At 39.5% G+C, this 71,940-nt stretch overlaps 3 protein-coding genes and 1 long non-coding RNA gene across 4 annotated transcripts; 2 read left to right on the forward strand and 2 right to left on the reverse strand.

Moving 5' to 3' along the window:
• Nucleotides 1–3,305: 3,305 nt before the first annotated feature.
• On the reverse strand, nucleotides 3,306–32,573 carry TCEA1 (transcription elongation factor A1). Its single transcript, XM_075085021.1, has 10 exons — nucleotides 32,114–32,573; nucleotides 25,976–26,038; nucleotides 19,999–20,104; nucleotides 12,038–12,125; nucleotides 10,830–10,978; nucleotides 8,914–8,970; nucleotides 7,721–7,875; nucleotides 5,702–5,848; nucleotides 4,660–4,731; nucleotides 3,306–3,620 (listed from the first exon to the last, which is right to left on the reverse strand). Exons 1-10 carry the CDS (start codon nucleotides 32,537–32,539, stop codon nucleotides 3,612–3,614), a joined length of 1,272 nt encoding a protein of 423 aa, XP_074941122.1. The 5' UTR covers nucleotides 32,540–32,573; the 3' UTR covers nucleotides 3,306–3,611.
• Nucleotides 32,574–37,810: 5,237 nt separating this feature from the next.
• On the reverse strand, nucleotides 37,811–51,540 carry LYPLA1 (lysophospholipase 1). Its single transcript, XM_075085022.1, has 9 exons — nucleotides 51,359–51,540; nucleotides 50,781–50,812; nucleotides 47,573–47,638; nucleotides 46,049–46,096; nucleotides 45,159–45,229; nucleotides 44,521–44,594; nucleotides 43,696–43,797; nucleotides 42,912–43,088; nucleotides 37,811–41,443 (listed from the first exon to the last, which is right to left on the reverse strand). Exons 1-9 carry the CDS (start codon nucleotides 51,425–51,427, stop codon nucleotides 41,390–41,392), a joined length of 693 nt encoding a protein of 230 aa, XP_074941123.1. The 5' UTR covers nucleotides 51,428–51,540; the 3' UTR covers nucleotides 37,811–41,389.
• A 2,410-nt stretch (nucleotides 51,541–53,950) lies between these two features.
• On the forward strand, nucleotides 53,951–64,229 carry MRPL15 (mitochondrial ribosomal protein L15). Its single transcript, XM_075085023.1, has 6 exons — nucleotides 53,951–54,145; nucleotides 57,614–57,771; nucleotides 60,272–60,437; nucleotides 60,953–61,076; nucleotides 62,268–62,648; nucleotides 64,094–64,229. Exons 1-5 carry the CDS (start codon nucleotides 54,047–54,049, stop codon nucleotides 62,603–62,605), a joined length of 885 nt encoding a protein of 294 aa, XP_074941124.1. The 5' UTR covers nucleotides 53,951–54,046; the 3' UTR covers nucleotides 62,606–62,648; nucleotides 64,094–64,229.
• Nucleotides 64,230–65,461: 1,232 nt separating this feature from the next.
• Nucleotides 65,462–65,945, forward strand: LOC142053405 (uncharacterized). The gene is made up of 2 exons (XR_012659207.1): nucleotides 65,462–65,533; nucleotides 65,734–65,945. It is a non-coding gene; the product is annotated as an uncharacterized LOC142053405 (long non-coding RNA).
• Nucleotides 65,946–71,940: the final 5,995 nt, after the last annotated feature.

Below are 71,940 nucleotides of genomic sequence, written 5' to 3' on the forward strand. Positions count from 1 at the left end.
TCCTCTCACCAGCCTGCTACGCAGTATTAAAATTGCATGGCCTCCTTCAGCCAACATATTGTGCTTTACACTGACCTTTAAATTCCAAAGTCATTAGCACAATACAAATGAAGAAAAAATGTTTTTCTTCTTTTTTATTTTTACATATACATATATCCTGAAAGGCTCAATGTATGAAGATAAATTTTAATCTATCACACAAACATCATGTATTTATGCACTTTCTGATTAGAAATATCTGAAAAAGAGAAAGTGATGAGAAAGACCATCACAACGTGAAGTTATTTTTAAACCAATTTGCTCTACACAGTACTTAAGAACACATCTCCTTTCCTGAAAGGTATCAGTATCATTTAATGATTTCTATACTAGTGTTGTAAACAGATTAACCCAAACCTTTTAAAATTATAATTCAAGATTAGTGATGATCTAGTGAAACAGAAGCTCATACATAACTGTAAGAAATTGTACTTACAGAGGTGAAACTTGGGTTTATTTATATGAATGACTACTAACGATCTATTTCAAAAGGCATGCGTTTGAAAGGTAATACAACCACTTTTTTCAGAATGAAGACTTCATGTTGATGAACTGAAGTTCTACCTAAGTTGGTATGGGTTATAAATTTCATTTAAAATTTGCATATGTGACCACAAGTGGAATCCTGAGCTCTGCCCTTCCTTCGCAATGCTTGGAAAGCGCAACCAGGTTTCAAAGTGGGATCCACAGAAGCCAAGATCATTGAGCAGGTATTTACCTTCTGCTCAGTGCTAGTCAAAAAGAATCATTTAGTACAAGATATCTGAAAACCCACACTTTCTCCTGAGCAAATTAACAGAATTATATATGATGAAATGCCTTCCAATAAAGAAACGGGAAGCTGTGTTCTCTGAGCAGAGGAAGCCTCTAGCCTTCCTTACAGAAGAAAGGTGGCATCCTTGAAGATCTCACGGACACACACTTCAAAAGAAACATGGCATCCTCTTTTTCTCTACTTGATTAGTGTAAAAACTAACTTAACTCGTAGGGCAACTACGCTGCAGTCTCTCTTTTGTCTGAGAGGATTCAAATATCCATAAAGATAACAAACAAACCTGCTATTCTTGGATGGGAAAAGATTCATCACCAGTTCTACTGTCGTGTTTCACTCCATAAAATACTGAAGGAACTGTGTCAGTCATAGCATCACTGTAGCTCAGCTGATAAGCCAGCCAGCTGGGGAAATGAGGTACAGTCCCAGCCCCACCTCTACATCCTTCTCCTATACACCCTTCGGATTTTGCATCTTCTCCACTAGAGGAGGACAACTTCAGACAACTGGGAAAACCGAAGCACCTGCTGTACAGAGGTGCACCCAAAGCTCACTGCTGGGCTGTTTTATTTTTGGATCTGGGTAACCAAAATGAAGCATGAATAGAATTTAGGCAACTATGATCTTTTTTTGGATCTAGTTCTTGGACTTCATCTTTCACTGCAAGAAAAACTGTTCTTTTTACATGACGGACAGAAGAGAGAAAGGGTGAAGGTTGTTGCCCAGCCATAAGGTAGCATTAGGTTCTTTTAACGAAGTCCAGATACAATTTGGTAAGTACAGAAAGACAATTACTATATTTTCTCAAAAGGTAATTCTCCTAAGTATCACAACCAGCCATAAAGATTAAAGGGCACGCAGCATGAAGGTGGCTATGCAAACCAACCTGTGCCTGCCCTGTATATATGCTGCAAAGTGGTGGAAATTTAGGTCTACTTGGCACCCCGTTTGCAATCATTTTTAACATAATTTTTTGGACTTGTTCCAGTACAGAGGTCTCCAAACAAGCACTGCAATTGACATTAAACATCTGTCATTAGTTTGTTGTTGTCTTAACTGGGGGGAAAGGGGTGGTGGGTGTTTAATTACGCATCTTTAAATAACTCTCAAAAAGCAATCCTGCCAAAGGACCTACACACAGGCTAAAAATAAACCCATTCTGTTAGCAGAAAGAAGGTTGTTTCCTGAATTCAGGCATTAATATCTACCATATCAAGTTTAAAATGTTTTCATATGAAGTTATGCGCGAAACTTCAAATGCTGAACAATTTTCTGCCTAAAAAATGTTTGTAACTAAACTTTTTCTGTTTTAATTATTTTTCCTTTAGCAGAAAAGTCACTTCTTCCTTGCACAAGCTGACTGGCAAAGCTTGCTGTATAAGTATTTACTAAACACTTCTTGTCTAGCAAAGCTCAAGTGTCATCGTACTATTTCCAACTCATTTGTTATGATTGCCACCATCACACAAAAAATATTCAACATAGAAAATCTTGGTTTTCCTTTACAGTCAAGGAATTTATTCTCCAGGAACCGCACACACTCTCCCCATCCTTTACGCCCCCCGCCCCAGATCCTTTATACATTTCCAGGATAGGACTGCTCAGCACCAGGCGTTGATAAATTAAATAATATAAACTTAGGCATAATGAAAGAATTTCTTCTAAAGATGTTGACATATTTTTCCTTGAAAGTGCATTTGAAAATACTTCTAAACATGTACACTCTTAAAAAGCAGGCTCTAACCAAGCAGTGTTTATCCCATTCCATATATGGAATGGACCATAGCTTTAATAATTTACTCTCACCTGCAGGTCCATGATTGACATCAGATACTCTACATCTCAAAATTCAATTCATGAAGAAAATTAACGTCATTTATATGAAGTGAATTTAATATTACCTCCCCAGCCAGTTTATATCGTAATGAATTGGTTAGCTGGTGTTATTAAGACAGCCTACATCACGATGCCTTTTCTTATTTACAAAATCTAAAGCAAACATGGTTGTCAAGCACATTAAACAAACTTAACACTCAAATCAGATTTAACCGACAATTTTAAGACATTCCTAGAAATAATATTTACTGATAGAATGTAAAATACACGCTTTGGGCAATAAAATATATTGCCTTGATCAAAGCTGGTTACATAAACAAGCTTAACCAACCACTGCAAAAGAGGTCATCATATCCACTTATAAATTTCCAAACCCCACGATCACAAATTTTGTCCTAATTCAGAAACAGTATGTACAAATTAGAGAGTTAACTAAATTGTGATTTAGTTAAGAACTCAGTTTAATGTAATCAGATGAAGTTAAATACCTTTTCTCTTTGCAAAACTAGTGAACCCAGCAGCAAGAAACAAATTCCATTCTTAAAACTGAACAAATGTGGAGAGGGAAATACATATGGGAGGAGTGTGTATGTTTCACACCGCAAAAAAGTGCATTATTCATGTAGTTAGAAAAAAAACCAAGCCAATTAGCGAAATGTTTAATTGGTAAAAGTTTAATGTCAACTTACTTATAAAAATGAAAAAATATTTTAACATTCACCATACAATTGAGCAACCTGGCCCTACTGACTACCAGCTATAGGAAGGCATTTAAGGAAGTGATGGTTGTGTCAAAACAAAGGCTAACTTCAGGCATGTATGCTGCTTTGGAGAAAAAAAAAAAGAAAAAAAAAGAACCAAAAAAACCTCTCATTTGCAGGAAGCTAGCTGCTTAGCCTAGTTTTTAAAGCTAATTACAAAATCCTCTTTCATACTGGTCCAGATGTCTTGACAATTTCTTCTTCTAACAGAACTGTCAAAAGAAAAGAATTTTTATGAGATCTTCGTACAGCTTATTTCTAAATCTTTGCAAGAAGAAACAGAAATATGACACCATACTTAGGATATGGAAATCACTAGTTTGGGCATTTGCTTATATCGTAACCATTCTTCACTCAAGCATCTTTATAAGGACACTTCTGTAACCACCACCCTACAGAAGGTTTTAAGGACAAATTAACTCTTCCAGGTACTGCATCAAACAATTTCTAAGCTTTATAAATTACCTGGGTATCTTGGAATGAACAACATTCAATAATAAGATGTGTAAAACAAGATGCATAGAAGAATTTTTTTTTAGGCAGTAATCTTAATTTATGTTGTGCAACATGGTTCTGCAGAGCTACAGCATTCTTAGAGAAAATAATAATAGAATGAGGGTATCATGCTTCACATTGCATGCTATCACATCTGAAGTTGTATATTTTAGGGGCCTTCATTTCAGTTTCTCTCCACTTTACTGGACTGCCAGTGTTCCTCAGAAGCTTTTATAATTCCCATTTCCTGAACTTAAAAAATATATATATACTTAAATTGAGTTATCACTGCCCTACACTTATCCTGACACAGGAATATGGCAGCAGTCATCTCTTTTTTCTATCCCTCCCTTCTTTTCAGAGTAGCAAAAAACCCAGAAAAAAACAACAACAAAAGGTCTGAAAGGGCTTATTCCACTCATCGAAGCAGAAATTAAAAGCAGTTAGAATATCTTTGGATGAAGAAAGAGTGACTGGCTTGCCACTGCTTTGTATGGCACTAAATGCCACAACGACTAAGTCAATGTCCTGACTCCTCTCCCCCTTTGTCACCGCCCTACTTGCGTGATCTCACACCTTCAGTCAAATATACTATTCTAACCTAAAGCTGTTTTGTACTATCAACGTGTAACAATATTTAGGCTAAGAAATAACCAAAAGTCAACAGAAACTCATTTGTCATTTACTGTAAACCAAAATTAAGCACAGAGCCTGTCTGTCTGCTATGAAATATGCAGAGCAGTCTAACAGTCTTACCTTCCATCTGTTTCCACATTCATTACAGACAACAAACGTTGTCATGGGTTCATCAGCACTGCGGGTTTGAACCTTTGGCAAAGGCAAGAGCCAGAGCGGAAAAAGAAAATTAGTATCTCCAGTTTTCATTAGTACGTGTTCAATGTGAAGGTTTACAACCGAAGTTTAACATCAAGGAAACACGTTTGGAAGAAAATACAAGCTAACTTTCCGTATCAGTTGAAACTGTTTTTTGGTCTAGACTAACACCATCGCAAACGTCTGTTTTGACAGATGTAATAGCACTAAAATATCAATTGCAGCATTGAAACTGTGTACATACTCCTAAGAAGAGATTCTGCAGTAAAACTACATGTTCAGTACAGCTTTACATATATTTAATGGTGCAAAGGCTTAAAATTCTCGTGATTGAAAAACAGTTTTCTTCTTAAAGCATGTGATATACAATATTAAATAAATGCAGCTGATCCTATGATCAAAATGACATGCCCTGAAGCACTGCTAAACAAATTAAAGCCCTTCTTGCACATATTTCCTAATTAGAATAGAAAAATGTTGCAGAAATGATTGTAAATCAGGGTCTAGTGTTAATCAAATAGCATATTATATTTTTTTAAAAAAAATATATGTGTGTATATATATACATATTTTCTATGTATCTGTCATTGTCTTCTGCTATTTATTCCTTCTGTAAAGGAAAATTTACACACATTACAAACAGTAAATTAGCTCTCCTCCACATAAAGCCATATTATTAAGAAGTAATAAGAAGAATTAGCAAAAACTCAGCATTGCAAAGAAACTGACATTTCACACCATACAGATACACAGCTTGGATTTGCATAAAATCTTTGGTAAATCAATACAATAAACGTTCATTATGTAAGCACACCTAAGCAGACCTAACTATCTTCATATATTTTGTAATTTGTTAGCATTTTGTTAAAAGTTCATTTTGTCATGAAAACCTTTTTCCCTGACAATCTTTATATAGGACTTACGCTTTGAAAAAGGAAAACAAAGAGTCAAATTAACCACATACCTGGGTGTATGTACAGTTCTTCTTTTTGCACTTGCCACATGTAAACAGATCAGTTTGGGTACCTCCTGTTTTAGCCATCTGGTGCTCTCTGATAGCTTCTTTGGTCAGATTTTTGCGCATTTCTTTCAGCTCATCACTTGCCATTTCCTGTTATGGACAAAGAGCAGAGAGAGTTTACTAGAGAGTTTTTGTTTCAAACAAGTCGTTACCACTGTGCAAGTACATACAATTTTTGATTTAGAATCCATGAACAACTCTATTGAAGGGCAAAGTAATTCTACGCATTTTTGATTTTACAAGACTTCAGTTGGGATGTCTCACAGCACAGAAGCTACAAAAACTTAAAAATGTTCTCTTTTTTCCTCTACACAGCTGGAAAAAAATCAGTAAAAATTACAATATCAAACACCCACAAACATTTCTATGCAAATGTATTTCTGAAGTTCAGAAATGTAGTAGAGACACAAGGTAGAAGAGGACTTAAAAGTTCTCTAGAAAGGAAGAAAAAGATCCTCTCCCTTGGTTAGATCCTTGCAAAATTATCTCATTGACCTACAGAAGGTAAGTATAGGAAAAATGTACGCTATTTTGACTATTTCCGTATTTGTATTGAGAAAGACATCAGTGCCATAATTTACCAGATGTCACCAGACGTCATACACACTTAGTTTCAAAACATTAACTGAAGAGCTCAGATTCACCGATTTTCTTTTTCCTTTAAAACAGTTCTAGCATACAGATGTCCAGTAACCAAGTCGTTCCATTTTTCTTCAATAAAGTTTTACTCCACATCCCATGTGGACCCTGAGTGCAAATATTGTATTAATGCTGTTTCACTTTAGAAGTAATCTTAACACTAAGGGGTGTTTTAGTCACTAAAATTTTAATCCAAGACATGAATTAAAACAAAGAATCAGCACTGGACAACACAAAATGTACGTATGCCTGTGCATATGTACATGCACACATGTAGAACTCAAAATTTAGAAATTTTAGAAATAAAAATCTCTAAAAAGCCTCAAAACACGCACTGAAGATACAAGCTACTTTTCTTTACGCATTCCTTTATCAGCCTGTTTGCGCTAACCTTTACTTAAAGCTTTAGGAGAGAAAAACAACAAACAAAAACCTTTCCTCTAGAGTAAAGCTAATCATGATTTTTCATTACTTGATCATAAACATAATTTCTTTCAGTCTCCAAGATACTCCTTTACACCTGAGATTTGGGGGGATAGAATCAAACACGTACAAAGCAGAACTACAAAACTGAAATCAGATGTTAACTGTGCTTCTGTTTTTCTCTCCCAGAAAAGCTAATTTTTCATTTGACTTTCTAGATTTATTTTGATTTGTAGAGACAGTGAGCATCTAAATGGGAATTTCTATTCAAGTGTCCAAAATGTTCTTTCAATAACATGTTTAATTTGATTTAAAGGAAAATTCTCCTAACTTCTTTCCCCTATAGTTTATGGCTTTTTCTCTTTATTGTGGAGAGTTTCCTTCAAAATCACTTGAAATATTCTGTCAAATCTGAGATAAGCTTCAAATAAATGCTGAAAATGCCAACAGGAGAGGGACTGATCTTTGAAACCACAGTGTTATACCTTGCATAGGTTAGCATCTGAAGAACAAAGACAAGCTAACACTTACATATCCAGAATGGGTAAGCAGCTTGGAGGCACTAGCCAGACATTTACATCTTCCCAAACTTAAACTATCACTGATATATCATGTGGCCTTTTAAAAATCGTACACCACACCATCTTTCAGGAAATTTACACGCAACAGCTTACCTGCCTTCTGGCTTGCAGGCAAAATCAGATATTTAGGAACCATCAAGACACACCACACTTTCATTCCCTCCGCCCCAGCACAGCCCTGTAATTCAGACTGTGCAAGCCACAAACAAGCCACAGTCTTTCAAAAGTGCAGGGAGCTTACATGAATTATATTTATGGCTAATACAGGCCAGGATGTAAGTCCAAGAGGGAAACAGTTACAGACCTATGCTTTACTCACCTCTGCTGTCATTTTGGCAAACTTGTCAGGAGGAATGTTCCCACATAACACATTTTTCCTTAGATTAGGATTCTTTGCATCCTTGAGATTCGCTATTCTACTTCGTACCCTATTTTTGTATTTCATATCAGTGTTTTTTAATTCTTGAAAAATAGGTGCTTTGGATTTAAGGAACAAAATATTAACAAGTAAAACACAGCACTATAAAGTATTCATTTTAGGGGGCAACTTTTCTAAAGCAATGTACTTCACTCTTGCTCAAGTCCTCCCCCCCACCCCAACCAACAGCTACTTTCCTGTTCAACACAGCAGGCTTAACATCCTTCCAAAGCTTAATCCTAGTTTAGCACATGGTCAGTGAAACGTGAATTTTTGGGTAGTAGGATCTCAACTGAAATTGTAAAAAGTCACCTGTAAATTTATGTCCAGTTCCTTGACCTCATTCTGAGGAGTAATTGATTTCTAAACCAAATATTTAAACACTGGCAGTTCACTAACAGAATTTTAAAACAGGTTTGCAAAAGAAACAGGAAATTCCTTAACAGGAATGGTGGCTGACTCTAATTACTGAAGGACATTAGCAAGCTAGAATCATGAAGCTTAAACTATTTCTATGCTTAAGAGTACAGCCACACACACACACCCCCCACCCCACCCCCAAAAAAACCCCAAACAAGCCAACCCTAAAATAAAAAGAAGCCCAGGCCTCTGCTCTGTAACTATTCAAACACTGCTACCAGAACAACCCTTCTGAAAATCCCAAATTCATTTAGAAATAAACTTGTAGAAAATGAAATCAAGATATTAGAAAAAGATTAAAACCATTAACAAGAAAATATTTTTAAAATAAATATAAATATAAATAATAAAATAGAAGAGCCCAGCATTTTATGTCAGAATGCTCCAGTAAGATACAATATTGCTGCTGCAAGGAAAATGTACTGAACTGAAAAAAAAACCCCACACACTCACCTACACACATTCCTACATGTTTTGAGGCAAATCATTTAGGTTGTGCTGGTTTTTTAAACACTAAATTTCTGCACTGATGTGTTGAACACAGTTTGCTATTTTTGTTTTAAATGAAATTTTAAAATATTCAATATATAGATCAAGTTAATTAATTTTAACATTAGCAATGCTTTTACAAAATACTCTTGTTCTAGAGCACATAGATGTACAACAAAGGATATCTTCTTCAATCTGAGAACCCAGCTCTTCCTCATCAGCACCAATAGCAATGTAATCATCTGAGGAAAACAAGTATTAAAATATTAGCAACCTGACAATCTCATTAATGTTTTATATCCCCGGGAGCCCATTTGTAACTCCGAAACTCAGCAAATTATGAAACAGCTGCGGTGAATATTCCTTTTGTATAGGAAAGTTTAATTCACCGTATGCTTATCCTTTCAAAACTTTGTTAACATACTACTTGGAAGAACAAAAATAAGTGAAATGAAGAGCAACAGAAGTTTAAAAAAGTAGAACCACCCTAAATCTTTCACAAAAGAAAACAAAAATTCTGACATCTAGTTGCAAACACAAGTAGTAACAAAAAAAACATTTTGCTATATAGAAAAATTTAAAATATTCTAATAGGCTTGGCAAATACCCATCTCCACAGCATATCTGTGCTTAGAATAGACTATTATGAAAAGAAAACGTTTTCTATTGTTTCATCAATTCATTCAGTCCACTCAATACAAGCATAAGCAATTGATTTTGCATGCATGCAAGAGAAAGATTATTAGAAACATAGCAATTAAGTAACAGAAACAACATTAGATATTTTTAAAAGTTGCAGAGCTGTGTCATAAAACATGTAAATTAGAAGAAACAAACCACAGCAATCTTGAAGACAACATAACACTTGACCTAAAATGTCTCAAGATAACTGTTTACCATTTCTGACCAAAAGCCTTACTCATAAAGACAGCTGCCTTTCCAAGACAGCTGAGGACAAATTAGATACAGTATGTGTTTTCCTCCTTCTCATTTTAACAAGGGTGTACTTCAGTGAGTAATCCAAACACCATTCCTCCTTCAATCTCACACAGAAGGCCATAAAACCAGAAAAAAACTTTATTTCAAGACTGGCATTCAACCCATGAGTGATCAGCTTATATGTACTGTATAAAGTAACATAGCAAAAACAGTTCTTGGAAAACAAGCTAAAATTAAAGACTACATAGAATTATGGAAACTAAGATGCTATATGCAACTTTCTGGTCACAAATTATTTTAGAAGCCTATGAACTACAGATCTAGAGGACCACAAATTCATGGTCTTTAGTCAGCTTTGATTACTGTCTGTATCTGAGTTTATGTGAATTAAAAGAGAATAAAACTGAAGAGGGTAAAAACGGATGACTCAGAACCCTGCTTACACTGGGTCAGGTTACACTAAGCTAAGAACAGAGGAACAGGAGCTGGGTCATAAGTTCTGGTAGAAAAGAACACCTACAAGAAAAAATTCAGGTAATTCTCAGGAGTCCAACTTAATTTGCTCCTTATCTAGCATATTATTCAATTTGTCAGTTTAAAGACACCCAAGTGTACGTGAGGGGGGAGAAAAGAAAGAAACCCAAACCAGTCAAGAAATTTAGAGATGTCCAAAAGACACGAAAACAGTGCAATGCAAGACTCCCATTGCGAGTATCTCCATGAAATTTCAAGATTAAATCAAAACAGAAAGGCAGCCTTCAGAAAACAAAATATGAAGGCCCACAGGACCTCTGGTGTAAGAAAGGTAGGCATATATACAGGGGCACTCTCAGAGATAAGACAAAACAATAGCAGCTTCCACAGAAAGATTTACATGAGGCATTAAGGAGGCATTAACCTTCCTGAAAAAAGTTCCACTGTAGACAAGATATCAGACAAACAGAAGCCGCAAAATGCCCTGTATCATCAGCAACAAAAATGTGTTTCAATACGTTCCCATGCTGTCAAAGTTACTCATTACTTACAACCTGGGTGAACTGACCTGTGGGTGCATACATACAAATGGACATAAACAGGGTTTATTCTACCCTATGGGGCAGGAGAAAAATAGGACTGAAGGGAAGAAGGAAACAGACTTGAAAATGTAGTCTACAAAGCTCACCTCCTGTTCTGAGAGCTGCAGAGAGCATTTCTCTACATTTCACTCGTACAGAATCTGAAGTGCTTGGAGCCCGGGGAAACGAAGGGATGAAAGAATTTGAGGGAGCACTACCCTCCTCCTTCCTGCTGCTGGAATTGCTACTTGAACTGCTAAAAAAAGACAAAAAGAAAAATAGTGTTAATGTTTTTTCCTCTCCTCCTCAAATAAATTTGTTCCAGGGCAAAACACAGGTCTTTTGCTTTATCCATTTCATGGTATTCCAGAAAAAGAACACAGGCCACCTTTTTAAAGCTACTTATAGGTCTAGAGTCAATGAAATTTTAAGTGTCTTTAGAATATTCACCAGGGTATTCCACGCAATAGAGAGACAGCAGGTATTTCATTCCATTATGTGACCTGTAAGTTTTAATTCTCACTTCTATACATTAACTTTAAATCTTTTTTTTTTTCCCCTCCATGGAACTTTACTTAAAAAACCAGTAAGGATACATCACACTAACATTTGGACTGCAGTGAATGCATTGCATTCAGTCTGCTTACTGTAATGAAATGGTACCATGGTCGCAAACAAACAATTAATGTAGTTTTGCAAACTGTAAACCAAAAAGTTTTCAGCTTGCATCAGGAGAAACTGTTGGAGGCTGAATTTCAATTTGAAAATGGCTGCCAGAAACAGAGTCATTAAAACCAGAAACGCATAGGAGAAATGGGCTTGCAGATACTATTTTGCAAATGTTCTTCAGCTCCTACAGTGTCATTAACATGGGCTCATTTTTCCAATAACATATACTTTGTTTTTACCAAAAAAAGTGCAGAGTGAGATTGTTTATTAAATGTAAAAGCTAACAGACCACAGAAGTATTCTAAACCTCTAACATATGCAATTACCACAAAGCTGTGACTGTGACTTCTTTTACAGTTCTCAAAGCTCAGTGCTAGTATTAAGAGAGGAAGAACTATTTGACAGATGAGACAGATGGAACAAACAATAACTACTCTGGCCATACCTTGACCTGTGGCGTTCATCTTTTATTTAATCTCAGGAGCAGCAGGATTTAATTCCCTAACAACACACCATTGTCTTGTATAACTCTAAGCATTTCAGAAAAGAATGTGGAAGCTGTCTCTACTCACAAATTTGAACCAAACACTTTAATGTTCATTTATACTGAGTGAGATTATTTGTATAACAATGAACAATTAGTTACCTTTCTTCTCTTGCTTCAGGGCTGTTTTGTGAGGAAGATGCAGGCTCCTTTTTCTTTTCTTCAGAATCTTTATCAGTTGAAGGTCCATCTGGAAATAAAAAACAAACACTCTATCCAGAAATAGTAACTGATTTAAAGCAGTGGTAAAATATTTTTGATGATTTCTCCTGAACCAGTTGGAAATGCTATCAGCTCCAACTCTCTGCTTTGACCTTCTCTTGCAGTACAGCCTTCCACTCCCCAACACCCTCCTCAACCCAGCAAATGGAAAATATGACACTTAGGTCCTTCAAGTCCAGCATCTGCTTAAACTGGCAGTGAAGACATGATGAAAATGCAGACTTTACGATTTATTTTTGCCAACTCTTCTGCATGAGGTAGACAATAACTTCTTAAGCTACTGCATCAAGTCTCTGGAGTTTGTCTTCCATATTTTGGATATAAGCTCCTACTAAACACGTGTTGTTCTTTTTAATTATATTCACAGGCTTTCTACCAAAGGACCGAACCGAACAGAACTGTGGTGTGAAAGCTACCATCATTGCCAAAAAATACAGAGATCATTTTCATATGCTTTTGAAAGAGTTTTCCAGACACACACAGTATTTTCTGTGATAAGCCTTGAATTATTTGCCTCAGCATTTTAAAATATTTGAATTTGCCTTTCACACACAGGGTATGTTTAATGATGATTTTATAAAGAATAAATTCAAAAGTCTTTATTAAAAAGGGCAATCACAACATTTAACTTCAGCCTAGCAAGAACATATACACCCTTCCATTGTAAAGAGGATTTCAAAGTGGCTAAATCTAGGTCCTGCCTTGATTTGCTCTCTAGAAAGGCCAACTCTCTCCACTGCCTACAGAGAAAGCCTAGCAAGATCAGCATCACTCACTGACAGTTCGGTTTTCCGAAAACCTCTCTCTAAACCCTCATAAAGCTGCCATTACGCTTCTAAATCCATATGCTATATTATTGGGATAAGCATATATTGCAAAAATAACTAAAAACAGGTCAAGGAAAGGAGGGAAAATCCAATAAGGCTCAGTCTTTCCCACTAACATGTCCTGAACTAGGTATCTAAATCCTTGTTTAAGCATCTAGAAGTATCCCAATTTCCAGAAACGTCCCATCCCCATATTTCTCAGGGGCATTTGGTGGTATGGAACACAAAAAAATTCAGGTCTCTTGCTCAAGCACGGACGGTTTGGGTTTTTTTTTTCCCCCTAGACAATAGAAAATTATTACAGTGGCTTATTTTTAATAGGAACAATTTACATTTAAAGCTACACAGAAAAGATATTAAACTGAACAGGACTTTTATCCTTTCCTTAACTTTCAAGTTAAGGTATTAAATCAAATATCACTTTGTTAAAAACTCATCATAAAAGGAGACCACAGAGACAGTTGTAGTGGATCAGACCAAGCACCCATCTACCATCCTGTCTCCAGCTGCACCTAAAAAGAGATGCCTACAGAACAGGATAGCACACAGTGGTACTTCTCCACAATATTTCCCCATCCTTCACAATCTTAAAAGTTTAGTGATTTCCTCACCCACTATTTATTACTTTGTATTCAACCCTTGATAAATTCTTCCATTAAAGAAAAAAAGGAAAATTAAACACAGTAGATGATGTACTTCAACTGTCTTTAATAAGCTAAAGGTGTTATTTTAAAAAATACTAATAGAGTTATAAATTCAATTATTATTTATAAAAAAGTAATTTCACTAAGAAAGCAAACGAGGCTATAAAACTGAACGGATCTCAGAAGTTCTTTGCTATAACACCTAAGTATACAGTTATCAGAGAAGGAAAACAAATCCCATTTTTTACATGCATATTCAAATGACTACTCTTTATGGTAACAAATGCTTACACAACATAATTTTTATTAATATTCTAAATATGCATATAATTTCATTTATCCTAAGTATTTAAGTACATGACCATTTCTTTCAGAGGCTTTATGACAAACCAATAGATCAAACAGGTATCTTGCGGTACAGCTCAGGTTCTGCAAAGCAGCATAGCTGCCTTAGAGCTAAGCTCTGCTTCAGCCCATTTACTTCCATGGGGTTTTTTGGCGCACACACTGTTAAATTCAGAGCTGGTCTCGGTATCTCCTGCTTATTTTGCATCTAATACATTGCTCTGGTATAGCTGGCACCTAGTTTTAGTTTATCGAACACTCCCATTTAGCCCAGCACCATTTCACCAGAGAAGGCAGGCACCTGAGAACATCCGCCAACACCCGGATTGCATCCTTCACTTACGGAGGGCAGGGCATATGGGAGGCACGGGGATAGAGCAAGAGGTAAAAGCACCGCTCTTCCTACACCTGTGGACCAGTCTATGAAGCGTTTCTCAAAACAAGGTCAAACTTCAGCAGCTGAAACAACTGGACCATCTTCAGCAAATACATCTTCAAAACTACAATTTCTTTAATCACTTAGAGAAGTTTATAGACACTTGTTTTAATCCAGTTTCAGAAACCTGAAAATAAAGTTAATATTCTCTTTGCTCAAAGTATTCTCCTAAGTGTTTAAGCCACTCATTCTATGGATCATAAATTGGAAAGCACCGAGGAGAGGAGATCCAGTGTCAAGCAGCATTTATTCTTGAACTCACACATTAATAAGGATTTCTTATTTTATTTTAGTAAGACAAACCTTGTATTGACAAATGAACAGAATGCAGTTAGCAGCCTGCTAGAGAGCATTTCAACTATCCTCTGGGGAAAGGAAAAAAAAAAATTAGCCGTGAGAAGCTAAAAGTCCCTACTAATTGACTTATTTTACATTCAACAGCCAGGCTCTTAACGCAAAGGAAAAATGACAACTAATTGGAAGGACAACCAACGACAGAAATTCTAACAAAGTAAGATGGAAAAAATGGCCCTTCTGTCAAAGATATTCAAAAATTTCAACGAGCAAGTGATTCACATCAGGAAGTCTACAGAACATCATAAATATTTATAAAATATAAATTACATGTTGTTTTAAAGAGGTACAAAATACAGAGAACAGGCTCATAACATGAATTGACTATCAGCTATTGGAATAAGATTATCAAATTCTGACTACTGCATTGCAGTTTCTATCTGGGACTTGCAATTAACTTGAAAGATACTTCTACCTTTTCCAGTGAAATAATCTCTCCAACATAAAACATAACATTACAGTATTCTTTGTTATCAGAACAAAATTTTTAATGTAATATTATATGGCCAGAGATAACATAATTAATCTGAATGTTAGATGCCATTAATACTTCATCATAGATTCTTCTAATTATCTTACAAGTGAAACCAAGACATTTGCTAATAGCAAGAAAAAATTAGAAAATAAAAAGATGTTATTAAATTAGAAATTTAACTTTAAATTACAAAATTTTTGAAAGTAAGAATTTTCCAGAAATATTAATGAAAGATGGTTAGTTATCCCCTGGAAGCATTCAGAATTTGATTTAGTAGGTTACCTTCTGTTACTGATTCAGATATCACCACCAAAACTTGGAAAGTTTTCCAAGTATTCTGTTTAAATAAGTTAAAGGCAAGAGATATGAGAACAGGTAACAGATGGCACAGCCATTAATTTAATGATGACCCTCATATTTAATAATTCTTTAGGTCCCACTTTCCAGACCCTGACCAAAATAATCCTGAGATGCACAAGCACCTACACTTTTCAGCAATTCCTCTGCAAAATGTAGTAAGATATGAAGGTAATATCAGAATAGCTTCTTCCCAGTAGTAGCATGGGGAGGAATAATATCTAAAATCTATAAATAAACAACAAAACCATGAACTGTGTCATTTTTAAAGATTTTTTTATCATAAGTGACAGAAGAGCATGACACATTAACAACTCTGCTACACGGTTTTTTTCCTCCTATGCGGTATGATGTAATTTGCATCATGTCTTATTATCTCTCCATTGATAATCCGAACAAATTATAGATCTACTAATGTACATGGAACAGTTCCAAACATACATTTGACAAGCGGCGATTTCCACGGCTTATACTTGATATGGAAATGAAACTACTAAAACTATTTTTGCACTCGGTTCTACCTGGTATCTTATAAAGACGTGTTCTTATCAATACTAAACAACACTATTAGACTGTAATTTAGGAACTTGTTTTGTCAATAACAATTTTTTTGAGCAAAGCAAGTAGGTTAGTAGATGTCCTTGAACAACTTTACCTAATGACAGCATTAACATACCTGTAAGACAGCCCTAGACTGCACCAGCTTGCTCCAGTAGAATCAAACTCAGGTTCAGAGTAACAAAGGATTGTATGAATGAAGTAATCCAAGTAAAACTCTTCTGTGAGGTCTGGCTGGTGTTATCTTCTCTTGACAACATCAAGCACTTAAGCATTCTCTTAAAATAAAATTACTCAGGCATGCACTTTTTTTGAAACAGGCATTTCAATATATTCATGGCCCCATTTTTAGTTTTTATTACTGGCAATAGATGATCACACTTGCACTTAATGTCAGAGTATTGTCCAATCATTCTGCATTTCCAGTTCAGGACATAAACTTACTGGAGTTAAGTTTACTTATTTAGAGGTTGGACTTTTCTTTTTCACTGTATACTCTTGGAGTTCAGTAATTATTTGCAATGAAGAACGTTATATTCCTTAAAGAATTTTTTTGTTATTCTTTTTCAATATAAAGGAACACTCCTCATAACCTAAACGGGTGCACATAGATTCATTATCTGCACAGCATACTCTATACACTCAGCTACTTGGCAAAACAATCTTTGTTTGCAAATCTTGTGTTATAACTGAACAGCACTTTATTCAGAGAGCAGAATTTGCTTCCTTATGTAAATTGTGACCAACCTGGCCGTGTGGTTTAACGTTCTTACAGCAACATCTGAAAGTGATCTTCCACTGTAGCTCAGTGAGTCACTTCAGACAACGCTTGCAAGCCGTCTGCTCAGAAGCTTCCGACCCCTCTGAATAAACCACTGGTAACCTGGCACAGCTCTGGTCAAGCCACACACATCTGGTGATTCACAACCTTACTTTGATTTCTTCTCATGTTTCCCATGCACTCTTAAAACGTAAGTTCCAAAAGCATTCAACTTAGACAGTACATGCAGCCTGAACAGTCAACGATTCTTGCCTAAATGCAAAATGTCATTTATAAAAATAACTCACAAAGACTTCAGATCTCTGTGTACAATGCTTGGTACGATTAACAGCTGTCCGCTTCTGTTGTCATCTTTGATCCATACCATTTTACATGCACTATAAACAGCATAATCGAAACTGATTTCTCAAGCAGCTCAACATATGGTATTTCGTATTCTTCTGAGAAAGTCAAAACTAATGATAAAACAGAATAAGAGTACTTTGTAAGATTCCCACCCATACTTCACACGGCCCAGATACCCTATCTTCCACAGTCATGAGATTTTAAGTTCTAATGAATTATCGAGTGGTGAAACGAGAGGTGGAAGATTTGCCCTACTACGCTTCATTATATCGTCTACATTATGATCAAGGAAAATTTAGCTACGTACGTTTTGCATACAAGCAGTGCTGTGTTTTCAGGAAATAATTTGATTTTATATATTAAGTGCACAACCACACTGTACTAGACCTGGCACAATAATGTACACACAATAATATCTGCCTGTAACAAAAATTAGGGCATGAACACCGGTCACACACCCACTGACTCAAGAAGGAAGTATTCAGTTCTGATTTATGTAAAATATTTGCTATTTACTTCCAAGTTCATCACGTTTGACTTCACCTGATGTAAGCAGCCTTCAGTAAAGTCTCCCAACTGTCTTAAAACAATCTGAATGTGGCAAGCCATCAAAAGGGAAAGGTCCACCTTTCCCCAGCTGTATGTTATACTGCAGTCCTTGTACGGAAGCAGTAACTGCAAACAGGCTGGATCAAGAAACCGATACAGTTTAATCTAAACCAGAAGAAATTAACAAAACAATTGGTTTCCAACTGGTCAGTTCCCAGCTCTGGCGTCCTGGATAGCTCCCAGAGCACTACTGGTAGGAGGGAACAAGGAGGCACCTGTGCAGAAGGGAAGCCAAGACCACCCCTTTCAGCAGCCACCTACACCCAGATTGACCTGCCATGACCTTCAGGCACCACAGTCTGATTCCAAACTTCTACAGCATGAACACCCTCCGGTCCTCAGGCAGGAATAACAGTCTCCGTGTTTCACAATGTTTGAACCCTTAAAGATCAGTCAGCTATAAGTAACAAAATATTAAGACAAGTTTGACTGACTTCAGAGACAGAAGACTACTTTTACTGTCTCAACAAATAAATAGCAATTCCTTTGCTCAAAGGACAGCGATACCCAGAAGGGTTAGCCCCCCCTCAAAAAGCAGTATCTTAGGGCAGTCCCAAAAGCTGAGAATTCAGGGAGGGGGGAAGAGCAGTTCCTCTACTTTGCTGCCTAAACTAAGTTGCAGTATCAAAAAATTTGAACTTTACAGAAAAAAAAAAACAACCAAACTGTGATAGGGCCTTTTTTTTTTTTTTTTAACTGAAATTAATATCCTGGGAGCTAGGTCACTCAATCCAGATGCTGCTTTTAGAAGTCTTTAGAGTAACTCAAGGTAATATGCAAATCCATTTCTCCACTTATGTATCTTACCACGTTTATGCTCTGGTTATAACACAGTTGGACTTCAAGTTCTAAGTGGGAATTTAAACATTAAAAGTACATTATTTCCACTATTTACCAGTGACCTCAGAAATAATTATAATTTTTGTGGTTCAAAAAGTATCTTATCACCATATCTAGTATTATCTGAATTTAATTACTAAAACTAACCTAATTAGTATAATTATATAGTATAATATAAGTATATATAACTTTCTAGAAGTAGGTTAAAAAAAAAGTCTGCTGTAGAGGTTGCTGCTTCTTACTAGAATACAAAAGTTGAGAGCTGTCACAAATTGTCCATTTCTATATACACATCCTGTCAGACTGGTACAAAGTCATTTCTACACCATTTATGAGAGTAATAAGGTATCTGATAAAATACCTCACAGTTGCTAAAAATTAGGCTGATTTCGAATGCAGGGAACTCTAACACCTGCTGGTATTTAGCATATTTTTTCTAGACAGACTGGTAAATACTTAAATCAGTAGAAAATAACGTAAACTGTATTCTGTTTCGAAATTCTAAGCTTCCTAAATTGTATTTTACCTAAAATAGGACACAAAGAAATAAAAGAGTACAGCACAGGGCACGAACAAAAATATCTGGACACAGTTTGAGATTTAAGTGTTTTCAAGTATATTAAGTACTACAAAATACCCTTGAATAAAACCCTGCCAACAGAAAGGTTTCATTAACTGCATTCATTGCTTTAAGGGAAATTAAAAAGTACTAACTCACTAATTATTAAGTTGCTTAAAACTATAAAGGTTTTAGAAAGTGCAGATCTATTTCTCACTACCTGTAAGTTCTAACAGATTTTTAAAGTCAATTTTTTTTTTTTACCAGTTTTTCCTCTTCACAAATCACTTTATAACCAAACTTCAAAGCCTCCACACTCTCATATGAGATTTTGCACAAGTTCTTCAGAATACCTGTTATATTTGACACAGGAAATAGTCAAGAACAGGTTCGTTAGCGCTTAGTACTGCAGTACAGTCACTCTAGTCAACAGCAGGCAAGACGACTTCAGAAATGAGTCATGTCACAGAAGCCGACTTCCTACTGCTGCCAGCCCCAATAAAAATATATTAACTTTTTCTCTGAATGCACTTTCACAGTAATGCACTAGTGATAGTCAAAGAGTAAAAAACAACTACATCACTGCAGAAAGTTTCCATACTTACACAGGAGCACAAATATATCTAAAGCAAGGCAGCGTCAAGGATTTGCACCAAGGCTGCATACAGTTAAAACATGCAAGAGCATGGAAAAAAGTTTGTGTCACCATACCTAACAGTTTCTTCCAAGACTTGATCAGAGATTTTGCTAAAGATGTAACTTCTTCATCTGTGCTTTGCTTGCGTATCGCATTCACTGACATTCCAATTCTGGTAGACTGCAAGAGAAAAAAATATACACTATAAAAGGTGACATGAAGATAATTTAACACATAAACATGTGTAAAGTTGTACTTCAACATCGTTTTTTTAAAGTATCTTTTTTTGCTTTGTTTTTGGTTTTGCGGCGAGCTTTATTAAGAATATCAGGATGAAATGCTGCAAGCCTTTACAAAACTTATTTTAGCAACATGGACATTTTAAAAAGAAATACAACAGTATTACCATTTGTTTCCATCGGAGAAGTTTGGGGCCGGGGAGGGTGAAGGGGTGGGACAGGAGGATTAAGGGGAGTCAATCAGAAGATTTTTGCTCCCAAACAATTTCAAAAAGCTCTGCAGAACTACTTAACTACACTAAGTATGACATTCAAAATATCTAACCATGTGAAAAATCATACATACATCCTAACGCTATATAAAATTTTAGCAAAGGTTCTAGCCTCAAAACGTTATTTTTATGTGAAGCTAGGACTGCGTTTATATTTTGGCATGATCAGAAGCTTGCCAAGTACTTCAGTGACTTCATACTCTTAGAATTCCCATTTAGTGGCTGTAGAAGAAGCTGCAGTATCAGTTGGGAGCAACCACGTTTTAAATTACTAATAATTTTGGCAATACTGAAATTCTTTAAAACCCTAAGCACAGAGAGTTCTGCTTTTAGATAGAAATGGTAAGACTAGCCTACTCTGAAAAGGCCAAGACTGTGACAGGCTTTAAACTTTTGGCACTACTGCCACCTACAGAGTGAAGAGGAGATTCATTTACAATCCACTCCTTTGAAGACACAGAAGATGAGGACACAAATCTAGCTCAGCAGCAACACAAGCTTCATTTTATAAGACTTCTGACTAACATGTTAATCCAACAAGTAGAACATTTCCATGCTTTTAGTTTCATGAGATGAGAAGTGTTTACCAATACAAGTAAGTATTTTATTACCATTTCATACTTGGATGACTTTTTAAAAAACTGTTCTTAAGATGCTCGGTTTTGTTGCATTTACTATTTACAGGACTCACTAAATATAAATAATTCTACTTACTTTAGCAGTAGTTCATCATAAATTTCCTTCTCCTTTAAAGGAAAATTTAAATTTTTGTGGCTTGCTAAAAATGGAAATGATTTGCTCCTGTAAATTACTCCTTACAACCCACACACCACTTTTGTGGGCACCATAGATGTGCTAAATAACTGGCAATGTATTGAAATATTCAGTAGCTATTTCAGCAAACAAAACACATCAAATAACCTCAGGTCTGAGCATCAGCTCTAAACATGTATTTTGAATTAAAGAAAACAGATGGTTACTTACCTGTAACTAAAGTGTTTCAAGATGGACTCTGCTCACTCAGACTAACAGTACTGGCCAACTCTCCTGACATGCTAAAAACATACTCTGGATATTATATTCAGACAATAAAGAATAACATGTGCTTGGAACTCCACAAAACACTCATTATAGCTGAATGAGAAAAATGTATCTACCAAAAAAAAACCCGAAACCACCTTCCACTGATAACTGGGTCCAACCACAGCCTACTCTCATCAGCAAAAAGGAAAGACACCAACTTAGACTAAATTAGGTAAGTAAAACTCAAACTCAAGTAAAACTCAAAATTAAGTGGATAAATCAATTTCTTCCTCTGATCACACATGAGAAACAGATTATGGCAACTGTCTAAACTGCCGTGTTTCTTAAGGCAGTACATAAACAGTTCATTTGTTTGCTTTTATACACCACTTGATCTGGCCTCTCCTAAGGAGAGGGGAAGGAATGATCTACCAATTTATTTGCCTGCAAACTGACACGGGTAATCACAAAAGATCAGCATTATATTCTCAAAACAACTGTGCTTTAATAACAAACCCGCTGTCAGCGTTTGATACTTCCTCAGTCTCCCAGCCTCCGGGGCTATTCTTGTGACAGCCATTTTAAGGGGAAAACTCCGGTATTTCTGCCTAGCCCAGTGTAACCGGTGCAATTGCTTTATCTTTGTGCCAATTTATAAGTGTGCAGATATATGAAAGCCTTCCTCACCCTGTGCAAAATGCATTTTTAATGGATCACTCCTCCCCACTTCAAATTCTAGAGCACTATTCATCTGCTTTCTGGGAGTAAAGAGGCTCAGAGACAGCTTAAGGCAGCTGTTTTCACCCCTGAGGTGTTCAAGTTGTAGGCCAAGCAGCCTTTGGTTGGTACGAGCAACAATTAGCATAAGCAACCTATGACTGAACCCAAAGCAAAGCATATGGCGGCAGCTACTCTTCCCTAAACCAGTCCAAATGAGAAAATGTCAGGAACATAGCTGGGGAAAAGCAACCACTGAAGCAAGCAGAGCTGTTACCAGCTTTGAACTGGAAGAGAGTATGAGGACAGAGAATACGTGAGCACCTGGACCAAAGCAGAGCCAAATCAGCCTCTGAAGAATAACCATCTCCAGGTCCCAGGTCTCCCTGGCTCGCCAATGAACTGGCAAGAAGTCATTAACGAGGACTGTACCTCACAGCCTAGTTCTGCATACATGTGTGTAATTTCCAGTAAAACCTGTTTGTTAAAATAAAGACCGTCTGTCTCACTCGCTGTTTAGCTGCACGCTACCCACAATTAGCAGCAGAGACACGATGCCTGTAATACTGTGTGGCTGCTAAACAGATTTGCAATTCTGACCACCAGATAAATCACGTGTGAGGAAGGCTACTGGCTCCCTGCCTAGCTGAGCAAGGATCTGCTCCCTTACATAAAACTTGTTAGATGTGACAGAGTCATATTATCGTCTGTAACCACTTCAGCTTTCTGTGACAAAAATCACGCAGACACAAGACACAAGTCCAGACTACTGACACACACCTTCCTATTCCACGTACCTGTAGACTGTTCAGAGGAACTCGCCAGATCAGGCTGAAGCAACAGTCATGTTATGGGAAAAACTGTCACTTCTCTTATTACACAGGAATAATGAAACTGTATCAGCTAGCAGTGCTTTTCTCAATGTAGCCAGCTTTCAAAACTGCTTAAGAATGGGTGCGGATGTACGCTTCTCACTTGTGTCCTGTGTTTCATCAGTTCAAACACATCAATAGATATCTCAGTCTACACAGAGGAAGTTCGTGCTCCTGCTTTCTCACATTCATCACCCTCCCTCACATCAGCACACCAATGATCCACTACCAGAACGATGCATATGATTACTTTGCATTTCAACTGTTTCTCTGAGTCCTCCATTGTTTAAGCAAATCTGGGAGACTAACATAGAAAGTTTACAGCAGACTTCACACATTTATAGAACTCTCAACAAAAATAACATACATTTGAATATACACATGTCACTAAATGCAATCTCATGCAGCGGAACTGTTTTGAATACAGAAGTGGATACTTAAGAAAAACTTCTTAACTAAACTACAGTCAATCTGCTATGCAAGAGTACGCTAAAATACCTGATCCCTTTAGACCTACTGTAACACAGAGAAATCTTTACAAATTCATACGGTGCCTGCCCCAATACAGAAGAAAGATCTTTTACTGCAAATACTATTTCACTCTAAAAACAAGTACCTGTAATATGGATGGGAATAAACAAGCTTCTTTCAAGTACGATAGAAAACAGGGCAGAATTAATACGCAACCCTATATAAATTAAGTCAGGGTCACACAAATACCCTAAAAGGCACAGTTGAGTGAATCTGTACTTAACAAGATTAAGAGTCCTCCTCCACTGATAACATTACTAAGTTTTTCATTGCAACTAAAAAAAGAATAAATCATCTACTCGTACATTTTTCAGATCCTCATGGTTCAAGGGTAAAATTGTTCTGCTGTTCTGTGTAAACTTTACCCTTCTAGTCTCACTCTTCACACTAGGCAGAACAGGTTTGCATAGCAGCATTTACAGAATTTCTGGAGAACTCACAGAGACATTTTTCATTCCAAAGGCAAAAAACATTATTACACAAATACTACGTATTAAGCCCTGCACAGAGACACTCAAAAGAATCAGGTTAACAGAGGGTTCTTCTGGGTTTTGTTGTCATTTTGTGTGGGGCTTGAGGGTTATTTTCAGCGGGGTGTTGGTTTGGATTTTTTTTAAGGAAGGAGGCTGGACATAGGGGAGAAGGTTGCAGCATTCTATCAGCCATGCTCATTCATGCATGAAGGTGACACTTTCAAATCCCTCTTTGCTGTCACAAACAGTATTATTCTGCAAATATGTGGGATGCATACGTCAAGAATGACATTGCTACTGACACTTGAGATTTGAACTTTATAACTAATTCCTTATCTGTGACCAAGTGCAAGGTCCTGCATCTGGGGAGGAACAACCCCACGCACCAGTAAAGGCTGGGGGCTGAGCTACTGGAAAGCAGCTCTGTTGAGAAGGACCAGGGAGTGCTGGTGAACAGCAAGCTGACCATGAGCCAGCACTGTGCCCGGGATGCATTAAAAGGAATGTGGCCAGCAGGTCGAGGGAGGTTATCCTCCCCCTCTGCTCTACCCTGGTGAGGCCACATTTGGAGTACTGTGGCCAGTTTTGGGTCCCCCAGTTTAAGGAGGACAGGGAACTGCTTGAGCAAGTCCAGCAGAGAGCTACCAAGATGATCAGGGGACTGGAGCATCTCCCTTATGAGAAAGGGCTGAGAGACCTGGGTTTGCTCAGCCTGGAGAGGAGATGACTGAGGGGGGATTTCATAAATACCTATAAATACCTAAAGGCTGGGCGTCAGGACAATGGGACTAGGCTCTTTTCAATAGTGCCCAATGACAGGACAAGGGGCCATGGGCACAAGTTGGATTACAGGAAGTTCCACCTCAATATGAGAAGAGAGCTTCTTTCCTGTGAGGGTGCCAGAGCAGTGGAACAGGCTGCCCAGGGAGGCTGTGGAGTCTCCTTCCCTGGAGACATTCAAACCCCACCTGGACGCGTTCCTGTGCCCCCTGCTCTAAATGTCCCTGCTCAAGCAGGGGGGTTGGACAAGATGATCTCCAGAGGTCCATTCTAACCCCTACCATTCTATGATTCTGTATTAATTGACACTTAGAAAAAAGTTACATTTCAGCCTCTTCCCATTTAAGCGCCTACCACAGCAAACCAGGTCTTACATTTACCTCTGCCATTTGAAAACCTTCAGAGATTGGAAATAATCTAGTCATTTTGGAAGAGAAGTTGTTAATTGATAAATTACATGACAAACTCTGAAACTTGACAAAGGAAGCTCACTGAGCTACTTTTTGAAAGAATTTATAAATTATATATAAAATACTATGTTGGAGATGTAGATATAAGCCTAATTAGAGAGTATGCATGCAAGTGAGAGAGATTGTACCACACCATCACTCCTGGCCAGGGGAGTAAAAGGGGAGGAGGAGGACTATGATTACCTTAAGAAATACACTGCTCAGAGTTATGTGGGGTAGAAAAAAAATGGAAACTGTCAAATACAACTTGCCTGAAGTTATGAACTATGCTTCTCTTCACTTAAAATCCAAAACCAGAACTAACTACATAAGAAAAGTAAGTAACAGCTGAGGTTAAATTCATTCTCCTTCAGACAGAAGGAAACACATCACATTTGTGTTAGTAAGAACGCAAGATAAATTTATAAGAAGCTCTTCCCCTTTGTCCATGACAAAATTCACTATTTTCAACTTAAACAGAAAGATAAGCTTTAAGAGCTTGCTACTGGAAGAAAACACTTAAGTGCCCCAAATCAGCATGAACTAAGACTAGCTACCCTATAACAACACTGATTCCTCCAAGGAGTTTCTACATAGGAATCTACTTTAATAGTGCTATCTTCTTCCAAACATGCTGGCTTCACCTTCATCATTATGGAGTTAATATTTGAAACATAACAATAAGAAAATCATACCTGTAACAACTCAAGGGTCATGGGAATATTTTTAAGCTCTTTCAATAAATCAAGTGCTCCAGCCTGGGGGGGGAGAAAAAAAAAAAAAGTCAATTCAGCAGCGATCAGGTACATTAAATATAACACCAACGACATACTCTTATCTGCCTTCAAGGTCCCAGACTGCATACAAACCATCAGTTCCCAATTTATCCACAAAACAACAAAAGGACAAGGAATGTTCTGCTTCACAAACTCTAAACATTAACAAGCCTTAACTCAGAAATTGAAGTATTCACTCAAAGACTAGAGAAGTTTTATCCCACATAATTCAATGCCAGTTAAAGCATTCTGTCAATTACTACTTAACCAACGCACATCCTCAAGAAAACAGCCTCAAGGGTACTTCACTTAACGGCATCAGAAACAAGCCAGACAACAACAGCAATTTTCAGTTCAGAACAACCTCACCTGTTTTCACACAAGAACTTGGAGTTGAGCAGCTCTGCAAAGTCCATCAATAGCACACATATATATATGCACATTTAACAATATATATAAAGCATATATAGCCAACATTCTTAACTGTATTTGCAGTGGTGTGGTGAAGCCAGAGAAGTCTACTGGTTTAAAAACTGTGATCAGAGTACACTATTTTACTAGACACAGCTGCAGTTTCCCCAACAGAAAGAGATGACTCTGTCAGTGTGTCTACCAACAAATGTCCAAATAAAGCAAGCTGAGCAAGACTTGCTTTCAAGCTTTATTTTCAACTATCAAGTTTAAATATTATTTCAATGAAATACATAGATTAGGCTGCACAGATTAGTGCAGACAACACTCTGCAGCCTATACCAGGCTAGCCAAGTGTCAACACATTCCAAACTAGAAGCCAGAGCCCATCCTAATGTGCTGTAACCTCTGAGCTAATGCACTTGCCTATTATTCAGCTGTCATGGGTTTTCCTTTTTATCTTTTCCCCTAAGACCCATAAGGAAAGGTACAAACTAATACTTTTAAGCAGCAACTTTCTCAACAGATGAGTTAATTTCAGCGATTATACTGCTAGGCTTTAATAAACTCTATACATGGCTACTCTGACTAACAATTCGTATCAGTCAACAATAACATTCCTTGGCAATTTGGCCCTACTTAAAAAAAGAGTTTTCATAAATGTGAGCTCCATAATTTATTTTAATCTCTAGAACCTTCATTATCTACCAACTCTGCTTAAGCAGAGCTCTGCACATCCACTTCTTACTGTGCACACAGGTTGTCAGGCTGTAGCAACGTTCTAAGGGTTGAGATAATTTTGCTGTTATTCAAGTGCACATGGTTCTGAACCTGTGAGCTATGAACAGTAAGAAGGTAACTGCCTTTGCATATAACAGGCCACTCTGCCCAGGCTAATTCTTCCTGCCTTTTTTTTAAATTCACAAGGTCTGGAAATTAACCCCACAAAATTTCCATCTCGCCGATCTCTGGAATTTGATTCCTTTCTCTTTCCTTACCTCTCTCTCAACTCAACCCATTTTGTTCAATGTGCATTTTGCTTGCCTTTATTTTTAAATTCTCCCTAATCAACCTCTAATATGACACCTGTCACAAGGAAACTCATGTAATCTCCTGCTGCATCTGCAGGTCTTATAATTTAACCGCTAAAGATAGCCCATAAAATAACCACCAAGAGGCTGAGAAAGATGAAAGTGGAACTTCTGTGTCCAAACAGGCACAGCTTTGGACACTTTCAAACATCTGCTACAACCTGTTCTTTCAACACATATGACAGCAAAGCAGCCTCTAAAAACAAACATGTCACTATGTCCCACCTTACACAGGCCCAATTCACTTACAAAACCAAAGTTTTGCTATTCTGCCATCAGAGCAAAAAGTCTTGTTTAACTTTTATTCATGATATACAAAACTTCTCCAGTTTTAACCGTAGAATTTTAGCAGCAATGATGCAAGACTGGGAAATGTCATGCTGTTTTCAGGTGCTAAATTGAGTAAGCATACTAAACCATTTCTTTCTCTAAACAGCCATAAGCATGGTTTCTTCTGTGCAAACATAGATCCAAATAAAGCAAGTTAATTATCTTGACTGCTACAAAACAAAATAAAATTCAAGAAAACCTTCTTACCCAAAACAAATTACAAAAGTCAATGTGCCATTTTCAAAAATATAATCCAATAGCACCTAACTCCAAACCAATTAAGTTATTAGCAGCCTGAGATTTCAAAATAAACACAGGTTAGATGTAGTCTGCAATTTCGGCATAACATGATGAATATAATGCAAAGTATCACTGTCTTCACCTCACCTTAGAAATACAATCTAGTCAAAATTTCTTTGCCTCTAGAATCCCTTTCCAATTGTACATGTCAAAACAACTTTATTATTCCCAGTCTAAACATTTTCCAAAACTAGTAACTTGATACATAGGAGGTTAACAAACCATGCAACAAGTAAAATAAAACCCAGATACTCTCTACACAGATGTTACCCACATTTCATGCTGTTTTCAGTACCAAATTACCAAAACCTCTAATGCACTAATGCTTTCTAAGCCTTCACTCTTCTCTATTCAATTATTTTAAGTGTACCAAGAATTAGATGCCTTAAAATTAGATTTGAGTTTAAACTCACAGCAACCACACAGTTTTTCATAACCACCTTTCTTAGCATAAAGTCAAATGCCGTCTTTTCCTCAAAACCAGAGTGGAAGTTGCACACTAAAACTTGTAATTCCTATTTTTCTAATGTAACGTAAGACTCCTCAGTTTAAAAAAAACCCCAACCATTAAGAACATTATTATAAATCTTCTTTTAAAGGCTCTTCTGTAATTTTACAGAAAATGAAAGACAATGCCCTGTTCTACTAGGCTGGCTGACTTCCAGTTTACCTTGTTATTTGAAATAACAGAAGTCAGTTTCATAGAGATTTAGTAGATTACTCCTCTTAGCTTCTTTCAGTTGAACAGATCAGAACACCAGAATGATGTTCTATATTCATCCTGTAAAGCTATGCTTCAGGCAATAGAAAATGGAGTATGTTTCTGAAGACAGCAGAGCTATCCAGTTATAATTCTGTTCTACTTCAGGGAGCAAACATTTAATAACACGGACAATTTCACGTTTTCTTCTCAAACTTACTCAGCTGTTCTTAATTTTTTTAATCCATGGATGCAACTTTATTTTTCATACCTATTCATTACAGCAGCTTCATTAAAGAAAGGGGTACATACGTACAACAAAAAGCTATAAAGGAAGGCACTAGATGTGTTTTAATCCAATCGCAGTTATTCTGAAGGAGAAGTAATATCTATTTCAAACATGAAACCCATATTTGAAGTAACAGCAGAAATATGAATTTCACTGTGTATTAAATACAACACTGCATTATTATTTTGTCCTTCAAAACAGAAGAACTGCATGTATCACTTCACTAAAATAGTTACGAAAAGCGCACAGGTACAATTAAATCCTTAGGCAAGGCAAATCACCAAGAGACTGACTCATGAAGGGTGTCTGCATGGCCTGCCTTTTCAGCTCATCAAAAGAAATGCCACAAGCCACAGAGTCACCTTTTGCACAGGAGATGAAGCATCTCTTGCCACTTGAGTCTTGACAACTTCAGAGTGAAAAGGTATCAAGGCTTTTTTTTTTTCTTTTATTGATGGATTTTATCAAATTATTCTCATTTGAAGACATACAGCAAATACCCGCTGTTGTTGAGTAAAAATAGAGAAAGGAATACAAGGGGTTGTCAGGAGCATAACTATCCACCAGGTACTTATATAATAATGCATTTCTCAATTCAGCTTCATCTTCACGAAACAATGAAGTACCTCTTCATAGAAAGTATCTTAATAAGTTTGCTAAAGTTTGCATTTTAACTGCACAGCAGAATTAGGTAGGAAATCACACTGTGCAATTAAAGAAGAAATACCTTATAAACGACAAAGTCTAGTACGAAAACCAGAGACATCTACTGGGTTAAATATGGCTGTACTTCCTCTCCTATCATACAGCTAAGGGGTTTTATCATGGTACACACACATGTTTCGGATCAACTGTCAGATCTCCACTATCCAGCTCAAGCCTCAGCCTTAGGAGGTTTTTGAGAGACAGCCTCAAACTAACAACAGAGCCACTTGTGTGCAGGAAGGAGCTGGACTGAATGAGCTCTGTTCCAACAAAGTACAGAAGCACAACTGCTTCTGGTGCTGCCCACGCTCTCGCTCCCGGGACAGGGGCGAAGATGAAGACCCAGCTGCTGGCTCCAGCCAGGCACAGCCTGGCCCAGCTGCGCACGCTGCGTTTGCCCACACCAGACCCGTGCTGACCCCAGCAAAGACAACGCACCACTCCCTAGAGCTTTGAAAGGTAATTAGCTCACACATGCTAGAGTGTGAATACATGTCCCCAGCTGCTGTTAGGAATTGCATCCAAACTCCTAGGCCTCCCACATCACTGAAAAATATACCGGGGCCACCAGGAACATCTCTGGTATTGCTGCAGCAATGCTTACCAGCGTCAACAGTAGCTCCCATATTATCTGGGACTTAGCATTTTCCTTCTACTGTCAGAAGTTCTTCCAAATAAAACTCAATTAATGGCACTTTATCATTCTCACTGCCAAAATACTGAAATGTTTCATAGTTGGTATGTTTTCATCTTTTCGACACCTCATAGGAAAGAGCCACTACTCCAATTTTAGAGTCAGGAAAGCGAGACCAAATTCTTTTTGTTGCAAAATCATGAGGAATACAAATAAGAAGAAAACGGGAGGAGACAAAAAGGAAAAAAATAATCAAGTGAACAAATATTAGTTGTAAAAAGTTCTTTCCACTAGATGAGACTCCTGTTTCCATATTGTATCATCAGAGAGTTCGAGCGTATTAGAGCTAAACCATACTCTGCTACAGAACATCAAGAATTTTGAAACACAACAAAGCATGGCCTGTATGTACTTGCAGTGAATTTGTTTGGATTCTGAACCAAACAAATTTCATTGGTTTAATGAAATCAGGGTATTCTATAAATATGCAAATCTTATTTAATACTGTTATTTGTAATTTCCATTACCTTAAATAGCAAAAAAAAAAAAAGGAAATCGCTGCTGCATCCATTAAGACTTCTATAAACTGAAATCCCACAGAGCTCGGTTCTGAACTGTCATTAATATTGAGCATTTAATGCACTAACATAACAGATAGAAAAAGTTTCTATACTAAAATAATAGTTTGTGAGACAAACAGCAATCACAAATATACAAGTTACAAAAAAACAACAAGATGCCTACACGGTAAAGAAGTGGCAAATGAAGTTTATAATTTACCTGTATGCTACTTTACGTGTAATCATAATCAGGTATTTGACTGTTGCTGCACACACGGATTTTACTTATTTTGACATTTTGTAGGGATAGTACAGACGTTATACGTTGCCTAAGCCAGCCCTATATGGAGGGCATACATGGAATACCACGTGAACTAAGCCAACTGAATCCTACTCGATTAAGTTCTACCTCCGTTCCGAGGCAGAATTACTTGAATTAACAAACACGGCAGGAGTTACACTCATACTCTGTTTCAGGTTTAAAACCAAAACCCAAACAGAAGAGCTTGCAGGCCCCGCCTGCCCCAGCGGTTTGCCCGCGCAGCACCGGCCGCCCCGCCGAAGCAGGACCAGGGGTTCCCAATCGCATTTTTAGTTTGCGCACCCCATCTAAAACACCAGCTTTCGTGCTTGAGGGCAAACCCAGCCCAGCTGGGAGCAGGGAGACCACCTCCGCCGCCGTCCCGCTCCGACTGGCCGGGCTTGTTCCCGCACCGCCCCGGCTGCGACCCCCGAGGGAGGCCGGTGCCCCGGCGGGGCGCGGCGGGAAGCGCCGTGTGGGGCCGGGGCCTGGCACGGACCTCTCTCCCGCGCCGGACGCCGCGCCGGAGCCGGGCGGGGGGAGTCTCTGCTCCGCCGCCGGGGGCTCCGCGTCCTCCCGGGGCGGCGACGGGGGCGCCCGGGCCGCAGGGCGGGAAAACGGAGGCGGGTGAAGGGGGCCCGGGCGCCGCCCGGTGGGAAAGGGGTGGAAGGGGGGGAGCGCGGGACTCCGCACCGCCGAGCCGAGCCGCCTCCCGCCCCGTCCCGCCCCCGCTCACCGCGTTTTTCTTCTGCACCATCTTGTCCATCTTCTTGGCGATGCGGATGATCTCGTCCTCCGTGGTCATGGCTGCGGCGGCCCACGCGGGGCCTGGGCGCTGGAGCCGGCGGAGCAGAGCCCCTCGCCTCACCTCACCTCGCCTCGCCTCCTCCCCTCGTGTCGCGGGACTCGGGTGGCGGCGGGGCCGCCGCCGAGCTCTGCGGGCAGGAGCGGAGCCAGGCCGCGGCGCAGCGCCCCGACCCAGCAGCCAGAGCGGCGGCGGCGGCGCCAGGCAGCGCGAGTCGAGCACCGGCCGCAGGAGCCAGGCAGCGCTGCCGCAGGCCGAGTCCATGAGCGCGCCGGCGGGCGGGGCCCCACGGGGTTGGGGGGGGAAGAGCTGCGTGGGGGGGCGACTCTCTCCCCCTGCCCCCCAAAGCAGTATCATTAAATGCTCCGAACTCGTACAAGGTCTCGCTTCTGGAGCCCCTAACGCCAGCTGCGGGCCGCGAGCGCTGCCAGCCGGCCTCGGCGCGCCGCCCTGGTCACACAAGTGCAAAACGCGCCATCAGGAACTCGCTGCCCTTGTTCGTGCTTTTCTTCAGCTGCCAGAGGGCTCGGAATTACAGCAGGCATTTGATTTCGTCAGCTTCAAATGGATGGAAAATCCCCTCTACCCTGTAATGGAAGAGGTTTCTTGAAGTCCATCCCTAAAGAGTTATTTTTGTATGAAATGGAGTGAGGATTTCAAAATGCAATTTTAGAGTACGTTGGAGGTTTACAAGTTCAGAGTCGGTACAACAATTGGAGATCAACTTTTGCGTTGGCCAAGTAACACACCGTGATGTGCTACAGTGCTTCCAAGACTTAAAAATAGTCTAAATCTTTTATATGTTCCAATCATAGAATCATTAAGGTTGGAAAGACCTCTAGGATCATCAAGTCCAGCCACCAACCCAACACCACCGTGCCTCCTAAACCATGCTCTGAAGTGCCACCTCTACACACTTTCTGAACACCTCCAGGGCTGGGGACTCCCTCATCTCCCTGGGCAGCCTGTTCCAATGCCTGACCACTCTTTCAGTAAAGAAATTTTCCTAATATCCAATCTAAACCTCCCATGATGCCACTTGAGGCCATTCCCTCTCATCCTATCGCTAGTTGCTTGGGAAGAGACATATCGCATTTATAAAGTTTGACAAATTTATATTATGTATCATCAATGAATCCTGTCCATCAATTGAGTGATATGCCTTGTTACCATGATTTGTTGTTGAAAAGAACAGCATCATTAAACCATTTTCACTGTAAAATAGAAGTGTTTACTGCAAGAAAATGGTAAGTGTAGCTGAAGATTATGTACAGAAAGATTATCCCCTACTAAGATCCAGGAGGGTGCTTATACATGCTGCTCAAATCTATTATTAGTAAGCAGTCAAATACCGTCAATGCCTCAGTTGTAAACCAAGGGCTGTAAAATATGTACATTTTGGAGAGGAGGTAAGCTAAGCCTTTTCCTTGAAATGACATTCAGGGAAGCCATTACTGCAAGAACTGCTGCTGCCCTTGTGTGCCATGTACAGTGCAGCAAGGCTGGCTTGTGTTTTGAAGCCACACAGAGTCAGGGCGGTTATAGGCACTTCTACATCATGCTCAATGCACACACCGGTCGCAGCATCTGCCAGCTGAAAGGCCTGCACGTACACAGACTTGTTAAAAGCAGTTAAAACTATTTGGGAGCTAGATAGGATCTTCCCACAGGTTAGATCTGGGCCATGAACTGGACAAGCAGACAGAACCTTTGTTTGCACTTTTTTGTTTGTTCTGCCCAAGGCGGTTAAAAAACCAACAAAGGAATGATTCCTTAAGGAAAAGAGCACCTTTTCTTTCAGGGACAGATTTTGGGAAGGGAAGAAAAAATAGCAGTGCTCACCACAACATTTAAGGCATTGTGCCAGTTCAGGTTTAATTCCATTTTGTCTAGATGCAGTAACCTCGTACCTGTAATAATCAACTCAGGCTAAATAAGATGCTAACCTCAAATGAAATTTATCATTATTTTTCCCACAACCACATCAATGATAAACACAGTACGCGACGTGTTTGCAGCTGAGAGCTATTGCTATGCTATATGGTAAACAAGCTTGTACGTGTTCTACAGTAGGTGCAAGTTAGGTCAGGGATAACACTACCAGAAAACTATAAATCTCACATCAGTCATGAATCATAGAATGGTTTGGGTTGGAAGAGACCTTTAGAGGTCATCTAGCCCAACCCCCCCCCCCCGCAGTGAGCAAGGACATCTTTAACTAGGTCAGTCAGTATGGTTAGTTTGAACGTTTAAGTTCTGGAATGAATTCTTGCAGTAGTAATTTCTTTAAAAAATATAATTCAACACAGTCTTCATTGGAAATGCATGAAAAGAGTTAAAAAATGCAGATTAAATCTATTAAAATCCAAAGCATATCAGGTAAGTAAATAATTGTAAATTAAATGCTATATAGGACTTACAAAAGGCCTGCTGCATGTCAATAAGGGGAAGGCAGGTCACGCTTGTTTAACTTCAAAGCTAATAAAAGTAGCATCAGAGAAATATTTCAGCAAGGAAATAAAAAGACTAACCAGATGGAAATGCATATCCTCTTTTGCAAATGGATGCATTAAAGGAAAACAAAATACAGCTCACATTATTTGTACTGCATGCTACAATATCAGAATGATACTTAATTAACTGAACCAGTACTAACCAGATTCTTTATATTAGCTGCTCTGCCATCCTCGGGACAGCAGTTCTTTATTGCAAAGAAATACACAGTGCTCTCCACGGTTGTTCTCTTTTAGCAGGTTCTAAACCAAGCAGCTTTATACAGCATCAATCTCTCCTATCACATGCCACTCTAAGTCCAAAGAACAGTAGGAGTGGGGAAAAAAGACCAAACAGAAGTTAAACTGAGCTGTAGCAAATGGAAGGCCCGATTCCTTTTAATGGCAAGATTTTCCTCAAAAATTTCTGAAACAGAAACATGCACCTCGATTAGTTGTTTCTGTTGTTCTTCAACAGATAGGGGTTTTTTATTTCCTTGGACCAGCTCTAGATTATAACGCTTCTAACTGAAGTGAGATGAAGTATCATTTTCAAATTCTGGTGTTTGCAGTATGTTATTAAGTTCATTTTCAAAATGTCTTCACTTCTTTTTTCAACTTAGAAGCAGTAACTGGAGGCAGTTAAACATAAAAAAATAAATATCTCACAAAATGTTTTTAAGGTCATATTATTAGACTGTCACTTAGATAAGCCCTGTTCTCTATTCTGGGGCAACCCCTACGTACCTTTTGCACCTAGACTGAAAATATTTAAGCCTTTTAAAGGTCCCCCAAAATAATTTTAAATACCATGACACAGCTAGCAAATGATTTCAGGTAGAAGCAAGTTGAAGAGTTTGCTCATATTCACAACCAGGGAACATTTAAACTCCAACTTTTAGACTCCATCTGCTTCATCTGCTAATGCAGGCAAGTAGCCTTTTAAAAAAAGAACCTTGACCGACCCCTGAGGGAAGTCTACCTTCTCCACATGGAAAAGCTAAACCTCCCACTGATATGCCTGAAGCAAGATTACCACACCTCAAACTGGCTAAAAGTTTTAAGTTTTACAAGTTTTGCAGAGAAAAAGGAGGCAATGGGTTACTCTTTCCCAGTAGTTGGAACTAAGACAAAACCATTATCTACTGATTCACTTTGTGGATGTCCATTAAATTATGTAAGTACTTCGTTTAAATTGGCTTTAATCAGCTACATCAAAGGCACTTGTTTCACACAAAGAGAATAAACCTGTTATCCCAAAGGCAAACGGTGAGAGCGGTGAGCAACAAAAACAAAAGGAAAAAGAAGGAAAAAAAGAATCTGTTCTACAGCTACTATTCTTTGCAGAATCCCATTTCCAAGTTAACCAACAGACGTTCTGAAAACTTCTTGAGAGTCACCTTCACTTGCATCAGTCGTCTCATACAGTATCTGATTAATGCAACAGTACCTTGTAATTTTTTACTACACCAATTCCAGGCAATGTTTCTCGTCACAGTTATCTTCTCGGGGATACCAGGGCTGAAAGTCAATAGAAACTGAAGATGACTCAAAAAATTTATCATAAAATATAAACTGACAAATTACCCTGTATAGTATTGCACCTTTATTGTTACTAGCTATTCTTACACTCTTGAAGTTGCCACATGCAGCACTGCATCTGATGTGCATTTCCACACATTTATGAACTTCCTAACTGTACTCCGCACTGACTTTTGGACATCAGTCTATGGAGACAAGCAGCCTGTTAGTTGCTTTAAACTGCTTGAGGGGGAAGGGCTACTAGCTTTACTACCTGTACACCTCATTCCCTCTCAAGTTTCTTCAGCACCTCTTCCCAGATACTCCCAAGTTTTCTCTAGAGTGCCCCCATCTACCTGTACCACTGATCAGATTCAAGTCTTACAGGTAACCTAAGGAGCACATGTAACTCCGACCTGCAAACTGCTTCTTTAATAAATATGTTACATGGTACATAGGCTATGCCTAATAGAACTTCAGAGGCTCCCCAACGCTGCAGAAGAAGGTGCAGCAGTACACAGCGAGAAGACGAGAAGACTTTGGCTCTTTAGGATACTAGAAAATGTTTTAGTTTCCTCTACCTTTAAAAATTACACCAGATTTCAAGACAAGATGTTAAAATAAAATTAACCCAGACTATTGTCCTGGTTTCAGCTGGGATAGCATTGATTTTCTTCCCAGTAGCTAGTATGGGGCTATGTTTTGGATTTGTGCTGGAAACAGCATTGATAATGTGGAGATGTTTTAGTTGTTGCTAAGTAGTGCTTACACTGGTCAAGGACTTTTTCAGCTCCCCATGCTCTGCCGGGTGCACAAGAAGCTGGGAGGGGACACAGCTGGGGCAGCTGACCCCAGCTGACCAAAGGGATATCCCATACCATATGATGTCATGCTCAGCATATAAAGCTGGGGGGAAGAAGAGGGAAGAGGGGGGATGTTGAGAGTGATGGTGTTTGTCTTCCCAATTAACCGTTACGCGTGATGGAGCCCTGCTTTCCTGGAGGTGGCTGAACACCTGCCTGCCCATGGGGAGTAGTGAATGAATTCCTTGTTTTGCTTCGCCTATTAAACTGTCTTTATCTCAACCGACAAGTTTCCCCAGTTTCACACTTTCGATTCTCTCCCCCATCCCACCACGGGGGAGTGAGGGGGTGGCTAAGTGGGGCTGAATTGCCAGCTGGGGCTAAACCATGACAATGTGAAAACAAACAAAAAAACATCAAATCATACTTAGCATTCTCTCAACAAGGTAGCAAAACATAAATTGGTGGGTTTTTCTTCTTGGCAGTAACTACAACTCATTGTTCTTTCATATTATAGCATCTTGCATACATTACCATGCAATGCATTTGCAAGAAGCCTCTAAAGCGACTGTTCCACAGCACATGAAAGCTCGACTTTTTTCAGGTAAGTATGGAAAAAGTCTTTAGTACTCTCCCAAACACTGATTCAAATTTATTTCACAATGATAAAAATGGAAAGATTTTACATTTTCCCTAATACAGAAATAACTTCCAAAGTTAAGTTTTTTTACCATAAATAAAATGAGTAAATGAAATTACATCTTAGATGTTTATAATAAATATAAATGGCTTATACTTCATAACACAAAGAGTAAGTGTTCAGTATTTCTTTATAAAATTTAAGATACACAGGCCTTGTACACATGGCTTCATTAGCGTCTTACACTGTTCTCAGTCACGTCCGTCAACACAAATAGCACCTCTACATAAAAGATGCATCCTAATGATTTCAATGAAGTGCAGTATACTCCATTAGAGAGAACATGTTTTAATTAACAGTTCCAATACCAGTTACAGTGTACAGTACTTGCACCAATCTACTGTGTTGTAATTATACAAGATAGGAAGAGACCAAATTATACAGCCCTCACCATAGTACAGACCCCAGTACAGTTTTACTTCAAGAATGGCTGGAAGATTTGGCTTACAATACACATTCAACATGTTTGTTAAAAAGTGGGCAACGTATTTCAACAAGAAGCCAGGCTTCTGACTGCACAAAGCTGCAGGCAAATTTAAGTACCATTTTGAAATTAAAAACACACTAAGGAGTTAGATACTCATTGAAACAAACTGATCTGCAAGCAAGGTATTTTTGTATTGATGCTTTTGTAGGTTTGACAGACCTTTCGGGGGAAAGTCTCACATTACAAAAATTAAACGTAATTATTGGACAGTTTCAAATTGTAGTTTATGAGGATAGGACAATCACATTTAGAACACTGACAGTCCAACTTCTCCATTTTAATAGAATATTATTAAATCCCCCACACCAGGCTGAACTATCATTCAGCCTAAAAATACATGCAATTATGACAATCCCAGTATCAAATCACTTCAGGTAGTGAAGAAGTTCAGCTATAAGATTATACACGCAGCTTTCCAAGTAGCTGTGAAGTTACAAGAGACAGGAGCTCAAGATATATGCTGTAATCTGGGAGGAGACACATAGGCTTCAAATACATCCTTCAAGTTTCCTCTAGCTTCTGGGCTTTTTAACAACCTCCAACTACAATGTACTCCTATACCCCTGCAAAAAAAACAACCCGAGGGGAAGAGTTCTCCCTAGAATACAGAAATTCAGAGTAAGTCACAACGTTTACTTTGGTAACACAGCTCTTTGCAGATAAAGCAAGCAGCAAAACAACAGTGTGAAGAAAATCTTGTTATAACAACTGAGTATTTGAAGAAAGTTAGCACAAAGTATTTCTAGAAAAACATCTGAAAGCGTCATGGAGACAACAGTTGAAGCTGACTTGGGTTAAAATACTTAAGTACTAGAAACTGACCACAATCTGTGAACACAGATTCTTCACCAAACGAAGAAAGTAACACAGAATAAAGCTAGGACTAATCTCATTTTAACACCTTAGAAATGTTCTTTATACTCATTCCAACAGAAGAAAGAATATATGAAATGAGCACATAGTCAATTAGAAGTTGAACAAAACAGCTGAACAGGATTATCTAAAAAAGTTTACAAACAGAGCAGGAAAACAAAGGAAAAATTAGCAGCTTGTGCAGAACTTTGGCAACACGCCAATATTCAGGGGATTATTTAGACACCAGGGGAATGAGGATAAATCTAAAAACTAGGAGAAATAACGTACAGTCTGCTTACCAAGTTTGCAATTCAGCAGGACTGCAAAATTAGCTAATGCAATTTGGGAACGACTCCAAGCCAGGGCATAGTGGTTTCTCAATAGAACTTTGGCACAACTACAATAAGAATATTATGGTTTCTTCTGTGAACTAAATTAACTGAAAGACAAATTGGCAGACCTATAGAACAGAGTGACTGAGGGAAAAGACTAATTAAACTTCAAAGTTAATAGACATGCCCTCTAAAACACACAGATGGAGTATCTAGAAGTGTTTCAACATCATTTAGAAAAAACACTCCTCTTTTTCAGTTTTACATATTAAGAGGTGTTTAATAACCCAGAGAAACTGGATTAGAAAAGAAAAACAGCTTTTAAAAAATGAAGTGCAATACATACGAAAAAATGCACTGAAAACTGAGGACTCACACTATGTGAACAAGTCAGATTTCTGGCAGCAGCCATGTTAAAGAAGGGGCATAAAGGCGTAATTCCCCATTTATGCATTTGTACTGGCAGATGCCTCGGACACAAATCCATATACACCTTAAGAGGATTAAGCTGGGAGAGGAGAAAGTACCTTAAATGCAGGTATAAAGCACAGTGCTGACACAACAGACGCATCCAAAATAGGAATATTCTTTGCTTGCAAACATATTATTAGTATAGAACATCGTTACGCAGCATATTTTTTAAACATTCCTAGTGTGGTGACGGCATCTGAACTCTACAGAACAGCAGCTGTTTCCAGAAGTAAATTATGGCTCTTAACTGCAAAAAGCTCTTGAGTGTGCATCAAGTTCTGTAACCCAGTGCGTTCTAGAATTTTAAGTTTCTGAAAGAAGATACATTCTGTATCTTTTAGATTGACTTTTTTCCCCCCCATAGTAGGCTTTCATATTCCTAGGCTATACTGATCTAGGGAAGTGGAGAATGATGTATTTGGAAATAAAATTCTTTGTTCTTTCTCAGAAAAAAATCAAGTCTCAACATGCAATAAAAGAAAGTATTAGATGCTATCAATTTAAAGGTTAAGCTATATCCCAACTGCCCTTTTATTTCTATTAAAATAATTCAAATTAGTCTATGTCGGTGTCACAGATGAGACTTACAATACACAAAACTACACAGCTGCATTGTTTTCAGTTAGTTACTCCAAAGCAGACAGAAAAAAATCAAAACTACATGCTGGAATTGCTTTTGTGAAATATATCAACATATCTACAACAATGAAAGCTACAGAGACTAAGGCACAAGAATATTCAGTACGAAAACATTTTAAAATGAAACTCAAATTAATCCTATGTGCTTCTTCAGAATCCTGTTCCAAGTCAGCATTTGATGTGAGTTTACAGTCATCAAAAAAAAAAAAAAAGAGGACAATAAGCAACAAATGATGTTCTAACAAGGAATGAGTCCCTTTAGAATTTCCACAATATCTACCTATATGAAAACAGTTAAAAATTGAAGTGGTTTAAATATAAGAAATACCTTCCATCTTTGCTGACTTCTAGCCATTCTAGAACAACCTTCCTTACCTGGAGTAACAATTAACATTTAATATTAAAGCTTTGTCCTTGGTAACATTTATTATACCATCATATGCCCACTATGTTACATATTGCATACTTTATTTACCCATTACACAAAATAAATGTTTTAATATGTTTTCAATGAGTATTAAGAACAAATCATGTCTCAAGTATAACTAAACCGGTCACATTTATGTTGCGTGCTTAAACTGAGTTTTTAATTACTTGTACAAATAGTTTAAAACTCTGCAATCAAAAAAAAAAATTAGACATCTTAAAACATTATGCTGAGGTTACATTCTGTCATTGTCACCTAGCTGCCTTATTCAGATAGTCCCACCGGTGGATGATTAACACTAAAAAGATTATCATTTATTGTACATGTGTATTATTTAATCCCCATCCTAAGTATAAATTTGCAACACAGTAATAACACTGCAGGTATAGAAGTAATGTTCCTGTCAGGCCTATGAGAAGATTAACGCTCTACCACAGTTGATGCTGGTGTATTTATATAGAAGGCTTCTCACATATCGTTTCAGTCTACAGGAGGTAGGTGTTTGTCAATGAACTGTTTTACATCCATCATCTCCTGTTTAAAGATAAAAGTATGTGTTAGTTGAAGTTACTTATTAATACATATTCAGCTACATGAAATCACGTTTCAGCATTTTAGTTATAACGAGCAGCTGCACTAGAAACAGAGTAATTAGTTACTTGATAAAATCATACCACTTTGCACACAAGTCAAGGCTGATAACTCTTCAAGGTGCTATGCACTCAGAAGAGGCTAAAATACATGAAAAACCCAAGACTGCTTTTTCTCTCTCTCTATGAAGTTGAGCTGGCAAGCTACATATCAATCAAGTGCCCTGAACACCACCAGGCTGAGCATTGATAGGATTTGAACACAGCTAAGGCCATAGCTTCATGTGTACTTTAAACTTTTCCAAGTTTTCATACAAGCAGTGTGAAAACCCAGCAGATCCTGCTACTAACCATTCAGTTTCACCTTAATGATGCTTCCTTCTTTAAGTAAAAGCAATACAGCAAACTAGACTGGGAAAACAATCCATGTTGAGAATAATTTAAATTTTTTAATTGAGTCAACGTTGTAAGAAAGAGCACATTATTAATATATTTGTGTGACAGCTCAATGCTATTACTGCCTAAATGCAATACAACTGTGTAAACGTCCCAAAGAGGTTATCCAAGGGTACAGTTCCCACAAGATGCAGCAATCCAAATTAACAAAGCTACCGCTGCTGACAAATGGCAGACTTGTTCCTTGCCTCCTCTTTTGTTTCTTACTCCTACCATTTACTTTGTGAGAGTTGTGATGTTTCAACTCACTACAGCTGCAAATACTGGAGCCAGCAACTTTTGCCATATTAGCAAGTTCAAATGGTTCAAAGAAGTTCCTGATCAGCTCCAGAGCTGGTGCAAGAAGGAAGAGAGGGCCACGAGGTCAAAAGCAGAGGGAACTAATCCACGCCTTTCTGGCAGCATCAAGCCATTACACCAGCTCAGCTGCCTGCTGAGCCAGAACCATAAATACAGGTCGTTAGACTGCCTCTTCCATAGCGTCAACCCTCCCTCTCCACTCCTTCGATGTCTCCATCCACCAAACTAACAAGATTTCTCTCCAAAATACCCAGCTGGATTTATGCTGTGAGAATCTGCCTTCTAATTCAGCAATGTTTTTTAGTAAGCAAATAATAATAATTAGGGGGAAGGTGGAGAGAAGAAAAAGGGAAAAAAAAAGAGAAGGGTATTTCATAGACCGACTAGCCTAGTGCCAAAAATACAATCTTATGGGGAAATTCCCACTAGTCATATGAACTTCTGCCTTGGATGCTTTTTCAGCCAGGCATTAAGTTACTCTCTAAAGTAAGTCAGTAGCATCAAACACTTGTTATTGAAAAAACACACACACACACAAAAAAAAACCCACTCAAAAAACAGTCCCAAACCCCCCCCCACCCAACACATATTTGTTCTGAGGGGAATAAAAAAAACAACCATACCCAAACTAAAACAGTGTATATTAAGAAAATTACCTCAATACATGAGCTATGCATCATGCCAGAGTAAGTTCTGAAGGTTACATTGGCTGGGTTTATCATACTCTTTAGCTTCTCAGCAGTGAGAGAACCGAACATTAAAGGCACCAATGGGTCACAGTCCCCATGGCACTGAAGAACAGCAATCTCCTTGTTGACACCACTGAGAGGGCCCTGTTGGGGGAGGGGGGGATTAGAGGGGAGAAGAGAAGAAAGAGACAGCAAGTGGAGGTAAGGCTAACATCATTGAGACAAAATAACCCCATGGTACTATGCCCTGTGGCATAACAAATAAGTTGAATTCTGAAGGAAAACACCACAATGTATAGTCTGCAAGTTCCTTATGAAGTAAGCTCTGTGCCTGACAACACATTAAGTTCAAAAACCTGCAAATAAAATTTTGGCACTAATTTCACAATGGAAGAATATGATTTCTGGCCAAGGAAAAAGCCTGACACTGTTTAAATCCCTGGCCTCTAATAAGATAGTGCCTTGCAAATGGAACAAATGGCAAATAAAAATTAATCTTCAAGGCAAGTTTGCTGTATGCTTTAAGTTTCCTAGAAATGTTGTTTTAGGCAGAGATAGCTACTGAGTATTTCCTCATTTTTCCTACTTGCCAAACCCTAAAACTCCAGGGCTCTATTTTAAAAACTTCTGAGTTATTGAACAATTGTCAATATTCATTAATAATGATGGCCACTAATTCCTGCACAACATACAATCTTCAGATACACTCGGTCCCCAAGTGCAAATTAGGTCAGGAAAGAAACATAAATACCTGAGGAAAAGAAGACCGTAGAGGAAGCCAACAGCTGAGGGCTACAACACCTGCTAATTTTTGCTGTGTTGTAAGAGCTGTATACAATGATAAAGCACCTCCCTAAGATAAAGAGATATAAGTATTAGAAAGGTGATGGTAATGTTCCTTTTAATGCTTGTTTCAAGATCTCTGGTTTCTCCTTTAAAGATCTTTTTCTATTCCGATCTATTCTTCCTTAGAACCAACACTAAGGCCAGTATTCCTGTACATTTATTTTGCTTCCCACCCACCCCGCCCTTCAAGTCCATGTGATCAATTCAGAAGTAAAACAGTAAATTTACTATAACTAACAGCTGGGGAAAAAACCTAAATAAACCGTGAAATAAAGCACTATCACTCGTGACAGGATTATCACTACTTAATATTTTAATTTACTTGCATACGAACTGGGGAGTTGGCGTAATCTATTAACCTACCTACCACAGATGTTTGACAAGTATGAAGGGAAGAATTTCCCAAATCCAGACCATCAAATATCTACCAAATTGAAGTTCAATTAAACATACTAGCAAGATTTTCAAGCAAAGCTAGGTAAGTTACATGCATGAAGACTTCAAGCAGACTATTAAGTTTAGTAGCTTTTTTCCACATGCATGTTCATTTTCCAGTGAAAAGTAATTATTTGCATAAAACTAAAAAAAAACCTAATTTGTTAAGGCAAAGGAAAATTGACACCTTAAAATTTTAGATGCTCTTTTCAATTCAAGTGTCTGGATTTCCCACGTAAGGAAAGCTAGGTTACCTCCCTAGAAAAAGACACAGTTCTTTCCAACCATACCTTACCTGAGAAAAGCCTCCCAGAATAATTCTATTAGAAGGAATTCCATTCTTTACTTCTTGATCTATCAGTGCTTTAACTGCAACATAAATAAAGGCCCGTAGTTAAAAAACACTCCATTCATAGAAAGTCTAGAAGAGGAAAGAGACCACTTCCTTGATGTCAGCAGAAAGCTAGCGGAAGGAAAATCTAGTCTGCTATACATTAAAAAGTGTCAAAAGATCTAGAGCATGATCAGAAATTTCAGTGCCACTTGCACCATTTCCAAAGAGAAAGACATGAAAAAAAGTCTCATGAAAGCCCCATTGCCAGGAAGACGGCATCCTCTTCTAACTATCCAGCATCAACAACAACTGAATGCTCGTACAGCTCTAGCCTGCAAGTCCACTGGTTCCCATGTACTTTTCATATTTAAGAGTATGAAGTGTTTGTACTGGTGAATTACTCTACCTATTCATGAAGTTTAAAAAAACCTACAAACCAAACCATGCACTTAGCTAAACTTTGATCAGCAATAATACAATATATACATATTACTTTCCCTAACAGTTTTGCTTTTGGAAAAATCTGTTTCAGACTGATAATGCATTTTTAAGAATACACGGAAGTACTTTTAAGCCATAAAAGGTATTCCTAAGCATACCATTCTCCGCTGCCTGCTTGATCCCAACTTCATCTTCCTGTGAATCTGGAGAAAGTCCAATGATATCAAACCTTACAAAAATATCAACAAAAGAATTACTCATTAGAGCATCCATTCCACTTCCTTAAAACCCAAGTAATAAAATTCGGATGTTTTCCAGATAAAAATGTTAGCTGACTTATTAGTTAGTACCAACCACCCATAGTTTACAAGAAATAGTGGGCAATCTGTGAATGCAGCTAAAAGGCTAAATCTAGTCAAAACAGCTTTTCTGAGTTTTGCTATCTTATGTAATTTACTGCAGATTAAGGAGCTCAGGTTTGGTATTTGTCCAAAAACATCAGCAGGAATTTCAGTTTATCAGTCACATGTACAAAATTAAAATACCATTTGGAGAAATATAGGAAAAACAAATGCAAGTTACTTGAGAAAAAAAAAAAAAGAGGACTGGTTTAAGACCACTGAAATCTACCATATTTTTCTTGCTTCCTATTCAGAATGGATATTTTAAAGAATAGTTTCTTGATATCCTACTGACCCATCAAGTATTACTTACTAGTAGCAGTAACGTTTCCACTGCAAGTCTCTACTATTACCAACCACGCATTCACACAGACTACAGACTATATTTGTAAAATAAAGTGGTTTTTTTTTTTTTAAGACATACATACAGATTAGCCCTGAGGAATAACCATTACCATAGGTACACAAGGAATTAGAACGTGCTCATGAGAGCCCTTTTATAAGAACAGAACTAAGGCAAAAAGCTTTGTACACCTCATTAAAACTAGCCATTCAGGTTGCTCATGCTTTTTAATTAAGAACAGTCAGTTCAAACCCCTAGATATCTTTGATTAGAATCGTCTGCAATCGTCTGAACAAATACTTACCATGACGGCATAGCCATGTTCATGTTCAAAGAAACTGGCATAACTGGCCTAGAAGTGAAAATGGACAACACCGACATAAGATATATGAAATTTAATAATGCAGATGCAGTTATGTCATGAAATTACATATCCCTAATTCTGTCTTACTTTTAAACCATAATTAACATTGGCTACTTTGTAGCATCTCTTCAAGAAATCTCTCTTGAAACCTGCCAGCCCAAACATTTAATATTCAGAGCTGAATTACCACTCTCCATGGAGAGCAAGCAAAATGTTAACGGGCTGCTTTATATAAATACGTGCGTGCATATATATATATGAGATAATATATATATAGATATAAAAAACACACATATATACCTCAGTTATTTCTAAGTAACAGTTAGTTACCACAGTTCCATACACATGCTCAGTGGATGAAGACACCTTACACAGCAGCATCAGCAAACCTAATGAAGCAGCCAAACGCAGCATAGTGCCGGATACGAGTCTGGCCACACATGCTTCTCTCAACAGCATAATCTGCTTAAGCAGTGCCTGCCTTCATTCCAGGACACATTCCCACCCTTACACTGCTGTATGGCATCTTTTCAGACATAGCATGACAACTTCAATGGACCATGCCACGGATCAAATCTGGCTATAGTTTTAATACTGAAATTGAGGAACAAAAGTTCTGTGGGGAAAGACTGAAAGAAGACAAAGGGCACACAAAAAGAACAGCAGATTTGCTAAGCTCTTTCTGAACAGCTCAGCAAAGCACGGCCATGTGATAAAATAAGTAAATCACAGCCCAGTAATCAGTAACACACCAAAGCATTGATTACTTATCTCCCTATCATCCCTGCTCCACACCTCCCAAGACTGCTGGAGCAAAAGACAATCTGAATTTTGTGTTAGAATAAATTAAGGTTATACTTAATTAGTTTTTCTATCATTAAGTAAATACTAGATAGTTCTTAATGCTTTATTTACTGACTCCTGACCCTGCTCAGAAGTATTTCACTTCTCAAATTGCACAAAGACAGCTGAAAACCCAAAGCATTCTATGATTCTGTGAAATTGCGTTATTTGCTGGAAATATGAATATCCTGCGAATCTTTGAAACTTGCTGTAGGTAACAGGGAAATTTCACCTACTATACATGCACCTAATACAAAGTATATTTAATGGTCAGTAAAACACAAAAAGTTACTCTTGGGGGGAAAAAAAGCAACAAACAACTCAGTTTAGTGAAAACTAAGTCAAAACAATCTAACTTTACACATAAAACTTTCCAGATATTTTCAGTCTGAATTAATAACAAAAACATTGTAGGAATAAAAACGCAGTTTTGCCGTGAAGTAAATCACACAGCAGTTCCTAAAAATAACAAAAGATTTAATAACATCGAAATTATTTGAGTTTTTTATATAAAAACGAAATGCAGAGCCATCCAAATCCCATTTGACTTCATCATCTGTGCAAGTGTCTTAATAAGTAACTCTACAGAAAATTGTAAAACAAGAAAAGTTACAAACTTACGCATGTGGGCAAATGTATTTCACATGGGGGCTTTTGATCCCTGCAAGCGCTTCTGACCATCCATGCCTGTTAACAAAAAAAAAAATTTAAATGGCATTTATGTTTTGGCTTAGCTCTTATTTCTGTGGTTATGCAACAGCATGGACCAAGTACAAAATATGCTGAATTAGATCAATATAAACACATTTCTAGAAAATTTTTATATCAACCGCAGTATGCTATGAATATAGTATTAACCTTAAATGGTTTGTTCTGCCTCTGAATATTTGCTGCATATATACAGCCAGGGACACTTTACCTAATTTGACTATCACAGTTGCAGCACAGCTGCAGAAATACCACTGTGGCCCTAAGCAAAGCCTGCTCTGTAACTGGGTGGGTTTATTGACTTGGGTGCTACAACATAAGCACACAGGTATCCTGCTTCCAAAGCAGCTCTAGACCAGAGGCTGCTTTGCTGCTCCTGTAGACTTAAAGCAGCTTCTTTCACAGCAGACTCCACTTTTTCTGCACCAAATTCCTTGACATGGGAGAGAAGCAAACTGACATCTAAACTAACTCCAGATGGAGCCAACCTAATCAATCAGACCTATTAACTTTGGCTCAGCTTGAATGCTCTCAGATTCAGGCAGTCCTGAGCAACACTCCCAATTGCAGGTAGTTTTTTAATCTCAAGCACATGCCGTATGAATGCACAGAACAACGTAAGATCTGCACAGCACATCAGTTAAGCTTCCTACAAACCAGAAAACTGGAAAGCATAATTTAAATGAACAGCTCTGAAAGACTCACTCCAGAGCTCAGCTGGGCATGAACCAAACCGGACCCAAATCTGAACCTGTGCAGAACCACTGCCTGTGCCTGCACTTTGCTTTCCAGAACACTCAATAGTGCCTGGATGTCCTGATTTTTCTCACTATTCAGTATTCCTAACTCACCCACTAAACTAGATACTGGGAAGTTGGTTCTAAGCAGAAAACACCTGTAACAAATTCATTGGTGACACAGCGGAACTAATCAGACCAACAGCAGACACGCCATAAAAGCATGTTTGGTTTAGTCTTAATTATAATATCATCTGAAAAGTTAACATATGCTCCCTAAAGTTAAAGACGTTTCAAACACACGGACAGCACAGATATCTGAAACACCGGCTGTATATCTCAGCCCACTTCCTACTGATACTTTTATATATACCATTAACAAATCACGGGTGATATTACTTGCATAATACTTGCAGTATCACAGAAGGCCAAATAAGAATCTAAAGGGGAAATACAACTGAGGAAAAACTAGTTAGATTAAGAGTTCAGGGACTTTTTTTAGCCAACTATAAAGATTAATTTGACAAATCTGGAAAGCAACATTGTATGCACATTTACGCAGACTCTTTCTAACAATCCTCCATGTAGTACCTTTTGTTCAGATTTTGACAAGTATGTACCAATCATTAAGTGCCATTTATATAGGAACTAAGAGAGAAAAAGAACATAACCTCTATTAGATGCTTCTCAGAGTAAGAAAAACACAGCTGGTAAACGGAAGTGAGCAATTTAAAAATTCACGTGAAGTAGGACAGGTCAGTTTAAACAGGGGGAAGTTATAAAATTGTTAATTAGCTCTCTTCAGCCAATTCTTTTTTAGGTCACTACTACCGCTTTTTTGGAAATAAAATGGCAGTATGTCAAAGGCAGTTTCACCTAATGTGATCTGCTGTGGACTAGAGGAACAAATACAGCTAAATGACTGTATTTCCACAGAGTTGTTAGGACTTGCTAATGCATACATTCCAGTATGCTCAGCACATTTGCAAGCTTGAGGGTGGGTGTTAGCTTTGTCACCAAAATGGAAACACCACATTTGTGTAAGGAATACAATTTATGTTAAAGAGCAAATCTCTCGTGGTTTTTTTCCCCTTGCCAAAACCAACATCAACCCAATTTGCAAGAACTCAAACCCCAAAGACTCAAAAGATCCTGCAATCACTTGCTGGACATTTGGTGCCAAGATGCAGGAAGCACTACTGCCTCAGCTGCCTCCTACCAGCAGAAAGGAAGAGCGATAATGCAAACAAGGTGGTGTGTCAGCACAAAAAATGCAAGCAGACATCTCCACTTGTAGAATACTGCCAAGTGCATGGACTTGGCTCTTTTTAACTTATTAAGTGTCCAGGTTATGCAAGTTTCAATTTTGAGAGCTGACTTTTTTTTTTAAGTTCTTTAGAAAAAGTTTGTATCTTAAACATTGCAAGTTTCAACCTAGAGGCATCATTCAGTCTACAGGTAACAAAAACAGAGTTCTTAAAACAAACGAACAAAGAGAAACCTATGTAATTTTGCCCATAAGGGAGCACAATAAACAAAGCATTCATGCTACTCATTTTCAGTATCTAAATGCCAATTCCTTTAAAGTCTTCTACCAAAAAAAACCGGTTTCAACACACTCCTAAAATGTTAATTCAGTAGCTTTAATGGATGTATGTTTATATCTCAACACACACAAGCTTCAAACGAAAACATTACAGAACACCTCCCAGAAATTCCCTACTCCTTCCATTTCTATTTGAACATGGAAATAACAGTAACAAGGCAAAGAGTGTATTTCACAGCTTGTTTGGCTTTTTTTTTTTCTGAGTCTTAAGACCATATTTCAGATAGTGAAATCTGTAGACATTAGGTGACTGCTTAGGAGTTTGCTTAGATAAATCAAGTAAGCCTGGATTTTAAGGTGTGACATACTGAAGAGGAAACCATGGCCTAACTGCACCTACTAGCAAACCAGCAATCCACAAGGCTGGGGAAAGAGGAAAGGAAAAAAAAAAAAAAAAAAAAAAGAGAGAACGCTAAATTCAGACAAGCACAAGAATAACCAGGAACGAACCCGCTCTCAGGAAAGCCAAAGATCAGAAACGCATAGGCTTCTTTTACCACGTTTGACTCAAGAAAAAAGAGGGCTCACATTCAGACCAAATTAGGTAAGTGATTGAAAAGAGAGAAGCGTTTGATGACTTATGCTGGGAAGTTTTAAGTGAACAGTTGTCACCACCATTCCAGTGTACATGAAGTTTCCTCTGTTGTTAGCCTCTGCAGTCGATTAAGGGCAAAATAAGAAGCTTAAGTAACTTTTAACTGCTCACGTCTTTAAAACATGGAGGCTTGTATTTGAAGCTACGATAACTGTTAAGCACGTAAAAGGTCAGAATACACACCCGGTATCTCCCAATCCATGAAGAAAAATGACCTAAAGGAAAAATAAATTAAAAACAAAACACCACAGCGGTATCAGATCAGCGAACTGGAAACGCAGCTAACCCACGCGCTACGGAGGCCCACGCAGCACCACGCACGGCGCGGGGCACGGCACGACTTTCTCGGAAGAAAGCCCCGCGCCGCTGCTGCCGCCCCAGCCCGGCTCCCTCGGGCCGGCTGCCGCTCCCGCCCGCCCCGCCGCCACCAGCGAGCGCACCCCGCCCCCGCCCGCCCCACGCCGCCGCCGGGCCCTCCCCGACACGACACCCGTGACCTTCCGCCGCCCGTCGCCGCGGGAGCGGGACCCCGCTCCCCAGCCAGCCCCTGCTCTGACAGGAAACAAACTAACGGGAGAGACCCGCCGACCCGCCCCGCCGTACCCCCTCGCACCGGGCAGGCGCCCCCCGCTCAGCCGGGCCGGGCCTGACGGCGGCGTCGCCCCCCGCCCGGGGCTGAGGCCGCAGCAAAGAACAAAGCGGGGCTGGGGGACCCTGGCCGCCGGCGCCTCCCCGCGGCTCGCCCCACCTCCCGCACTCACGGCAGCCGTCGCCTTCCTGGCGGCCGGGACGATGGCGGGGAGCGGCGCCGACATGTTGTTGCCGCACATATACCGGGGCTGCGGGGCGGCCAGCGGGACACCGGCCAGCAGCGGGGAGGCGGGGCGGGCGGCCGGCCAGGAGGGCGGGGTGGGGGGAACGGGCCTGGCGCCCACAGCCCCTCCGCCTCGCCCCGCCCCTCTCGAGGCCGTCCCCTCACCCGATTGGCTGCCGCCGGGGCGGCGGGAGCGGTAGCCCCCGGGTCGCGCGGCTGAGGGGAGGCGGTGGCGGTCGGCGAGGTCGCCCCTGGGCGGGAGAGTGTCGTGTCCTGAGCCGAACCGGGGCCGCCGCCCTCGGTTCCCCCCGCTGGCCCTTGAGCCGGCCTTCCCGGGCCGGCCTGCTGCCTCTGAGGGGCGCGGATGGCCTGTGGGTGCTGCAGAGCTCTGGGGCGCGCCGGTGGCGGCTGGGGTGTCCCGGTGTCTCTGGCAGGGACACCCCTCGGGGAAGCCTGGCTGAAGCCTGCTGTACCGAGAAGTCTGCGTACGCTGGTTAAAAGTAAAGCTCCGCAAAGTTGCTTCTGTCTTTGGGTTTCCAGTGGTTTCAGAGAGTTTGAACTGTCTTTCACCTCTAAAACTGCCTTTCAAACAGCCAGATACAGCTGCCAGATGATGCTGCACTCTTACAGTACAGTTCGTACCTGTCTATGGTTTGAGTGTTTCCTGTAAAAATAATTTTTATGCTGTATTATAAGGCTTAGGAAAAAAGGGAATTTAGGGTATTCTTCAATAGGTAAATATGCTAAGTCATGGGAAACAGGAAAACCAGCAAACAGCATTGTTAGACAGGGCTCGTTTGTCCCTGTTGGATCAGATGCCTTCATCACCAAATTAAATCTCTTGGCTGACAGCCAAAGAATCAACGATTCTTATTCATCTTGATATGTATTGGGCTATTCAGGCACTCCGTATTGAAATTACTGGATCATTCCAGTCCATTCCGGATACTTGGACCAACTCTGAATAAGTATGGCAAACACATTTCTATCAAAATGAAATGCTTTGTTCTTTGTCTTCTATTCCATACATCTTTGTCAGATATTTCCTCCCAGAAAGTCAATCTACTCATTGTATTTGCCAGCTGGTATCTGGCTAACATTGGAGCTTTTTTGGCAGCTCAAACAGCAGCTGAGAGCGTGCTATGCTTCTTTCACATCCTTCCCACTGGCATGTTCCATACCAGGCAGGGAGGTTTTTTCACAAAGCTTTTGCTCAACAGTGTTAATATTTTTATCGGCATGGCTGCATAAAACATTTTAGAGAAACCTTTGCACCAGATGTGTAACTTTAAACATGCCACCTCCTTTGCCATGGTTGTTGGGCTGCTTTGATACCTACTGTTTATGCCAGGAGATCCCTGTTATTGGTAAAATTGGGTTATTTTCACAGGTCGCTTTTCGTGGTTTGATTTATGTCTGCTTTAGTGTGTGTTCTTGCCTCATGCACAGTACCCGGTCCAAATCTGTTAAGAAAATACAACTTATGCATAAAAGATTCTGAAAAGATTAAGAGCTTCACATTATCTCAGGTGCTTATCAAGTACGCCGAACCTGCCCCTTGCTTTAGAGCATCCTTCTGGGACAAGAACAAAACTCTGTCTTCCCTCTCCACCATGCTATTCGCCACATAAACGTAACTCCCGCAGGGTGGCCTGCTGGCGAGCCTCCAGCCTAGGTCGTTGGTCTGCTCAGAATTAGACCTCGCTTTTAATCTTTTAATCCATGCAGCTGGAATGATCTTACCTGAATTCCCATTTGCTGCTAGCATGGCTCAGGGTCACCAGAGAGACGCGAGCCCTGCCTGGGTCGGGCACTCGCCAGCCTCAGGTAGCGGGGTGGCCTCTGCGGGCATGGGGCAGCCTGATGGCTGCAGGCAAATGCTGAAGGAACAGAGCTCCTGAAATCCTGAAGGAATGGCTGAAAGCATCTGAGTGATGAACCTTTCAAAGACTTTGAGTTGGCTGTCTCTTTACAGTGAGATACCTGTCATACGAATGACACTTTTCTACCTGATTTTAAGTTTTTGATTGAAGTAGAGTTTTGCAAGGCAAAGCGTGCTCTGAACTATGTATTTTTTGCTCTCCAAGTGGCTGAAATGGACGTAGGTGAGATGGTTGTCCATACCATTGTTATAATTTTTATTAATTTTTTTGAAGGGGGTGAGAAGCTATACAGATTCCGTACTGAAAGTCACTGATTTCCGCCACGCCATTCCCGTTTCACCCTCCTTCGCTCCCAGAACAGGCAGGGCTGTTGCCCGACCCCCTCCCCAGGGCGCCGCCCGCAGCAGACCACCAACATGGAGGCAGGTTTTGCGCATACAGAGGTTTCAGGGCTGAAGGCTGGATATGAACACGGCCAAGCACCGGCTGACTTTCATAACGGGAACCGGCCTTGCGGCAGATCACCTAATTCAGTTCTCTGGGTCCGGGTGAACCCACCCCCGCGCCGTGGAATGACCCCCTCCTCGCGTTCCCCGGTGCCGCTGTGTGGGTGGCAGCCCCGGGACCCGCCCCGCCGGCGGGGGAGGCTGCGCGACACTGTCGGGAAGGGGCGGGAAGCGCGGTTTACGGTCCTGCCGTAAAGCGCCTCGCTTCAATCGAGGGTGGCGGCTGCCCTTGGGAGGTGAGGGGACATGAGCGGGAATGGCGGCGCCAAGGCTCTGGAGTTGCTCCGGTCCCTGCCCAGGGTCAGTCTGGCCAACCTAAGGCCCAGCCCCGGCTCCAAAAAGCGGGTGAGTTCCTGCAGCTTGTCGGGTGGCTCGGCAGCGCGCTTCCCCCCCGGTGGCGGGCGCGTCCGGCCCCGCTGGCGTTTGCCCCGGGGGCTGTTGGAAAGCCCTTGGGGAGCCTGTGGCGGGCCCAGGAGAGCGGTCTGGCTGGAATAGGAGTGGGGTGGCAGAGGAGGGGGTGGTAGTGTTGTGTGTGCGTGTATGTTGGCCCTGTGCTTTCCGTTCGCGTGTCCTGTAGCCGGTGCGTGAGGCGAGCTCCGCAGAAAACTGGCTGGTGAGCGGCCCTAGCTAAACCTAAGGGCCATCGCTGGGGGACCTGTGGAAGCGTTAAAAAAGTACGGAATACCAAGTGTTTATGGGAGGGGGTGACACGTTTGTGAAGGGAAGGTTGAAAGGCTTAAAAATAAGAGGAATGTGATGCGAGCCAGTGTTTCTTGTTACTATTGATTTCTCAAAAACAAACTAAATGTTATCTTCCCTGTCTCATTGTAAGTGATAGAGGAGTAAAGAAAAGAAACCAGGAAGAAACCCACCTGGTCTGGGGGACATATCAATGAACAGGGGGATAAGGTTCAAGGGCTAAAGGTACAGGAACAGAGAACTGACAGGGAGCACCAAATCGCACTGCCCTGTCAGTGCTCAAGGCTCTCTAGGGATGCCTGCAGAGCTGGCAAGTGCTGCATAGTTGTAACCCCTTAGACGTATGACAAGGCAGGAGAATGGAAATTCTTCCCCCCTGCAGCTGTTGGGGTTCCCCGTCAAGCTACTTCACTTGGGGCTACAAACACCCAGCTTGGCCAGGGTCAAATGGAGCTGAAAGCAGCAGCCCTGTACAGCACTGGAGTGGTGATTCGTAAGGGTTTCCAAACTAATCCAGGCTCCCAAACAGTATTTTCAGGCTTAGCATCCAGAAGTTGTGAGATAGTCTGAATTTGAAGTTTACTAGAACTAATGCTTTCCTACCAGTCTTAGGTCTCAGGACTTTTTGTTTCTCAAGGTAGCTGTTGGGTTTAGAAAAATGCCTTTTTTTTCTTTATTTTGTTTTTTTTAAACCTTGAAAGTAAAGATTTTTGTACACTCACTAGGTCTTTAGCCAGCAACTTGCAACTCCATATAAGAAATGAGCATTTTTTTCTCCATGGTACTTCTGTTTGCTTTCACTTAAAGTTTGTACAAGTGACCTCAGCTCTGTTTCTCTGGTATTTTTCTCTTGGTGTCTGATAACCTTATTTCATGATCAGTGAAGTTCTCAAATAAGAACATTGAAGAACATTTCACTTCACAAACAGAAGTTGCAGCAAAAAAAAAAAGTTTTTGATTGGCTCCTCTGACAGTCTAAAATCTGGTCAATGTACTGATTACACTCTGTTTGTGACCAGATATTGTCGGTGTGTTTGTATTAACCAAAGTCACTGTGTAATCTGGTGTCCACAGGGGCAACTGCCAGAAAGCGTGGGCCACCTGTGTCCTCTCTTTGCCTCCAGCTGCTCATACCCGCTGTGTACTTTGTACTGCTGCTAGAGGTTGTGGGGTGAACCAGAGCAGGGAATTAAACCAGCTGAAAACTAGTTAGACAAAAATCAGTTTTCATCTAGTTTAATTCCCTGACCTGTCCAACGTGGAGCCCCACAACCACTTGTGGCAGCACAAGAGGCCCTGTGAATAACGCATAGTGTGTGAGCTGGAGACAAGTCATCTTCCTCTGGTGGCAGGGGTAGTCTAGTCTAGCATAAAACTGCATTTAAACTCTGTGCTGTTTAGCATTAATACAAGCAAGCCGTGCATCTTAGGTCAGCTGAAGCTTCAAATAGAGTAATGCTTTTTTTTCTGATGTATGTCCGTACTGACTTTTTACTAATATTTCATTACACATTAAGTGCTCCATAGCTTTGGAAAACTTACAGACACAATAAAGAGCATAAAACATGAATTTTTATGTCTCTGTGGTGTTAGGCTAATAATCAAGTACTGTGATGTAATGAGCAGTTTTCAGACCTGAGTTTTACTCAATATTCTGTGCTGCAGTCTAACCACATAGAACAATTTGTAGGATTAAGGGTGCTTGAAGCTTGGCTGTCTGAGTGTTGAATACAAAAAATGGGAAATCGAGGAGGCTTACTGTAGCCTCTTTAGTAATGAATTATTTGTTATTATTGATCCAGCAGTGACTGTGCTGTGACTTAAACAAAGTTAGCGTATAAGCAGTATAAATGCTGTTTAGAATGTGTTGCTTTATATGTTTCCCAGCCTGACTGATTCACATTGAGGAACACAATGGAAAATAGCAAATGTGTGGATTGTGTTGTGCAGCTATGAGACTGGTTAGCAGCATGGCATTGCTCTTTCCATATGTGTTCACACTCCAGTGAATGTTCACTTAAATGGGAGAAATTTTGTAAGATAAAATGGATCCATCGAAGCAATGCACAGATGTGATTGTGCCTTTTGGGGGTGAACAGTGAAATCTACCCTGTGCAGCATGGCATTGAGATTCTGAAGCTTGTGGCTCTGTTTTAGCTCTGACAAAACATGAAAAAAAGTTGAAGTGAGCCTTAGTGCTGCAAATTCTTCAGTGCATGAATTAAATGAAGTCACCTTATGCAGGAAATTTTGTCACTCCCAGCTGCTCATTTCCACCCTTGCTCACTGATGGTTCTATAATCCTATAGAGATATTTGCATACCCATGAATTGTACTGAATGGTGCGACTGACCTGGATTTTAAAATAAAAAAAAAAGTTTTACCTTCACTTATCCCTTTGATCCTGTTCACCATTTAGCTGTGCAGGTGCTTCTGCTGGCACAAACAAGAGGTGAGCACAAGAACACAAGAAGATTGCTGAACTGCTACATATGGCTCTAAGGCTAATTTAAAGTGCTTGGGGAACTAATAGCTTAGTATCACAGCCTTAATTTAAAAAATAATAAAGGTTTAAAATACAATCTTCTCTTTTGATTTGTTGCAGTTACTACTGACTACAGTTGCAGACTCTTTTAGAAAGTCTGAGTCCATGAAAATAATTGTTTGTGTGCATAGCATATATAAACTGCGTCCCTGCCCCATGAGGTAGATTTTTTCTTTTTTTTTTTTTTAATATCTTTTTTCACTGTCAGTGTTCGGAAACTTCTGAGCACTGGTCAACTCTCTTAGGAAATAGGAGGAAGTATCAATAGTTAATTCAGGAAAATTCTCTAACTTGGAGAGTGCATGGTGTAAGAGGTAGGATTAAATACTAGTATTCCATTTATCACAATATGTGTTCATATAAACATTGTGGTGCCTGCCTTAAGCTGTGCTGTGCAAAAATCACCTTAACTGCTTTTCTGACTATTTTTCCCCTTAGAAAAGAGCAATCTCTTAATTTTTCCTCAAGAATCAGCATTTTGCTCAGTCTTTTATATTTCTGAAATCTTATGTTTTATACATACTTATCTCCAAAGTAGTTGACTAAACATATCATGGATTGTTTTCAAGGAGAGAAGACGTGGCCGTGGAAGATACCGTGGTAGGAAGTGTGGTCGAGGTCACAAAGGAGAAAGACAAAGAGGAAATCGCCCCCGATTAGGCTTTGAGGGTGGTCAAACTCCATTTTACTTGGCCATACCAAAATATGGATTTAATGAGGGACATAGGTAAGTTTCTTGACATTACTCAGAAATTAATCATTGTCTGCTTTTCTTGGTCTTTCCCCTGAAGCCAGAAGTTAATATGCCAAAGCAGGCCTAACTGACAGTGAGGCATTCCTCTCAGACTGTTAGCTTCCTCATGAGCAGAATCTCCCATTTTTTGTGAGATCATTTTTTAATGATTTCTTTTTATTATTATTTAATTAATTTCTCTCTGTCGTTTTACAGCTCTGCTTATTTGCCCTTTTCTTTGCATAATCCCTCGTATGTAGCAGGTTACCCTTCCGCCTACAGCTGAGTGTGTTTCTCCTCGGACCACTCCTCCATACACCGTTGTTTCTCCCTCTGCCTGTCTGCGCAACAGATAACCTGTTGAACTGACTGGGAACAGTTGGCTTGACATGAGCGAGGATGTTAGGCATGGAAGTGTAACCCAAAGCCTTCCTTTGTTATTTCTCTCTGCTTTTTTCACCTGAAGCTCTGATCTGCTGCTAGCCAAACAATTCCACTTCTCTTCATGACGCTTTTTTTTCAGTCCTGCAACACTGCAGTCTTTGTCTGTCTGCACTCCATCTGTTCCACCTAGGATCTTAACAAGACCTTTAATATCAGATCTATTGGATGAAGCCATTAAGTCATCTTTCACAATTGTTCTCCTCAGAGACATTCTGCCTTGTTTGACAGTTGTTCTGTCCCCTCTTCACATTGTGCTTGTTTATGCCATGTCCTTCTTTCTGCTTCTTAACTTTTAAAATTATTCTTCTAACCAGTCACTGTTCTTAGCTGGAGATCTGTTTGCCAGCGTGTTATTAATGTCCTTCACTACATTGAAAATTAAAAATTTTTGTTTAGTTGGTTTTTGTTGTTGTTTAAAGCTGTTCTTGTTTCCTAAGAAGGTACCTATGTTACCTTGGTCACTAACCATTTTGTTGCTTTTAGGTATGGTCATTAAAGCATTGTATGGATACAGAAATTATTATAGGCAGTAGTATCAACAGTGTGCCAAACCTAGCAGACAGTTTAAGAATCGAAGGACTTACGTGAATTTATTTGTGAATTGTTAAACTTACAATTTGATTTTATGTTTCATTTGCTGTTATAACTTCATGAAATAGCTGTGCATTTTTATGTTTCTATTCTTTATGCGTGCAGTATGACTTACAGACCTTCCCTGATTATCAGAGGTTTTCTGTCAGTCTTGCTTGTTTTGAAGTGTGATTCAAACTATATTTCCAAGTACTGTGATTTCCTGCTGTTTGCTTAACCTGTTGTAAGAATAAGTGGGCAGCACTTCTGATAGCTGAAGGCAGTAGATCCACAATCCTACAAGGGAAATGCTGCAGAATGCAGACACTGAGCGTTTTATGTTAACGGTGGTCGCAAGCACACGAATAACCAACAGCAAAAATCCAAGTTTCTGCAGTGACAAGAAATTAATACGGTCTTGCTGTTTTTAACTGCATCTGACAGCATGTGAAACAAAGTACTCTGTAATTTCTTCCTAGTGTTGTTGGCAAAATTTCAATACCAGGCTATTGTAAATAGTTTTCTAGTGAACATTTTAAGTGCACTTGAGAGAGAGTGTTGTGGCAGGATGGGAGCACGCTGCGCAACGTCTCTGCTGGTTTATCTTCACCTTGCTCTTTCTTCTGTCTGCAGTGGTGTTCCTCCACTTTTTGAACTTTTGCTCTGTTGGGATCTGTCTGATGGTGCAAATTCGGTTGCTTGTCTTGTCGTACTTAGCTTGCCAATAACAAAGATAAGCTTCTCAGTTTTTCTGCTACCACTCACAGGTTTCCAGTAATGATGATTTAAACTGATTGTATTTTGAGCATCAGCGTAAATGGTATGCAGGAGCACGCACAGGGTTTGGCTGATAGTCTTTGACTAAATTTATATGGGAGGGGAGGATATATTTGGTTTTGACTGTGTATTTTTTGCCCAGATTTTCTGAATGTGTCAGTGAAGCTACCAACTGGATTCACTTTGAAGATGGTTATATATAGTTACAGAATAGATATATACATACATATATATTAAAAAAATGTATATACTATAGAAATATATAGTTATAAAAGATGCTAATATATAGTTATTTAGAATCTTGTTGTCTTATGAAGAAATGCTGACACTTTAATTTCTTCATCTTTTTTTTCTTCAGTCTTTTTTTTCTTTTTTTTCTACCAGTCAGCGGGTAGAGAGGTATTCTGGAGTGAATTGAGCTTGGCAACAGCAAAAAGATTAGTATCGTATTGGAGGTGGGGATGTGTGAGAAAACCTGAAGGCATAATAGAGTTCAGGACTGTAACTAGGGCTTGGACTTGCATTAAATTAAACTTAAAATTTTGGCTTATGGATGGGTGTGTTTTAAACAATTACTTGGTAGTTTTAGGAGTAGGTAGAAAATGGAATACAGTGTGGTGTATCTCAGTTGACCAGTTCCTATTAGAGCTTCAGTTTTGCAAATTTATCATTCTTTGGTTTTGTTTTGTTTTCTTCTCCCCAGCCTCAGACGTCAGTATCAACCACTCAGTCTTCAGAGGCTGCAGTACCTGATTGATTTGGGTAGAGTTGACCCGACGCAACCAATCGACTTAACGCAGCTCACTAATGCGAGAGGTGTAACAGTACAACCTCTCAAAAGGGATTATGGTGTCCAGCTGGTGGAGGAGGTATGCATACAAGCCACTTATTACTTCAGGCAGTATAAAGCCCTGGGTTTTCAGTTTTGCCGTGCCAGGCTGTCAGACTGTCCCTCCCGTGTTTTGGAAGCATCTTTGCTTTTCTAGATTCGTTTGGTGTGGAATTTTTGTGGTAATAAATCCACTAGAGGGCACTGTGTGTAAGCAAAATAAAAAAACCCCTCCAACCCCAGGATGATATTTTAAGACCTGAGAGGCTACAAAAACAAGAGTTAAGGAGCACATAACAAGAGGTTGAACTAGAATTTTAGAACAGAAGACTAGAATGTACTGAAATGTATGACTACTTTGGACTGGCAAATGTTTTTCATTCAATCCAGGTGACTTGAGTGAGAGCAATTTGGTTACCTGTCTTGGTGTAGGGAACAGATAAATCATAGTATTTTGCAGGATTTAATGTTTTTTACAACTTTTCAGAGAAGAAAAAAATGTACGTCCTAAAATAGTAATTTTAATGTCAGTCTAATATGTTTTGAAATTTACAGGGTGCTGACATCTTTTCAGCAAAAGTAAATATTGAAGTGCAGAGGGCATCTGAACTAGCAATTGCAGCCATAGAAAAAAATGGAGGTGTTGTAACAACATCATTCTATGATCCAAGGAGTTTGGGTAAGAATTACTTTTCACTTCTGACTGTTCCCCCTCCCCCCGCCCGCCCCCCGAATGATCTAAATCAAAGTTTCAAACACAGTTCTTACTGGAAAATCACTAACTCCTTCTATTCTAAAAGCTTCAGTAACACAGTGTTAGACAAAGGTTGAACTGTAATGCATCCACAGTTCTGCTTTTTTAAAATGTTCGCCTGTTTAGCCCTGCCAGTGTTAGTAGCTACTTACAAATCATCCAGTTAAAGAAATCCAAGTAGCTTTGGAAATAGAGGAACTAATAAAAGATTGTTTCTTTGAATTTTTGTCTTCTTAGGGTTTAATAATCCTAAGAAAATTCAAGGAAAAAAATATTTAAAAACCCCTGTGGATGTTTATTTTTAATTTAAAAATACTTTTGTGGTTAAAGTGAGGAAATAACCAAGTTACAGAAGCTCAGAATCGTTCCAGTCAAAATGGCTATTGTTTTCAGAGCACTTTCACTGGAGAATGAGGCTTTGCTTTGCTTGAGGCTGCATCCTGCCTAATATTCATTCATGCACTTTTTATTGACAATAATGGAGCTTTCATCTGTGCATGAGGCTGAGAACAAGAGGAATAGGCATTTTTAGTGTGCAAAATATGTTACCCTGGAATGATAAAAGTGATTTTTTTTTCCAATTCAGAAAATAATCAAAATATTAAGATTAAAAGGATCTGGAGTGTAATTTGCCAAATTCAGTAAAAATTGAGGAGAAGGTAGTCTCACAAATGACCGTAGAGGTGCACACGGCATTGATTCTTTATTTAAAATACTTACAGAAACACTAAATTTGACACTTGTCGTACACTGCATAATAGCCATGCAAATGTATCGCTTCTAACCTGGAAGTCAATCCTTTATATAAATAGCATCTTCTAGCTGAGTTATTGTGTCTTTCCAAAGTAGGCATTCTGTATGTATGAGAAGTAATGATTCATCCAGATTGTAACCATAAATATCAGTTAAAACAGAGTTGTTCGTTTGGTTAAGTGAAACTTGTTAAAGACTATCTTATTCTGAACAAGAATATTCTTAATATTTGTTTCTTTGCTTGATCCTTTTTAATAAGAGTTTAATAATTAGCACAGAATTTTAAATAAAAGTGTCATTTAATGTCTTTAAATATGTATTGTAAAGCATAGTATCTAATTTTTCTCTCACGTTTGCCCACAGAAATTCTGTGTAAGCCAGTAGTATTTTTCCTGCGTGGCCAGCCTATTCCAAAGCGAATGCTTCCACCTGAAGATCTAGTCCGTTACTACACAGATGCTGGGAATCGTGGGTACCTGGCAGATCCATCTAAGGTTGCAGAAGCCAGGCTTGAACTTGCCAAGAAATATGGTTATGTCTTACCAGACATAACTAAGGATGAGCTCTTCAAAATGTTAAGCGCACGCAAGGATCCTAGACAGATATTTTTTGGTCTTGCTCCAGGATGGATCGTAAACATGGCAGACAAGAAAGTTCTGAAACCAACTGATGAGCGGCTGTTAAAATACTATAGCTCATGAATTCGGGACTGGAGACAACTGCAGGTGTACAGGAAACATCTGGGTATGAAATAATGGATACGAAGTGGTGTTTGTTTTTTTTAAGACTCCTGTTATGCTAGACAAAACATAAATTTTTTGTTTATGCAATCTTCTGGTGTAGCTCTCAACTTTTTTATTGTCATAATACAGTGTATGAAAAGTCTTAACATTTGGAAACAGTGTGGAGTCTGACATAAAAGCGTGTGTTCAGGCACTTTCTCTTGCGATGATTTGCCAGTTATTTTTTCAGACAAAATGTTTTGATGTTGCATTTATTTCTGAGGATGATTCCAAAGCGTAACTTGACCTAATAATTAATTTATTCTTTTCTTTCCCCCTCGATTTAAAATCAGAAACATGGCTGTACAAAGCTAATATTACTTTATAATTATATTACATAGCATTGGATTTTATGTTTTGGAAAACGGTGCCATGACTACCTCTAAGAGGTAGGCCATCTAATTTTTTGACAGGGAAAATTAAGAACAACCAGAAATAACAAAGTACAGAAGAACTCATTGACCTTTTCAATTCCATAGCAATGTTTTGGATTTGGCACTGCTATTGATACCACTAGAGCTTGGGAGGTCTTGATTTTTATCTTATTCCTTCAGGTGGAATTGAGGGAGACAGGGTATGCTGTTTAAAAGAACTTTATATCTAATTTGGTTTTTTTTTAAAAGACAGCTACCTTAAATCAATGGCTTTTATTATTCAAACAGAGTTTAAAACAGACATAAAAGTAATGTCATTAATAAAAATGCACAGCAGAATCCAGAAACAATGAATATTAGACAGTGGCAGTAGGTTGTGTAGGTTGGGGTTGTAAGGGACAAAGTTCGCGATTAGGAACTGTCGCGTATGTGACAGTGGGCAAATGAATTTAGATGTTGTGAGAAGTGAGGGACAAATTATTTTTATGGGAGACAGTATTTTAATCACACCAACTTGATAAAATCTTGAAAAATATTTTCCAACAGGTGTTTGTTTCATCAGTCTCTCCAGAATCCTATCCTATTACTAAGCAAGTGTATTCTAGGTTTCATACGGAAGTTTAGGATTGGGCATTTAGGATGATGAACCGAGCAGTAAATTGAAAGGTGAGAGAGGAGACTAAGTTAATCTATCGGAGCTTGATCTGACCCCTCAGAAGTTAATGAGGTGCTTCATAATTATATGAGCTTTAATGGAAGCTGAATTTGGCTTTAAAATAGGGATAACTTGGTTATTAGGAAACCGTCTGGAAGACCAGAACACAAGAATAAGTCTTGCTTTCCAATTTTCATGTGCCTTTGGAAGTGCTGCTTACAGTTTCCTGTAGCTGCCAAACCATCCCATCTCCTAGGGAAAGCCCTCTGAGTGCCAGAATCTCCTGTTTCTCCTGTGTAACACCTGTATTTCGCTTGTGTGCTGGGGAGGGGGGGGGGAGAAGAAAAAAATATCTAAAATATCTTCTTTTTCTTTCAGAGAATAACAAGAAGCGGATTAATTTTTTTGTTGGTGTTTGTCAACCAGCCCAGATTTTTGCTTCACTCAACAAACTGCCTTGTCAATTAATCTGAGCAGCTGTAATCACAGAACAAAATAAAACAAGTCTTCTGTCCTCATGCTGATTATTTAATCTGAAATTCAGAGGTTAACAATGGAAGGTCACTAATTTTTACAGCTTACTCCTCAGCTGCTATTGTCAGTTGTTACTGATAGCATCCAACACGTTAAAGGTTCTTCTCCTGATCCATGGTTTAAGTATAGGTGAAACATAGCAAAACAACACCTATATAAAATTGTGTTGTGAATAGCAGGAATTTGTTCTTAGTGGCATTAACGTTCATATTTTATAAGGTGCACAAGACTTTTTTTGGCACATTAAGAATAATACCATGTGCCAAAAAAAGTATAGCTGGTGTTAACTTGAATGTGAAGTAAATAACTTTCTCACTTTAGATGTATCCTGTTCTGCATCCTGATGATTGTTGGTTTGGAAACTTAAATGACAATCAATAGTTTTTGGGGTTTTTTTTTTACCTTTTTTTTTTTTTTTTCTTCTTTTTGTTATTACAATACTACTGCCTCCGTTTGGGAAGGAGTTGGAGGCGGGGGAAGAGTATTTATTGCCTTCCCTTATTTGTGCCATAATGTTTCTGTTTTTATGAATCAATTCACAATTGTATTTTGTGGAGGTGGTGGTACTCAACAGGAAAGCTACTTAACTGGAAGCGAAGAAGGAAGTTAGTCATATTAGTGAAGACCAGGAGACAAAAGTGTTTATGTATCATTGTGTATTTTTGGGAGAAAGGGGGGGGGGGAAGGCAACTTTGTTTCCACTCGTGCTCTTTGTATTAAAATGAACAAATTGCTCTCAGCAGTTTTTTTTTCCTAAATCAATTTCTTTAATATACACATGCGTGCACGCGCTGGTTTCTGTAGGCTTCTAAATGGTTTTCAGGTGAAAGGGTAACTTGGATAAAATGATAACAGTGAAAGAAAGAATGAAAACAGGAAACAGATGTCTGGTGACGTTGAGGGATTGGATAGCACTTATTCAGTGAGCGACATCTTAGTCACAAGGCAGCTGTATCCTGGCTCTGATACTATAACGCTACAAATACCTTGGAGCCAAAACAGCCACGTTCCACAAAATCCGGTCATTCTACTTTATAAAGGTGATCTTTTATCATCTTATAATTGGAGAGGGCAAAAAGGGCCATATGTTGCTTTATTTAAAACGTGCAATGCTTGTCTTTTCTTCTCTCTTCTGTTTACAGTAGCCTGTATTTCTTAAGGGTTGTTCTGATTTTTATTTACTAGTGAAAAAAGTGACAAGGCTATAGAGGATTTCCTGTTCATTTTATCTCGTCAGGAACATGAGTCTCCTGGCAATAGAATACAGAATTATCAAAAGCAGAAGTAAGTTATTGACAAGGCTTCTAATAAATCTGTAATAAACAGCCTCCCACTGGACTGTTGTTTATAGGAGGGTCAGGCTTGCTGATGCAAGACTCTGGCCTCAGATGCCAGTGCTGGGTTTTTCTCTTTACTTAGGAATGTGCACCATGTTTTTCATGTTCATAAGGTAAATGATTGCCTTGGATATCCTGTTTTGATAGGGGTTTTCATACGTAACAATGTCTTGCACAGTAAGAAGCACCCAATCTGCTGTAACCGGAAAAGCACTATCAAGTAGCTGAGGAAAAGAAACATCATTTGTGCCATAAAATACTGAAAGCCAAGTCAGTTTTTATCAACAACATCATACTTTTTTGATGAAACTGATTACATGTGTGCGACTGAAATAAAAATAAAGGCCTCTGAATGAGTACGTACTTCGTTATACCTTGATAATTAGAAATCACCTGTTTCTTATGAGAGAGACTCTACCACCAGCAGGCAGTCAATACTTACAGGTGGCTGACTGCAGCCTTGAAATGAAGCAAATTAAAATAAATGCATTTTCCCTTTTATTTGTGCTGGATTTTCATTTCTTATTCTTCACAGTATAGTGTTTGTGTTTAACAACCGATAGGTGACTGCACCATCCACTGATTTCCAAAAAGGAATAAATGAATAAATCAGTGGCCCTGACCCGAATCTTCGCTGGCAGCGTGCCAACATTGTTTTGACATACAAGCATAATTGATGTTAGTCCTCCAGGAAGTCATATAAAAGTGATCAATTATGAAGATAGCTTCCCATTGCTATTTTATTTTCTATTTTATTGCTTAAGTTCAGAATGCTAATGCAAAGCTAATTTTGCACGGTTGAATGCTCACGATTCTGTATGAATTTGTCTCTGGCTTGAAATTGTTGCACAAGTTTTGTATTTTAAGTACTTCAGTGTTATGTTTACATATATCTGAAATAAGAAGGACTCTGTGTCTGTCCTAAATGGCCAATTTAATATTCCATATGCAGATTTATTTCTTAAAATTTCTTGATGGGTGATACGGACAGGAATAGTTTTACCTAACTCACTGTCTGTACTTCAGTTTATTGTGTTATGGTTTAGTCTATGAAAAGGTGTAGTTAGAAGTCCTGGTGTGACAGAATTCTTACCCATTAGAGGAACATTATGGACTTTTTAAGCTCCTCCATTTCCTAGCCCGAGTGGCCCAGCTTGGTCTTTTATAGCAGAAATATATGGCATTGTCTGAAGGATTATTGGTTTCTCAGTGGAAGCAAACTATCCTCAGCTCTCTTCCGTCTCCTTCAGTTAATATTCCCTCTGTCGCATCTGCATCTTTCCAAGGTCTCTTCTCATTCTCCCCTTGTAGTGGTGGGAACTAAAGGGCTCAATCATTCTCACAGTGTCATCCTGTCTGGCCCACTCTGGGTTTGAAAATCTGGTTGTTTTATGTGCCTCTGGAGCAGGAAAAGTGTTGATCATTCCTGCATCTGTTTATACGAGGGGCTTTTTCATGGCTTGAGTTTCCTGGACTGGTGTTGCTTTTGTTGTTAAAAATGTCAACAGCAATGTTGTTTACTTGTTAACCTTGTAGATTCCAAGGCACGCCCCAACCGAGTTGGAGGGGCCTTTGAGCAATGGATTCAGAGTTTACTCAGAGTCAAGGAACACTCCTAGAAGGGTGTCTGTGCAATTAACTCAGAATTACATGCGCCAGGTACGAGTCTCAATGGATAGGTAGTTTTGCACTCAGTGCATCAGTGCCCAAATCAGACTCTCCTTGCGTTTTTGGAAACCCAGCCTCTGTAAGGTTCGTTATAGGTTCATGACAGGTTTGTCCTGTCTGCTCTCTAATCTATAAATAAGGGCAAGTTAGCCTGAAAGTCTGCCATGTCTTGGTGATTATATTTTTATTGTTATTCTTTGGGCAGGTAATGACAGCTGGAGGTTTGCGTACATAGAGCAGTCTATGAAAAAATAATGTGCAAATTTACAATAAACTAGTTCTCTGTGGAATTTTTGTGATACTAGCGTAGTTTGCCTTGCTCCTGGTGTGGAGTACCTTAAATTAAGGTACCTTAAATAAATTCACTCTTAATATCTGACACGGGAGATGTGTTCTTTGTTGAATGTGGCTGTGGTTCAGAGCTTCAAAAGTTGGGAGTCCAAGTTCCCTATAAATTTAGTATAGTGAGATATTGTCTTAATTTCAAAATTAATGCAAGTCTAAATTTACGTTGCTCACATGTAGACAATTGTTTAAGCTTATTTCATAGTCAGTAGCAATGTGATCGATACAGTCAGCGGAGCTTGGAGAATCACTGCGTTCAGCCCGAGGCAGACGTCTGAGAAACTAAATTGCGCTCTAAGGCTCCACTGACTGTGACAGTACTTTTAACATACAGTGCACCTGTATACACCTAAAATGTAAGTATCTGGCACTGAATCCCACTCTGAGTTTTCAGTAACCCAAGATGCTTCAAGTTAATGGTGGGAAGATCTTGTGGATCACAAGCCACCAGTGGGGATTGCCGAGCTCAGCATTGGGAACTTCTGAAGTTTGATATGCTAGGTTGTGTTTGGCTTTGAAAATATGCGTGCTGATTTAATAAAAAACAAGTCAGAGGACGTCTTGGTGCTGCGAGAGGTGAAATGCTGGCAAATAGATCATCTGCGTTTTACAACTGTTGGAGAGCACAGCTTTTCCAGGATACAGGAGTTGGTGGCATCCTCACCTAGAAGCCTCTGACTCTTTCAAGGCGGTGATTCCCAGTTCACAGCTCTGCACTGGTATTGCCATTCAAACTTTTGTCTACCTTCTCTGGCCTTTGTGTAACACGTTGATGATGTTTGTGCTAACTCTAATGTATGCATTTCCTCTCTAAGCAAAGCATGGAAATTAAAGTCCATTAGAGTCCACCTCTACAATTAAAGGAGAGGAAGATAGTGTCCCTCTGAGGTGTCTCCTTCAGCAGGTGGTGCTTGTAGTGGCCAGGAAAGGGGACTGATATACTTAAATTGAGAAACTAAAATGTTGTCTCGCTGCTCTCTGGGAACACGCAGTCCAGTGTGTCTCTTTGGGTCCCGCCTACAGCTGCTGTGATGAATTGTGGCGTGTGTGTAAGAGACGAATTAGGGACTGATCCTTCTACAGATCTTGACTTGCCATTTCTCCTGTTTCCAGTGATTTCTGGGACCCTGAAACCTCATAGAGGCATTTGGTTTTTAGTGCACAGGCAATCATTTGTCCCTTCTCCTCTGTTTTGATTTTGTTTTTTTGGCAGAGCAATCGCACTAGTCACCACAGCAGGCAGTCTGGGCATGGGCCATGTACTAGGCTTGAGGCTGTTCCAGTCAAAATATTATTCTACTGGTTTTATGTTGGGCTTGGCTGGCTTGACATTGCTGCTGCCCTGACTTCTAGGACTAGTGAAATGTCTGGGGTAATTGTGACTTTGTTGTTGGGTTTTGTTGTTATTGTTGTTGTTGGAAGGCTCCAACCCTTCCAGGTTCACTATTGAAGACAGGTGTTTACTGTGGAATGGTCATGAAATGAATTACCATAGTGAAGATGTGAACGTGTTGAGAAATTCTACCTGGGTCATTTTTTCTGCTCTCATTTGTATGTACCTGAGGGAATTGAAGCACTGGGATGGTATGATTTTGTCTGTCTTTATTGTGGAAAAGCTTATCTGTCCATTAAGAGAACCTAAGAAGAAAATGGAGGGTAAAAACCTGTCAAATCATTTTTGCTGCATCTTGTGAAAAGTCCATGTTTTCCCCGTTTGAACTGTTGCTCTCAGCTGAGCTGGATGTCTTTGCCTGCAGCATATCAGGAAACTGCAATGGCAGCAGGCCACTGTGGGCAATGACGTGCAGCTGCGGTACTTCGGTGGCCCTAGCGAAATAAGAGATAATTTACGCAGTCTTGGGAAGATGAGAATCAAGATACAAAAGTCTCCATCTGAAGAGATTCCAAAATCAGAAACATACAAGTATTCTGCAGAACACCACTGAAGCTCTGCTGCATGTTTAATTACTCTTTGTTTTTGCTGACTGTGCTGTTATGAACTATAAGTATTCAAGAAATCATTTAAAGAATACATTTTAGTTTTTCTTTGTTGTCCTCAGAGTTTTAAGCCCTGCAGGGATCTTGTTTCCAAGCATTGTTCCTGTATCCAGCGAGGCAAGAAGCAAATTTAAGAAGTGGGAGCCAGCATTTTCAAGTGATGGCATTATTCCAGGAACTGGTGCTTTAGGATAAACAGTAAATATTGTGAGGCTTGCAAAACGGTTACTGATTCATTGCTTACACCCTGCTGATTTATTCATTATGTGAGAGCTTAACTCCTCTGCTGTCTCTGCAGTCACATCTCAGCATGAAAGAAGCATGCTGTTGTTTCCAGCACCTAAACCTGAGTGTAACAGATATTATATTACCAGGTACATAAACATCCCACACAAACAACATCATCCTCTGCTCCTTCCCCCAAATAACAAGACTGCTACGGTCATCTGTAGTGCTGAGAGCTGCATCTGCTTGCTGGGATAGGGAGATGGTCCGGTGTCCTTCTGGTACAGGCAAGGCTGACACCTAGTGACCAGACGCATTTATTCCTATGGGAATTCACTGAAGTCTGGTTCAGTGGCTATTCAATCTTCTTTCTAAGTCTGGAAGGCTTAGACTTCAAAGTGAATATTTCATTTATTTCATCATCACTTTTGGCCTTTCTCTTCAGTGATTCTAGCGTACTTTTCTAAAGATGAACTTAAGGTAACTTGAAAGCTTGTTCAAGCTTAATATTGGAGCCGTGAAGGTACTGCGTGTAGTCTCCTGGGAGCTGTGCGTTGCAGCTGCTCCGAGCAAACTGTGAGATGGCGGATGGCAGTTCAGAATATGATCCTTATGTGGTTTTTCCTTAATAAAATCATGGCTGACCTCGCCGTTTACGTTCTCTTTGCTCATACTGTTTTAAAGAATCCAAAATCAACCATAATGGGATATTCTCTGAGTTGCAGAGTTTTCTGCCTACTGATGTCTGCTGACCAGGGGTGGCATCTTAAAATGACGCTGCCGCCTGGAAAGCACTACCTGCTCCATCATAACTGAAGATCCTGCTGGAAATACTTTGAGTTCTGTGCCTTAGTGAACCGCAGATTAAAGCGGAAGAGTAAAACCTAGGTAAAAGACTCTTCCAGAATGCTTCTGATTTTTCATTGGTTATCTAGATTTAAGATTTTAAGAGTATAACATATGGCTGAGAATTGTGTGTGACCTTTACTGAAAGGACTAGCTGTATAAATTTGGGGAAAAGGTTCCCCCACTGTGAACCAAAGCAGTCGTCTTGTAAGAATAATCACTGACTCCAAAAGCAGACTGCAGAGGTTCTCAGTGGTTCCCCCCATTAATGGGTTTCACATGAAACCCTACACTGAAGCCCTAAAGAAGCCTTCTTGGAGCAGCCCTTGGGACTGGAGCAATTTTTTTTGTCTTGTAACTGTCTTTTGTCATTTAAATTTTTCTTGAAATATTGGAAATAAACATTTTGGTTGATTCAGCATGACTCTTTGCTACTAGCACTGTGTTTGGCTACACAGAGAGTCAGAGCTCAATGTTTTTCTGTGGCTGAAAGGAAACTTTGATTCTTCCTGAATGAAATAACTAGGAACTTGCACAAGCCCTGTGTTGTTGAACGGAAAAGGCAGGCTTTTTTTCCTTCAGATAATCTTTTATATCTGGCTCAGAACTTTACATATGGCTCAGGTTCTGTATCTGTGGCATGTTTCTAATTAAGCCATGAAAAAATAAAGGTTCTGTATTCCAAACTCCACTGATTTTTCATCTGCAAAGTGTCTTTGATAGGTTGTGCCCCTGGACAGTTGGCTAACAAATTCACGAGGCAAAAAAATATCTGTCAAAGGCAGCAGATTCCAGTCTCTGAGCAATATGAGCCTCCAAATAGCCATCGTCTTTCTCTAAGTCTGGGATTCAGGTGTTCTGACGTTGTGTACACAATGTTATTTTTTCTATAATTTATTTATATTTTTAATGCCGAGTAGTCCATATCATTGTGGCCTATTTTTTTTTCCATCATCACACCTTTCACAGTTTTGTGCCAGGGCTGCAAGGGCACCACCAAGCCTGACCATGCCTGCCTGACCCACTAGCCAGTGTCCTGTTCCCATCCCGAGGGAGATGCCCGATGCCCCCCCAGATGCCCCACTCCTGGATGGGGCAGTGGGACAGGACAGGGCAGGCTGCCAGCCCCTGCCCTGCTGTCCCCTCATAGTGCCATCACACTAGGAATGAGAATAGCAAAACTGCCCACACACATAGAATCATAGAATCATTAAGGTTGGAAAAGACCTCTAGGATCATCAAGTCCAACCACCAACCCAAAACCACCATGTT

This window comes from Phalacrocorax aristotelis, chromosome 2, assembly GCF_949628215.1.
Source record: "Phalacrocorax aristotelis chromosome 2, bGulAri2.1, whole genome shotgun sequence".
NCBI lineage: Eukaryota > Metazoa > Chordata > Aves > Suliformes > Phalacrocoracidae > Phalacrocorax > Phalacrocorax aristotelis.

Excerpts from the sequence above, each read along its gene's own strand:
- TCEA1 (XM_075085021.1), bottom strand. The coding sequence starts at position 32,539 with ATGATACTGCTTTGGGGGGCAGGGGGAGAGAGTCGCCCCCCCACGCAG. Across the intron at positions 12,126-19,998 it reads GTCTTGGAAGAAACTGTTAG|ATGGACCTTCAACTGATAAA; the intron begins GTATGGTGACAC and ends TTTTATTTCCAG. Across the intron at positions 5,849-7,720 it reads TTGCCAAAATGACAGCAGAG|GAAATGGCAAGTGATGAGCT; the intron begins GTGAGTAAAGCA and ends TGTCCATAACAG.
- LYPLA1 (XM_075085022.1), bottom strand. The coding sequence starts at position 51,427 with ATGTGCGGCAACAACATGTCGGCGCCGCTCCCCGCCATCGTCCCGGCC. Across the intron at positions 46,097-47,572 it reads AAATACATTTGCCCACATGC|GCCAGTTATGCCAGTTTCTT; the intron begins GTAAGTTTGTAA and ends TTTCACTTCTAG. Across the intron at positions 44,595-45,158 it reads CAAGCAGGCAGCGGAGAATG|TTAAAGCACTGATAGATCAA; the intron begins GTATGCTTAGGA and ends TTTATGTTGCAG.
- MRPL15 (XM_075085023.1), top strand. The coding sequence starts at position 54,047 with ATGAGCGGGAATGGCGGCGCCAAGGCTCTGGAGTTGCTCCGGTCCCTG. Across the intron at positions 60,438-60,952 it reads GTGTCCAGCTGGTGGAGGAG|GGTGCTGACATCTTTTCAGC; the intron begins GTATGCATACAA and ends TGAAATTTACAG. Across the intron at positions 61,077-62,267 it reads CTATGATCCAAGGAGTTTGG|AAATTCTGTGTAAGCCAGTA; the intron begins GTAAGAATTACT and ends GTTTGCCCACAG.